The sequence below is a fragment of the Lissotriton helveticus genome, chromosome 2_1 (assembly GCF_964261635.1).
Source record: "Lissotriton helveticus chromosome 2_1, aLisHel1.1, whole genome shotgun sequence".
Taxonomy (NCBI): Eukaryota; Metazoa; Chordata; class Amphibia; order Caudata; family Salamandridae; genus Lissotriton; species Lissotriton helveticus.
Genome location: NC_136059.1, coordinates 644,458,456 through 644,530,544, shown reverse-complemented (window position 1 = coordinate 644,530,544; position 72,089 = coordinate 644,458,456).

The window sequence follows — 72,089 nt, the reverse complement described above, 5'->3', positions numbered from 1 at the left end:
GCTCCCACATAATCTTCTCTTTTCATTAATGGGATCGCCAAGTTTTAAATGTCCGTCCCCACTGATGCCCCAGTTTTAGTGGGTGTAAAAATCCCTATTTTAATGTTCGCTGTTGACACATTAATTATCTCAAAAACCCCTAGCATTCTCCAGTGAGCTTTGTAACTCTTTGAGGAGTTCTGCCTTCTACGAGGCTTGGAAATCAACGTGTCTAAAATGAAATTTAATACCTTCAATCAGCATAGATCGTTCAGAGGAGAAAAGTTAGTGCCTTCACCTATTTGGGGGTTATTTTGCAAAAATACATGAGGTGGAATTGCGAGCTTGACACAGCCATATTGAAGCATCGGCAACTATCTGGTGCCTTACAAACCGAATTTAACACCTCTCTCACTAGGCTAGTTAGTCTGGTGCTGCAGATCTACAGCATGAAAGTTGTTAGCTCTGCTCTATGTGGGGCGGAGCTCTGTGGGTATGAGAATCTTTCCCAGGAAAAATGAAGAAAAAATTCAATGGTTGAAACATCTTGGGCAGGAGGCCTTTTTTTTTTGCTTGAAAGAAGTGCTTTAGATATATCCTGTTATAGTCAAAGATTTTCATAAAAATTGACATCGGTTCACAATGAAGAAAATATGCCTGACCCAAGAAAATACTTTTAACTTTGTTTTATCTGTAGAAGAGAAAAGAGAAAACATGAAAATGACTCTTTAAATTGTAGCTTAAACCATAGGAGACGATGTTTTCTTCAACATATAAAATAAATGTGCAGCTTAAATAAGAAGTAAGCTCTGTAGGAGAGTAGGATCTGCTTCTTATAGTTACCCCCGACTTTTTGCTGATGTTTCACTGTTTTTCGACTTTAGTCTGGCTGGGATCCTGCTATCCAGGACCCCAGCCTAGCTGCTTCCTCTCTATAACGATTGCATGTACTTTAGGTACACTCCAGATTGAATTCCGGGGTACCCCTATAAGTCCCTAGTATATGGTATACTACATACACAGGGCATAGGTACCATGCCTCCCAGGGGCTGCAGCATATATTGTGCCACCCCTGAGGGGCCACTCAAATTGACACCACAGGTCTGCTACTGCAACCTGTGTAAGGTGGTGCATGCACCCCTTACTTAGATATAGGTTCACTATATCTACCTTATCATACCATATATACCTATCAGTCACCCCTTTGGCAGGCCTTATCAATTCTAAAGGCAGGGTGCTGGGTTTTAAGTGAGAGGGTGCCAATGCATGAGCAGGGCCCCTCTGCAGCCTTTGGAATCTATTCTCCGGGGTTGTTCTGTGATGCAGCCATACCATATACTCTTAAGTGCATTATAACCTCGCAGTAAATGCTATTTTTGAAATGGCTGCAAGGAAACATGTCATGTTTGGTGTCAAACACCTTGGAATCATACCTCCCTGCCAGTCCTGGTGGGGGAATTATGATTCCACCCTCCTGGAGGGAGAAACAGGACTACACCGGTACACCCGGTACCAGCTTAACAGAACCCTGCATCACAAGATGGATGCTGCCTGCCACAGACATGCGTCTGCCCTCCTGCTGATGGATAAAACTCCGGCAGGGGAGGCTGAACAATACCTCTAAGACAGGCTTTAGTGTATTGGGGCTGGGTGGGTGCACTTCAATGGTGCTTTGATGTCTGCGCTGGGGGCACATTTGGTGCCCTGTGCATAGTCCAGCTCAAACCGGTTGCAGGGGCACTCAGCCCCTGCTCTGGCGTGAAACTGGACAAAGAACATGGGTGTAACCACCCCTCTGTCCTGACCCTCTCATAGGTGGGTCCCCAGAGTTTGTCCCACCCCTTTCTTGGGTATAAAGTAGGAACACCTGACTACAGGACTTTAGATTTACCTGGATGAAACTCTGCTACAGAATCCCAGAACTTCAACTATCTACACTTCGTTGGATGACTGAAGAATCGCCCTTGGAGTAAAGGAGTTACTCCCCTGCAAGGCAGGCACCAACGACGCATCTGTCCGGTTTGCAACTACTCAGCTCCTGAAGGACTCCGAAGACTATGCAACACAGGAGGTGGGTTTCCAAGCTTCCCAAGGCCGATCCGTGCTCTCAGCAAACCTGAGACCCAAAGCCCTCGCGGGGACCATGCAACCTAAGCCCCTGGACACTGTGCACATTTGCAACAGCATATGCTTCTTGGCAATCCCTGAGGCTGTGCTTTGGGCTACTTGTAGTGCATATCCCGAGCACTGATTCCACTTAAGATTACTGGCCTACACTTCACGAGTGATCCATGGTCTAGTATTTAGAGATTCCTCTCGAGGTCCCTTTGCGATTCCTTGTCCGTCAACCTGTGGGTCCCTGAGAAGGGTACTGTAACTTTTAGTGGGCTTACCTGGTTGCTCCAGATGTGCCCTTACTCTCCATCACTTGGGGAGTCACCAGGACCTTGCTGGTCCACACCAAAGCCTTTTTACTCTCACTTCATTGGTTGCTGTTGCCACGGCTTGTGGACTCCGATCCGGACACCAACTGCCCAGCACTCGACATCCTTTGTGGGACAGCTCATCTGCAGACTCTGGTCATCGTCGACATCTCCTGGTCCCCGTGGCAGCGGAGTCAAGCTTCACCTCATCGCACCGGAAACACCAGACTTTGGTGGGCATTGGTCTACCGTGCCCCATGTCGCCCTGAAGTGACCCAGACTCTGTCCCCTCTGCTTTCAGGTTCTTCATATCTCCGATCCAGGCTTGGATCACACTGGACACTTTTCCTTTCCACGGCAGGAGCACTTTACAGCAACTCGCCATTGAAAAAGCGACAATTTCCGACACCATTTGACAACTATGCATGCGGCTTCCCTGCGTGAGGTAAGGTGCTGGCCTTAGAATCTTCTAAGTCTAAAAGGGTTTGCTCCAAGTCCTCTCCGAAGTGTCCCTAATCTTTAAAATTCCAACCGTGACTTTCCCATAGGATGGTACGGAGCTCGCAGCTGTGTTCTCACACTGCACGCGTCCCCCGTGTGTTCCCTGAGTCACTACCTTGGGAGGTTCCTTGGGGTCCCAGCGACTCTAGGTGCTCTAGGCACTGTGTCTAGTCAAGTTGTGGTTATTATAGCACTTTCTTACTATATTGTTTGGTCTCCCCCTGGGGCCCATTGTATATTGTGCTATTTATTTATGTTCTAGTGTGTTGATATTTTGTTTTGTGCTCTTTAATCTCATACAGAGGTTAGTAGAGAGTGTTTTGTAATAAATACATATATTTTATATATACCTTGTGTGGTTCTCCTTTCATTTGGTCATTCAAGATGTTATAATCTGGTAAACCAAGCTGTTTTACACCCCTTCAAGACTTAGCCTGAAGGCTGCTCTCCATAGCTACCACTAGGATAGCTTTCAATAAAGGTTGTCTTAAACCTAATCATCAATAAGGGTTGTTTGGACTGGTGCAAGGTGCCCACTATAACTTGTTGACTGCATATACCAAGCCAAATTCTCACAAGCTCTCATACTTAATGTGCTTCTACGGCTAGGCCTAAAAATTTCTTTCAACTTCTGCTTGACATTTAAATCAAATGTCTTTTAGAACTACTGATGTAATCCTATGACTACAGAAAATTGTTCATCACTTAAAAATGTGCTGCTCTAAGTGAAATGTTTTTATTTACTTGCTCACACCATATGATTTCCTCATTTCACTAAACAATGCATTCTGCTATATTTTATAATGAATAGAGAGTAGCAATGTTGAGCTCACTAAAGATATTGTTTTGCATGGACTCATCAAGACTTACTGATAGAAATGTTTCATTGCTTTAGACTAGCCTTTTGTACACACAATGGGATACTGACAACCAATCCAATTCAATTAAAAAAGCTTTATTCGACAGTTGAGTCATAAAAGCATAGTACGTAAAAATGGGAATATTTCATAATTTAATACACAATAATTAAGCAAAGTCTAAAACATTATTAAAGATAAATGTAAAATGTTGTGAGCAATAGTAAAACACAGTTAATGTGGTTTAAAAAGACTGGAACAGATAAAATGAATAAAACAATTACAATTCATAACAGTAGGTAAAACCATGATGCCTAGGTTAACTTTCGGGAACTTAGTATGTATAAAATATAACACTCATTCATACAATACGTATTATGTGAGTAGCCAACTACGTTGGCATAGGCACAAAAAATAGCAATGAAGATTCTTCACTTTGCAGGGAGTGTATATGATCTAATAACCCATGTCCATCTAAAAAATTTAGCTATTGCAATGGCAATGCAGGGTGATGTATCTGTGCACAATATTCTTAGCGATTCATCTCTTCTTCTGGTACCCAGTGACCTACAGATTGGCACGAGCCATGCTCGGTGGAGGGCAGCATATGCTAGGCAGACAAACAATAGGTGGGCCAGCGACTCCAGTTGGGCCTGACAAGAGGGAGACAAACTATTGCCTGATGGGACCCATTTTGCTGTATAAGATCTTATTCGTAGTGAACCCACCCTTAATTAGAAGTACAACTTCTGATCATACGGTTTTGTTATTAGGTCCCAATACTGCTCCAGACTTGGCCAGCGTTTGATTTCTAAGAATCCTCCCGTCAGTGAAGACATGTCGCTGTTTCTGAGTGTATTTTGAAACACCGATTCCCAGTAGTTTTCCTTAAGGATCTCCTTTGAAGGGAATGGGGCACATGATGGGTTTTCTCACAGGATAGCTATACCAATACTAACAAGGGAGGCTCTTACCTACCGTAAACATCTAATTTTATGAATGCAATCTGCCTTAATTCAGTCTTTGAGGCCTGCAGCATAGGTTGTGCACCAGATTCTTTGCCAGTATATTATGGGACGTAACCTGGCTATGTCAGCCAGTGCTTTTCTACCTGAGTACTTGGAACTCTCAGAAAAGTAAATATTTAGGAGTGTGGTTCAGGTTGAGGCTCTGGGCGTCGTCTTGAGGCTTGAGGTAGGTTAGGGATCACCAGATCCCAGGACTGGATTGCTGGGTAGACCTCCTTGGGATGTTGGGCCACTCAAACTCAAGACGTGGGCATCAGGTACAGAGTGGTACAGAATCACAGAGTTGCCGGAATCCGTATTCTGGATGTAAGTCTTTGTTTGAGCAAACCCGGAGCTCATGGGAGACAGAGTCTGTAGGAAGTTTCCAGGGCAGGTCCTCCGGGCTCTGGGAGTTGCTGGCTGCTGGACTCGCAGGGGTTCTTGCTGTAGGAAGGTCATAGATGGGACAGGCAGGTAGGGCTGGGTCCAAGGCAGTTGGTCTCCTCTTCTCCTACATGGGTCAGCATGGGCTATTCTGTCCTTTTTCTTTTTTCCTCGAAACTGAGAAGGCAAGGTTCAGGGTGAACCCTAAATACTAAATTTAGGGGTGTGAAATGAGTGAACAGGTCGGGACCAATGAGTCCCTTCTTTGGGGTGGGTACACTGCCTATTATTCAACCCTGCAGTGGGATGGGGCATGAGCCTCTTCCTAATTGGCTGAGTCCCCTAATCTTTACCTTGCCTCCTCCACCGGAGGGGTGGGGTTGGCAAAGGTGGGAACACTTCTCTTCCTAGCCTTCATTTTCCCCAGATTCTTCCACCCAAAGTGAGGGCCATAATTGGTGGGAACCAATTGCTGGTAGCAGCAAAAGGCAGGGATAGCGTCCAAAGGTGGAAGGCCTTTGAAGCTTTCCCTTTCATGGACCCAACCCATCATGGGGGTGGAAGGATGACAGCTCTGCCCAGGATGTGCTTTGTTTCTGGACCCAGAGAGTGGAGGCTCTCTATCCAGGGGTCCAGAAACTTGCTTGGTGGTGGCAGATGGTGGGGAGCCATTGAAGAACCACACCAAGGCTGGTCGATTTTCAGGGGGCATCTGTAAGATGCCCTCTGAGTGCATTTTACATTATATCCAACACTGCATCAGAGTGGGTTTAATGTGCTGAGAAGTTTGCTACCAAACATCCCAGTTTTTAGTAAATCCATTATGGAGTTGTGGAGTTCATAATGACCAACTCCCAGACCATATACCCTCTACGGCTTTACTGCACTTACAATCTCTACAAATGGGCTTAGACAACATTAGGGGCACATGGTTCATGCCACTGTAAGCTCATCTTAGGGTTAGTGCGCCCTGCTTGAAAAGTGACTTACCTAGGCTTTAGGCAGTGGGTTGCAAGCATGGCACACAGAGATGTGTGCCATGTCGACTCTGCACCAGAACATGCAGCCTGCAATGGCAGTGTGTAGGTGTTAAGGTACAGGGCCTCTAAGGGTGGCACATTAGGAGCTTCAGCCCTTAGAGGCCTTCCCTGGTCACAGTGCTCCTGGTACCCAAGGAACCTGTTACAAGGCAAGGGGCTTTACTGTGGCCAGAGAGGTGCCAATTATGGGTACAGAGGTACAGATTCTGGGAACCTGATTGACAGGGACCCAGGGCACATCAAGTCAGGTTGCATCAGATGCCAGGGAAAAGGTGCGTGGTAACCACGTAAAAAGGGGCACTTTCCTACAAGAACCATACCTTCTCTCTAGTTTCAGGTTATAAATTTAACTCTGCCAAATGTTACATTTTACCACTTAGCAAATTTTTTAAGGACTTACTTACAATACTACTACTTGTACTTGGAACTCTCAGAAAAGTAAATATTTAGGAGTGCGTGTTTGGTAGTCACTTAATGATACTCTTAAGCTAAATTTAGAAGAACGGGTTAATAAAATACAAACCCTAATTGATTAATGGAATCCATTATACTTTTCCTGGTAGGGTCTCCTTGACTCAATACAAATGGTGATCAACCATATTGTATGGTATGTTTTATCTACACTTCCTATTAATACCCAGCTCCTTTAAAAGAAGAAAAAAATCCCTGCGTTCCACTTTTATTTAGGATGAGACAAAACCTCATGTGTTCTTATCAAAACTCAAGAAAAAAAAAGGATAGAGTGATATAAACTTTCCAGATTTTTAGAACTATCATAAAGCATTTTTACTACCATAATCAGTTTTTTTTGCTATCATGCACAAATATATTCCAACCCATACGATTGGATTTAGAAGAACACTTAATATACTTATTTTCTTTCAAATGTGTTTTTACACAAAGACCACAAACCTTTTTTCTCTCATACTTAAGAAAGTTAGTGGCATTACTTTTTCCCTATATTACCAGCAAGCAAAACCTTTACAGTAGGTTATACGGTATAAAAAATATAAAAATAAATAACTAAACAATTGTTTGTAAAGCATAGATAAAGAACTACTATAGTTTGCTAATTATTTCATGAGGAAAATATAATCTCATTTTCAGAAGCTAAATATACTTTTAAGTTTCCAAGCTCTTTTGAAAAGAAATGTGAAAGTTATATAGTGCTTATATTAATCTTTTTTTTACGTATTATAGAGGTCCCTTTAAATAATCAAAATATTCTATGCTGCTTAACAACAAACCCATCGGTATCTTCCATTTAATTGATTTTTAATGGCACTATTGTAGAAAGGCATAAATCTCATATAGAATTTAACCTCTTCCATGCTCATGACGAGCTGAGCTCCATAAAATAATCCTCTTTGAAGGTTGTCTGCATACCAGATTATACCTCAATCCCACAGAACGGAATACCCTGTTGAGCTATTCCAGCAACCATCCCAGAGCACTCAGGGACTCCTTACCGTATTCCCAATTCCTGAGGATTCGCAGGAACTCTTTTGCTAAAGAGGATTATTTTATGGAAGCTTCAGTACTATCCAACAAACTCAAAGACAGAGGTTATACCAATAGAATAGTCCGTAGGGCTGCGAAAAGAGCCTGGTATTGCCCCAGAGAGGCCCTCCTTTGCCCCAAGCAAAAAGATCCAAGCACTAAGATGGCCGGTGTTATTACCTTTTCTCCGGTATCTAACTCCCTGAGAAAATCCATCTTGAAACACTGGCCCCTACTTAATGCCAGCGTCCTTAAGATGGAACACCCAATTTATGCCTTCCGCAAAAGCTCTAACCTCAAAGATCACCTAGTGAGGGCAGCACTCCCAAATCCCCCGCAGTGCCTTACACTTGACTCACATTGGAACCAAATACCACTTGTAGGACATGTAAAATGTGGTTCATGTAATGTCTGTGACTACACGATGGAAGGGAAATCCTTCATGTTTAACAATGTACAGATTAAGTGCCAATCCTTTACCAACTGTAACACCAGTGATGTTATTTACCTGATTCAATGGTCATGTCCGCGCATTTTACATTGGACAGACCAAGCAAAAGAATAAAACCAGGATTGGGCAGCATCGGAGCAGGGTCCACTGTAAAACCCCCAATGCCCCTCTTGTTGAGCACTACACACAAGAAGGCCATTCGGAAAATGACATCAAATGGACTGCTTTGTTGCCACACCTAAGATGGCAGTCATCACAACGCGCGCTATTACTACCGCGTTGCTTCCTAATCAGTTCCCCCTCATGCGCCATCGAGCCAGGCAGGGCTGCAGGATGTCCCATATTGGACACTAAGGTAAGCCTCCGTACTCTGGCAACTGCCACGCTCCACCTTCCTCCGGTTAACCAGGATGGGCATATCTTAACCCCTCCCTCCCTGTATTACAGATTGTTAGGTGGAAATACCCGTGACTGTTGGGATTCGCCCCGCTACTATCCAGACCACACATCCAGTTGCTATACCTTAATTATTGCTAAACCCGGTAAGGTTCTCATCCATACGGCCATCCCTATGCACTGTTCCTAATCCCTCACCCTAATTAGTTCCTTGTTCCCTTCAGCCTGGTGTCCCCATCGGTGTGACTACGCAAGACCAGCCTCATCCTCCTTTACTCCACATCCTGCTGTGGATTGATTGATTAATCCCAGGTAATCGCCCCACTCCCCGTAGTGGAACATACCACCCCTTTTCTTAGACGCAGCAAACACCGCTCCCTGGACGTCTCCCCAGTACCCATGTCTTGTACTCTAAGATACTTGCCCCCCAGCCATCATTAGGTGAGAGCTTCTGGATTAGTCCTACCAACTGCCTAGGCGCCATCCCATATGCACTCCCTTATCCCATACCTTCACCACGATTCTTGCACTTCCCACTTACTGTGGCACATCCACAAGCATGTCACAGTTTCACCAAGTTTTACCATGGTTTTAGAATGCGTGACACCTGATACATCATTCACGTACGTATGGAAGGTTTCACAATAAGTGTGGCATGGTCTATCAGTGATACTACGCTATGCAGGATACAGGGTAAACCATGTCCCCTTTCTTTTTACTTCCCTCTCAACAGGCTTGCACATTCAGGCAATTCATTGTTAGTCCTGATGATGATCCCTTATTGTTTGTAGGATCGAAACGCCGTCGACAGTTAATGTAGTAACACAACCATTCCCATTTTGTTACTTTAATTATGTATACTACATGAGGACAGCTAGACAAACTTTAAACTGGTACTAGCGCCTTCCTTTCTTCCCAATTGCCTGCCAATTCCTACCCTATGTTTTGTTTCTAATGTGTTATGTGTACTGGATACAGGACTATATCCCACTGTAAAATTGTTCACCTTATTTTATGTATGCTTCTACATTGATTAAACTAGTGTCCGGCTGGACACATGCTGCCTTATACTACAGATCGTTGTCTATAATTCAATTTTGTCTTTAAGCATTGTAATATATTAAGGACCACTGTTGCTTGTTTAAACTATTACCCCAGGTCCTTGATTACCTTAAGGGTTCCCTTGTTCTTTAAAACCATCCTGAAAATAAAGCCATACATTGGCTGAGACACACTAGGGGGTGCAGATCCATAATAAGTGAGGATATCATCTGTGCCAAGAAGTGTATCGTGGCTCACAGCCCAGTAGATGCAATTGAACTAACATTAACTTCCAACCAACTAGTGCACAATCTAATTGCCTGAGAAGCAAGATCTCATTACAATGCACCAACAAAGATTAGGCTGAGGCTGACTGTAGCCACGACCCAAATGTAAGTGTGAGCAATGCACCCCTGCTTCCCCGACCTCATCACTCTCACAGATTGATTGACTCATTCTTTTACCTCCCAAGCCAGTACTGAATAGCTTTAGTACTGTCCTGAGGATCTCCATAGCCCCTTTCCATCTACACCCTGAGGGTTGCACGGTTGAGCAAGAGCAGAGGAGTTGTTCCTCAGAAGAGCCTGAACATTTGAAATAATCATTAGCAGCGGATACTCGCTCTCAGGCCAGCGATCTAGATAGAAGGACTGACAGTGGAGTTGTCCCTATCTTGCAAGTGTTACCATCTTTCCAGATCCAGGTAGAATCAGTTAATGGGGACACAATGAATATCCTCTCATGGAACCTGGCAGGTATTAGTTGAAAGTGTAACTGCCCACATTGGTTGGACCTGGTTTCTCAACAGGAAATATGTCTATTTCAGGAAACCTGGTCTCAGACTCCCATACATATTCTTGGGTTTAAGACCTTTTTTAAACCAGACGTTTCTGCTAAAGTGGGTCGGGCTTCAGGGGGCCTATTTATTTTGGTAAATCTTTCCCTGAACTGCAAAATAAATGTGCTGGCTATCAATAACCCGGACATTTTGGGGATTAGGCTAGCCCAGGGGAATGGATTAACTGTTGATATGTACAATGTACATGCCAGGAGCACTAGAGGTGGTAGCTCACCGACTCTCCTTGCCTTGGATAACTTATTGGGAGACATGAATGTCAGATATCTGCTGATAATTGGTGGTGATTTTAATGTTACATTCGACCCCCTGGATTTGATCGAGTCCCTTGACTTGTCCAAAGAAGGCAAAGTTTGGAGGGTACCCTCGTTGGAATTTCCCCCAATCAAAAAATGGTCCCATGCTGCCCTCCAACTGAACGCAATGTCCCTGAAACACAGGCTAAGGGCTACTAATGGATGAACCAATTCTGACAGAAGTGGTGGTATGACCTTTATAAGAACAAAAGGGTCAAGCTGGATCGACTATATATTAGTGGATCTGACCCTGTGGCCTGAAGTTCAGGAAATGCTTATACACCAGGCCTGTGACAGTGATCACAACTCCGTACACTTATCTATTAGCCATCTATGTGGGAGTATTCGGCAGGACTCTACTGCCCCACTATGCACAAGGGAGTTAAGTGCCACAAATGATAAGCGTCGGCTTAAATGGCCCATGGTCCTGCGGACAAACTTAAGATGCAAAAGATCAATGAAGTTCTAGCCGAGTATTTAGCGATATTAGAACCAGCAAGTAGCGACTCTCACTCCTTGAAAACCTGTAGTGCCCTTCACGGAGCATTCTTCGAGCAATTGGCTACCTTCTTTTACATCTCCTTTTCAAAGACCAGATCCTTCCAGGGTACCCGCCTTGGAGCAAATCCGTGGTACAATATAGACTGTAGGCTTGCTAGAGCAAGATTGACCACAGCTATTAAAAATAGGGACCAAGTAGGCATCCGTGAATGCAGAAGGGCCTATAAACAGGTACAGGGCATGGCCTAAAAGCTATGGGATAAAGGGAGATGGGAAGAACTAGAGGAGGCTATTGGTCATCCTGACCCTCGACAATTCTGGCTGTTAGTGGCCAACACAAATTTTGAACCCTCCCCTGGCCAACAACATTACATCATTAGAATAGTACAATCATTTTAATGAGCTATATTCTTTAGGTAATACTACAGATAGTTTTCGGATGCCCCCCAGCTTGGACGTCCATCGAAGCATAATTGTATTTACTAGGCAAGAGAATATGAGCTCGTTAGATGCCATTATACCTGCTAAAGCCCCAGGCCCAGACGGCATCATAGGCGATCGCTTCCGCGCTGAGAGGGCGAACTGGGCAACTTACTTTATGAACTTGGCCAATGACATTGCCGGAGGAGGAAAGATTCCGAACTCGTGGAAGGGGGCGGAAGTGATTCCAATCTTCGAAAAAGGGGACATGTCTATGCTCTCCAACTACCGCCCAATTACCTTAGTAGATTGTGCACAAAAGGTCTTCTGTCGCTCACTTTTAACTAAAATCCAAACCTGGATGGATGAGAAGAACATCCTCTCTCCCTTACAGGCAGGCTTTCGACGGAAGACCAGCACTATTGACCAGGCTTCTTGCCTTCTCTTGCTATATTGGAAGGTGGTTGTGTTGGTCAAAGGCAGCTTACATCGTGCCTTTATAGACCTCAAAACTGCCTTCGACCTTGTCCCCAGAGACCAACTCTGGCAAACCCTCATGAACATGGGAATGCCCCTCGAAATTCTAGAACCTTTGGTCAGGTTGCATGAAGATAACTTTGCACGTGTGAGGTGGGGCAACCAGGGACAACTTACCAATCCAATTAAGATCCGGCGCGGGTGTGGAAAAACAGCCAATCTTTAACGAATAACAAAGCTGTTCAGGGCAAGACACCTCTAATTCCCAATATCAATAGTTACTAAAATAAAGAGACAGGCGCTGAAAACTGGATGGCAAAGAACAGGTTTATTACTCCAGAGGAGAACACAACAGGCCTGACACAAATCAATGTCTTCAGGAGGTGTTCTAACAATTTCTCTGCTGCCCTCCTTTTTATACCGTTTTCAGTAACTTTATTATTGGTCAAACATCCTAGGAATTCCTGCCTCCAGCCGGTTCCCACACAGACCCACCAGCTGTCGTTCCCCCTCCCAAATCTAACAGATGATTGCCATCTTGCAGCTGGACATTCCAACAGGACATAAAAGTGTGTGGGATCGGTCAGATCTAAAGGTTGTGCGAGTGATAAGATCAAGCATTTCTGTTTGTGCAACAATGTCTTGCTGTGTGGGGGCAATTAAGTACGTCCGCAAGGCTTGGTTTACAGCCTGGGACCGGATCAAGTGGCCAGGTGCAGTTGGGTGTTATCAGAAGGCCTGGCTCATGTGCAGGGGATGAAAGGACAAATGTGTTTTAGGGTGGGAAGTGGCTCTGGGGCTTTGTCAGGCTGCGTCTTGGCCTCTACCCTGTTTTCCCTTTATGTCAACCACATTGTCGACCTTTTATGTTCAACTCCAGCTGATGCCCCTTCATTGGCGAATCTGAAGAAATCCACTTTGCTTTTCGCTGATGATACCTTTTTGGTATCTCCAGAAGCTCCTGGACAAATTTAAGTCTTTCTGTGAGGTAAGGGGCTTGGTTATTAATCCCCTCAAAACCAAGTTGATGATAATGAACCCTCGTAAATCCTTCAAATGGAACCTGGTCCTAGATAATGTCCCTTTGGAGAGAGTTAGCTCCTTTGAATATTTGGGCATAGTGGTCTCCGATAGCATGACCTAGAATAATCAGTTGAATAAGGCGTCCCTAAAATTCTCTCTGCTAGCAGAGGCATTGCGGCGCGAAATTTGCTTATCATATACGAAGCCCGTAGCCCGGGCTCTAAAACTCTATAGCTCAAAGGTTGTGAGTAGTGTACTCTATGGGGCAGAACTGTGGGGTCTGGTGGACACAAGGAAATTAACATCAGTTAAAAACAAGTTTTTTAGAAGTCTTGTCACCCTGCCCCATAGCACCCCCCTCCTTCCTTTGAAACTGAACCTGGGAGTTAGGTCTATACATGACCAAGCGAGTCTGCGCCCCTTGCTTTTTTGGTATAGGTTGGTCACCACCCCCGACCTGTCCCCTTATGTTGCTGCTTTTAACGAAGTGTCCGCCCTAGACAGGAACCAAAAAATTGGATGGATTAAATATGTTGACGTTGTTCGGGCAGCAATTGGCCTCCCTAATGACCCTGCTAGCTCTCAACCACGGTACTCAAAGGATCAGCTAAAGCGTCAATATTGGCTATGGGTAGAACAGACCACCTTTTCGAGGATTCGCCATGGTTGCTTAACTAATGTTGTTTTAGACATAAAGTCCTTGAAATACCTTGAGAAATATCTTGATATCATAAATGTGCCTGGGGACAGGAAATTGTATACCCATTTTAGGTTTGGCTGCTTACCAATCAATTCCTTTACCAACGTTTGGCTAAACAACTTCAGCCAGCCCAAGGGATGCCCATCCTGTCCCGACCCAAACAAAACTGTGGACCATGTTTTCTGTGCATGCCCAGCCTACGACAGACGGAATTGGTTGGTTCCACTATGCAGACAGTTGGGGACCCATAGCCATCTTGACGCACTACGGATTTTAAGATCAGATGCAAGACCATCCTTTGTATGTGCCACTGCAAAATTTCTTGGCCGGTTCTGGGCCATTAGGCGAAGGCTCATATCCACTTTTCCTTGTGCCAGGGACCAGCTGTAGTAAAAATCTTTCGAATCGAGGGCGCTTCAAACCCTAGGACCCTGTTTTTAACTTTCTTCTCAAAGTTTTAATCAAAATCTTTTCAAATTGGGGATATTGTTAGTCATTATTGCATTTGCACTTTATTCTTGTTTTACCCTTTTTACTTGATTTTTAATTGAGTACACAAATAGAAATGCTGCATCTTAGCGATTTCCTCAGTGTTTACAATTCTCATTACGTGATACTTGACCATTTGAACCTGGTGTACTAAATATCTATTTTTACTTGTGTTAACTGTATCATGGGCTCCACAGCTAAGGAAGAATATGTGTGTATCTTTTATGGTTTTACAACCGAAATAAAGATTATGATGATGATTGGAATGATATCTCGTCAAATGTTACTATAAATGATTTGACATTGGCAGTATCTTTTCAGCAAATTACCTAAAAAACTGAAACTATTTTAGTCAAATATATTTTCAAACTTGGTAGTGTGCAATTTGTTATAATCATGAGCCAGACAGATCTTTTGTTTCACATATCTATCTTGCTATGAAAAGGGAATTATTTTGGTTTCCGTTAACTGTTTTTCTTGATAACTCAGTTTTACTACACAGATTGCCTTATCCTTTCATAGAAGAAGCTTTCAAACCTCTTTAAATGTCTATTTGTCATACTATTAGTAGTATTTACTAGTCTATTATATGCAAATATTTATTATATATCCTTGTTTTTATGACCAGTCAGCTTTATATTGGTTTGCTACGTATGAAGCACAAATGAGACATTTTTATTCAGACCTTAACGGATAAATACATTTTAGACATTTTCTACCCTTCCTCCCTACGTACCCTTCTATCTATTAAATACTATATGTGTAAGATGTTTCTTCCATTTTACATCCTATAGTTATTCCTATATAATAAGTGCTACAATGCCATTGTTTCACATTGATTATATTTACTACATTATTAGACATCTTTTAAACTTAAGACTCCAAACTGCATGTCTATACTACATTTAAGATGTTTGCTGAATGACTGTCAACTTCCAGTTATAGAAGATACACATATCTTCCAAGAGCTCACTGAGTGGAACTTGTCATCGGGGTGTCCTTCACTGGTTCTCTTTCTTCTTCAGGAATAGCACCTGTCACTGTGGGAGGACTTTTGAGGGCTCTTCTAGCAGCGCCCCTCTCCAGAGGATTGCTCTTTCGGTGGATCTTGTTTACCCATTGTCTAGTGTCTTCCACCTTGGAACCACAGATGAGCTGACTAACACCTCACACGTACCTCGCTTACAATCTAATCAAGTGAATCATTACATTGAATGTAGGATACTGTGTAGTGATAAGGTTCACACATAGAGTTGTTGTTCAGATGGTTTATTAAAGATGTGTACATGAGCCCCACCAGGAGCAGCCAGCATACTGCTCAGCCCCATCACAACTGTTGCTTTTCGTGACATACACCCAACATTCCGTAATACATCATCATGCTGTAACATTCCACTGGCAGAGCATGCATGGACAGGAAGCTAGTATATGACATATCTCCTTTTCTTCTACAACAAAACAATAAAGATAGAAACAAATAAAGAAAAGAAAGCACCAATCCTTACCTCCAGAGACACCCACTAGCCAGACAAGTATGTGAGGAGGCAAAGCACAGCATGAGAAATAAAGAAAACAGAGAAGAGGATGAATGAATGCTATCACATCACTCATGGTTCCCTGTAAACAACATAACAATGAAAATCGACAATGTAAAGCATGAATATAAAAACATCACTCATACTTCCCCGTAAACAACTTAGCAAAGAAAATCGACAATATAAAGCAATAAGGCTTAATGTAAACAGGGTGAAGAAGAATTGAGAGAGAGACTAAACCTGTGTAGAGACAACCTCGTAAGGAGGTCACTTGACGTCCGTGCAAGGACAACCTGGACAACCTCGTGTGGAGGTCACTTGATGTCCGTTTAAGGACAACCTTGTGTATAGGTCACTTGACGTGCACTGTAATGGAAATAAATCCCATACTACACACACTGTGTGGAGTAATAGTGCAATGGAAGATTGAACATGAACAAGACATACCCCGAAACTTGAGGGAGAATAGCCATGTTCAGGTAACATGTAAGGGTACGAACTCATGACACATACTTCGAAATAGATTTGAGACATGATTAGTACAAATGGGACTAACACCTATTGCTAACCCTACATAGAGAATACTGCACGCATGCATGTAAATCGAGGAAATCAAATAATCGACTCTTGAGAGGGTGTACCTATGGGCCACATATGTACCCCATTGAGCTAAATCGGAATACAACAACATACAATCCTGTGAAGGATAAAACTTGAGGAAACAGTAAACTCATAAAATGTGCGACTAGCCCAAACATAGATGAATATATTAAAACAGGCTAAAATTACCATTCGCATTAACATTTCATTTGAAGAGAGTTAAACTATGTGTGCACGCATTTGTGAGACAGGTGTGGTTAGAAACAAACAACACTTCACAAAGTACAAGGAAGAATCTGGTTATCTTTTGAAAGTACAGTGCACTAGTGCACATAAAACCTCCACTGAAGATCTAAGGGCAAAATGTCTTGAAAGACAAAAAAAATTTCTAAGGAAGTGCTTCTCAAGGTATGTTTCAGATAAATTTAATTTACATTGAAATGCAGCTCTGCACCAGAAAATCAATCAATCAATCAATCAGAGCATTTGTATAGCGCACTACTCACCCGGAGGGTCTCAAGGCGCTGGGAGGGGGGGGGTTCGCTACTGCTCGAATAGCCAGGTCTTGAGCTGCTTCCTGAAGGCGAGGTGGTCTTGGGTCAGGCGGAGGTGGGTCGGAAGGGAGTTCCAAGTCTTGGCGGCCAGGTAGGAGAAGGACCTTCCTCCTGTCTTGGCTCTTCGGATGCGGGGGACGGCGGCGAGGGCGTGGCTGGTCGATCGAAGCTGGCGCGTGGGAGCGTAGAAGTTGAGGCGGCTGTTGAGGTATCCTGGTCCTTGGTTGTGTAAGGCTTTGTGTGCGTGGGTGAGGAGCCGGAAGGTGATTCTCTTGTTGACCAGGAGCCAGTGCAGGTCTCTCAGGTGTCCGGAGATGTGGCTGCGGCGGGGGATGTCCAGGATGAGTCGTGCTGAAGTGTTCTGGATCCGCTGAAGTCTCTTCTGGAGTTTGGCGGTGGTTCCGGCGTAGAGGGAGTTGCCGTAGTCCAGACGGCTGGTGACGAGGGCCTGGGTGACCGTCTTCCTGGTCTCGGTGGGGATCCATCGGAAGATCTTGCGTAGCATTCGCAGGATGTGGAAGCACGATGAGGAGACGGCGTTGACTTGTCTGGTCATGGAGAGGGAGGAGTCCAGGATGAAGCCCAGGTTGCGTGCATGGTCAGTTGGTTTGAGTGCGCTGCCCAGGGCGGGGGGCCACCAGGAGTCGTCCCAGGCGGAGGGTGAGGATCCCAGGATGAGGACTTCCGTCTTGTCTGAGTTCAGTTTCAGGCGGCTGTTCGACATCCATTTGGCTACTTCTGTCATCCCTTCGTGCAGGTTGGCTCTGGCGGTGGCGGGGTCGTTAGTGAGGGAGAGGATCAGCTGGGTGAAAATGTAAATCATAAAAGAGTTCCTTTAGAATAACAATATAAGAGGCAATTTACATATGTGTACATTACAAGTTGAGACCATTACACAAGTAATGCAACGTAAAGTTGAATACCTCAGGGGATCCCTTTTGACACCACACCACAGTGCTCGGATATCGTATGAGACTCAAGTGTCCATAGGGTGTCCTAATTGGCACTTTCCACCGTGCCAAAATGAGGAACAAGCCTTCGGTGACTACAGGATGCTCTTTACTTAAGAGGCTTGCCACACAGACAGACAGAAGAGAAGATCCAAAAGCGATGTCCCTGGACTCCATCTTGTTTTGCTCCAACTTTATTGAAAGCAGCGTGTTTGACAGTTAACAACTTGACAAAACTTAAAAAATGTCTTCAAACACAAGATGGCGGCACATTTTCAGACGTCCCACCGGATGGCTCACGGCGCGTTAGAGCATGTCAGCGCCCGTAAGCAGCACAAGGTAGCGAAGACTGCACTAGGTCGGAGAAGATCCCACGAACGAAGAATTCCAAGTGGACACGTCACAGAAGGTGTTCGGAGTCAGCTTTGTGTCTTCCAAATGCAGGTAATAGTGCACACGCTGCATCACTCTTGCCATGTTTTAAAATGTCAAAGCAATGGTTGAACTGCCAATGTTGCTCAATGTGGCAAACTACCGGAATGAAATCCCCCCAAAAATAAAAGAAAGCAGAGTGTACTCACTTGAAACTGGAAATGCGCCACTGTATTCTTACAGCACATTTATTTTGCTGCTTGATCCCCAGCATGTGGAGTTGGGACACTCCAGAGAGCAAATCCAAGTTGCCACAGAAAAATACACATACTGTTTGTTACGTGCACTCACTCTTCGCAGTGTAATAAAACATTTTGATCAAGTGCACATGCCAAGACTCTTAAAGTGCACTTCTGTAAAAAAAATGTAAAGAGGCAGGCATCTCCCATCAGGTGCATACATCTATATGACAACGTAGGTTGATAGGCTTATTGTAGATCAAATGTCCTTCAAAATCTCATTGTTTGCAACATCCAAGTTAGAAGAGGTGACATGTGAAGTGCCAAAAATTAAGTTGCTTAACTTCCTAGAATGTGTAGATCAAGTAGGCGTCAGATGAAATAGAGTTCAGCATGCTTTAGTCTTGAGTGGTATAATAGAAGATTGAAGAGAATACACGCTGTAGAGCCAAAGAGGTGCTTGTGAAGTCCATTCACTTGAGACAGACTTGTGTGAAGTGGGATCTGGCACGTGCAGGTTGCGGGCGACCAGTGAGGTGGTCACTGCTGGGGCTCAGGGTGCCAGAGTCCTTGTTCAATTGTAGTTTGTAGTTTCTTGTTGCCTCTTTTGAAAAATCTTGACTCCTTTGACATTGACTTCTTTTGTTGAGCACATAGAATATGGGTAGGTTTCCAGATTGTCGCCATAAAATTGTAGTGAAGAGGTCCACACGGAGAGTTGTTATTCACGATGGTTTATTGAAGATGTGTAGATGAGCCCCACCAGGAGCAGCTAGCATGCTGCTCAGCCCCATCACAACTTTTCTTGACATACACCAACATTCCATTATACATCATCATGCTGTAACATTCCACTGGCAGAGCATGATTGGACAAGAGGCTAGGATACTACATAATGCCGCAAGGCAGAATCAACTATTCACTTTTACCTGCTCTGGGCCCTATAAGTAAATGTGTTTGTTTGTAAGTGTATCTCCCTCCTGACTCAGATGTGACTTACTGATAAATTTCTGAGTACCTGCAATGCTGTCAAAGGGAAACAGCTATGTGACTCAGTACTCCTGCATCTGGGGCCAGGTATAGTTTCTCTCATATTATATTTGATTGTCAATCGGCATGATTAGGATAAAGCACAGGCTGCACATGAGCAACATACATCTACATACATCTTGTGTAGTTGTACTGCACATTTCTTTTTGGATTATTTTACTGCAAGGGCCACATGAAGGAACTTGGCACAGGAAGGGATTAAAAACACTCATAGAAGAAAAGAGATGTGGAGATCTTACTCTCTCTGCTTGCCCTTCCCTCTTTTATTAGGAACCTCTTCCTTCACTCCTCTGACACATCTACCACTTTTTGTACCCTCTCTGGAACCTCGTGGCATTGGAGCATTTTCAACTTTTCTCTGTGCTACAGCTAGTTACTTCACAATCTCAAATCTGTTGAATAAATGTCATTCTCAGGCATATTTTCAATCCCATCAGTTTAAGGATCATCATTTTAATGAAATGCGTCCTCGGATGGCATTTCATGAAGAAAGAAGAAGATTGTTTCAATGTTAACTCTGTTTTTAGTTTGCCCTCACTCTCAATTGTTCTCTTTAAGGAATCTGAAGATGGGTTCACAAAAAGTAGTGCTTGATATACATTTAAAGTTGAGTTGTGGTTATTATGGTGATAATCAGAGATGTTCTTTTGAGGATGCTACATCTCTTGCCATCTTCTATGACACTGATGTTCCTGGTACTCATATGCTTTGAATTTAAACCTGCGCCTGTAATTCCCAATAAAAATGGTGACTGCCTTTGTTTTAACATTTCTATATTTAGTTATACTATATAGTAATTGCTAGACCTGGCATCTTTTGGCGTGTTTCCCCAGTCTTTTTGCTTTCTGACCTCCCTGTTTTGACTGTTTTTGCTGGTTTAGTGTCTCTGCGCACTTTCTCACTGATGTTCAGTGTTAAAGTGCAAGTGCTCCTATTGTAAATTGTATTATGGATTAGTGATCCCATGATTGGCATATTTGATTTACTGGTAAGTCCCTAGTAAAAGGCAATGGGAGTGCCAGGACTTGTTAATCAAATGCTACCAGTGGGCCTGCAGCACTGATTGTGCCACCCACATAAGTAGCCCTGTAAAGGTATCTCAGACCTTCCACTGCAGTGTCTGCATGATGTTTGTACTGTCATGTCAACTTGGCAAGTGCACCCACTTGCCAAGCCCTAACCTTACCTTTTATTACATGTGAGACACTCATAAAGTAAGCCCAAAGTATCCCTATGGGCAGGGTGCCATGTATGTGAAAAGTAGGACATATCCTGGTGTGTGTGACATGTCCTGATGGTGAACTACAGTGTAATTCATTTTGTCACAGGATATTTGTCCCATAGGATAGAATGGGGAATACTCTGTAACATTTTACAAGTATATGTTTCCATGGAGACAGGATTGAGAAAGGGTGTTTATTATGCCTGAACTCAGAATGTAGAAATGCATCTTTTAATAAAGATGATTTCTATTATAACTTGTTATGAAAATACACCTCCTAGAAAGTAGGTATTTCCTTGCTTCGCCATCCTGTGTGCCTCTGCTGGGTTGTGGATTGACCGTCTGGCTTTGGAGTGGCAGGGGCTGGGGATGTGCATTCTCTTGAGAGGGGGAGGGTCGAGGTGTGTCCTGCATCTCCTGGATGAGTCAGGGCTGGGCTGACAAGAACTGGGCTGCAGTTAGAGTAGTGGGAGGAGAGTTCCTTGCACCTGAATGGGCCTGGTCTGCCTTGGATAATGTTGCCTCCACCTCCTGCTGAGAAGCTGGGCCAGAGAGGACCAAACTGGTTTGGACTAAGCACAGACACTCTCTGCCCAAGAGAACAAGTGGGAAATTCAGTATAAATATTGGGCCCAGACCCAAGAACTTTAGGACTCGCCTGGATCAAGGAACTTGCCAAGAGGAAGAGCTGGAAGAACTGCCAGGAGGAGTACTGCCCCTTTGCTGTGTTGTTGCTTTGTTGGGTTGGCCTGAGGTTGCTGCTTCTGCCTTGGGCAGTGAAAGGACTGGACTGAACTTTCTTCGCTTGTTGCTGAGTATCTCCAAGGGCTTAAAATAGAGCTTGCCTCCTGTTCTCGAAGTCTCAAGAACAGCAAAGACTTCACTTACCTATGGGTACCGCCTCTGGAACTGTGGGTTTCAGTTGCCACAAAGGGGAAAAACTGCCAACACCATCATGGACACCGCTGCTGGTTTCATGTCCTGAAGGCACAGCAGAAGGCACCATTGCTCTTTGTACCACAACCCTGGTCTCACCAACGATGACGACAGCGACGACCAATGCCCCGAGCCACTGCTTGCACCTCAACCTGTGGACACCGCACTGCCTCGCTTCACTCTGCCGCCATGGTCTCACAAACAATGTCGCTGACCATGACACCCGTGACCGCACTGTGGTTTGGGGGCACTGCTCATAAGTCACACAATGCACCGCTCCGTCACACACTGCAGTCTGTGCCGACCAACGTCAGCTCCCATCAACCGGCACTGTCGCTTGCACCATGACCTGTCAGCTCCACTGCTGGACGACCGTCACCGAGCCGCTGCCAGCAAAGTGACTTGAGGGCCCCGCACACTGCACCGCTACTCATCACATCGCAACCGCAACAGTTGCCATGACCGCCCCCCAGCAACGCTCTCAGCCAGAACAAAAGGTACTGCTTACAAGTTTGCTGACACTAACGCCAGTCCGCAATGACACGGTCGGCTGGAGCTGTTGGATTTTGTTGTTTTCAGCGGTAGCACTGGATGGAGCTACCGACTTCAAGGAACTGCATTTTTAAGTTATACTTGCAAAGTGCCTATTTTTGATTACTGTATGTTGGTCTTTTATCGTTTTTGTCTTGTTTCCACAGATAAATATTGGTTATTTTTTTTAAACCGGTGTGGTGTCCTTCTGTAGTGTTTTGACTGTATTATTGTTGGTTTGTACAAATGCTTTACACACTGCCTCTGAGATAAGCCTGACTGATCGTGCCAAGCTGCCAAGGGGGTGAGCAGGGGTAATTGTAGGAGTGTATCCCCCTTATCCTGACTATATATAGGGCCTCCATTGGGCAAAGGTGCAAACCATTGCCAACTAGAGACCCCAATTTCTACCAGTAATGCATATCACTCCGTATACATACAAAGTTATAAAATAAGAAACAAGATGACATTAGCTGTCTCCACCTCTGTATCTAACAACACCCTCTGTTCCCCCCTTCCTGAAAGCCAAGTGCAAAACATATAATAATTATTATTATGTCTAGTAGAAACTGAGCATTTAGCATTGTGACCTTGCAAAATTAGGTATGAGTGCTACACTAGTCTATGCCATTGATGGCAAAGTATAGACTAAAACCAGAACAAAATCTCATAAAAAGGAAGTCCGTTCGGTTCTGGCCCTTCACTTCTGCATGGGTTCTCCTTCCCATTGACAGGGATTGCACTGTTGATCAGAACACATAATGGACCAACATTATTTTCATGCGGAAACAACTGAGTTTTCTTACATATCCCTTGCTGTCCTTAACAAGACTTTGTTGGTGTTCCTATGGACCCCTTCTTTTAGGTATTGTGAGGCTTACTATAGAGTATTGGTCAGTTGTTTAAATACACCCTTGATAGACACTCAGGAAGGTCAAGAGAACAGTAATATTATGGGATGAACGCAGAACCATACTGTACTTCCGAAGTTTCGACAAACTCGCCCCACACGTCAAACTTGCCTGCGTGATCATTAATGCAGTAAACCATCTGCTCGTACGATGCTGTTGTTTACATCTTTTGCATTCAATACTCTATATTCAGTGTGCCTGTGGTCATCCACAGAGTTTAGCAACCACCTTATGCAGTGGAAAACCATCTAGTTCTGTGGTGTGTGACCCCTGGGTAGTCATTGTAGTCATACAGAAGGGCTGCTTGGCTCTTTAGTCATCCTGCGGATCCCAGGGATTCCTTCATGATGTTCCATACCTCCTCTAATGGTGACCTATAGGAAATTTCCAGAGTACAGGTACTGTGTCTCTGTGAGGTGACTTGCACCGCCAGCACACTTCTCCTATGTCTTTGCGTCACTGCGGGGACCAGTGCCACCTATGTAGTATTTTATAAGAGCTCAGTTTCAGGCATACCTCCCTGTGTGAATTACTGTGTATGGGCAGTGCATCTGCCCATTCTTTGTATTTTCAACTCACATTGATGGGTTGGCAATGCTTTCAATTGGCTTCATGTGGGAGCTGAGAACATGTTGTTTGTGAGGATCATGTAAAGACCTGAAACTGCACTTTTAAATGTCCCCCATGTGTGAAGATATGTAAGTATGGTCGATTTTGGCAATGCTTTGAGAGAGGGTTTGAGTTTTCTGTGGAGGCAGTGGACTAGTCTTCAAAAGTCCCAGAAGAGGGATGTTGGTAACTGAAATTTAGCTTCCACCTCTTCAATTGTTTTAGACTTCTCTTCTCTATTGGTCTATTACTTGTATCCCCATGCTCTGAAATTGTTCCCAGGAGGACTTCTTGCTTCCTATTTGAATGCAGCCATTGTTCCTCAAAGTCGCTTATTTGTGTGGTTGACTGTTTCTCCATACCCGATAAGGGCCTTATACCTGGCATAGGTAATGGCCTGCAATACTGGGTTGGAAGAAATAAGATGCCTCTTACTATCCGTGTACAGTATTTGTGTAATGTCACTTGCCTTGAGTAGATACCTCTCTATATAGACCCACTGTGATGTGTCATGAGTAAGTCATGGATTGTGTAAAAATGTATTGGCTTGTTAGAATGGAAACCAACCTGTGAGGTCCCAATATATGAGGTTCCAGGTCTAGGCACTGGTAGGCACTTGTTTTAGCATGCCTCATATGTTAAAAAAGTTCCTACTGCTTCTTCCACCTGACACCAAGAAAATAGCAGTCCAGGCTTTGGTGACTTCTAGTGTCAGGTACTAAAACCAGGTCCACTGGAGCCGACGATGTTCCCAACGCCTCACCACCTCAACCACCACCCCAGAAATTCTACTTTCAAGGTCACGGCTAAAGCTGGGGGGAAAGGGGAACTGGAATAGAGAGAGAGACAGCCTTCACATGGAGAACTAGGTCCTCTCTGTCGTCTTGGTCTAAGGTTTGATGAATAGTTCTTAACTGCTTCTGTAAGTGGAGACAAAAGTTCATAAACACAACATACTACTACATTACTCTAGAACTGCTTGAATGTCATTTCACTAACATTTACCATTAAGACCCTTATCTATAGTTCCTCTCTTAAGTTTTTGCAAAGCTGTTGATTTTCATTTTTTTCAGCATCTGCAAAATATTTTATACAAAACTGGATTACACTATTGTCATGACTCAGAACCCAGGAATTACTTTCTCAATATGCACCTAGCAATTACCCTTCATAAACTGCCTTTAAAATCTTTAATTTGACACTTATATTTCACAGTTCAGTTTATAAGTATATCGTTGTGTCTGCCTTCTAAAGAAAGAGTTCTTCCTGATGTCTTGGTTAACTTCAAAACCCTTCCATAAGGCAAATAACGAAATAGTTGTCTGTACCTGAATATTCAGTATTGCGAGGGTTTACTCGCTGCTTACCACCTGTTGGAAATCTTTACGCTAACAAAGGCGGGTCACTATTCACGCTCACAGCGTAATGCTGCACATCGGAATTCTTCAACTTCACCACAGAATTTTTTTTTTGCTTCGTAATGTTGCTCCCACGTTGCGCATGCATTCGAGATACTTGTTCCAGAATGAAAACAGAGGTCGGAAATACTAAGGACTACAAAACACTACTTGCGCTCCCTAACACTATTCTCATCACTTAATTTTACATGCATGGTGAGGAGACGCTCCGTCTACCTCACGGCTTCAGTTGAAGTGCGCAGTTCCTTCTTGGAACATGAGCACTGGGCTCTTTGTGGGTCGCGAGTCTCCAAACACTAGACCACAAACCTGATCTTAGGAATTCTTCTCTGTTGTTGACCATTTCCTGGTACAAGTCTCTTAACTTTTGTAAGCACTGCCTAATCATGAGCCTGGACACAATATGTATTTTCTTCCATCGGGGGTATCTTGCCATATTCTTCAAGTGGAAACCTTTTTCTCTAGTCTCATTTTTTATTCTTGCTACAGCTACCGTGGTACTGACAGTACCTCCTTCCAAAAGGGGTTCTTCCATTTTTGGTTTCAATGGATGAGTTTTATGGAAATGTTTTATTAATCTAGGTGCATGAACATTAGAGGAAGGGCTCCCAAGAACTTTCCTCTGGCCCAAACCCTTTCCAAATCCAATCCACCAGGTAATACAATTTGTTTCTGGAAACCTTTGAGTCAATGATTCTACTGATCTCATACTCTTCATCTGACTCTTCTCTAATTGGCATAGGAGTTTCTTTGAGTCGTGCATTGGGTGGGTTTCTTTTTATCAGAGATATATGGAAGGCTGGATGAATTTGTAATCTTTTTGTGATTTTTTGTTTGATCATGACTGGAATGATTATTTTCAACACCTTAAAAGGACCAAAAAAATCTGGGCTGAAGTTTTCTGTTTCCCTTTAATCTCAAATATTTGGTGGATAACCATGCCAGATCCCCCACTTTAAACTTGGTACCTACTCTCCTCTTCATATCAGCCTGTTTCTTGTAAGATTCTTTTGCCTTCTGTACATTCATCTAAGCCTGTTTAAAAGAGTTTTATAATTCTCCTATCCAATCTTTTACTGCTAGTACCATTACATCGTTTTTTTCCCATCATCAAATTAGGAAGTCTCTCCTGAGTTCAAGTAGAATGGTGTATAACCTGTGGAGTCGTGTATACCATTGTTATACGCAAACTCTTCAGTCCACAGTAATTCAGACCAATTTCCCTCCTGCTCCAACAGATATAATCTCAAGTACTGTTCCAATTCTTTGTTTACTCGCTCGGTCTGTCCGCCAGTCTCAGGGTGGAAACTGGTTGAATATCGTGTGTCTATTCCCAAATTGTGCATACACTTTTTCCAAAACTTTGACACAAATTGGGCACCCCTATCTGAGATGAGTACCTGAGGGATTCCATGGGCCCTGACCACATGTTTATTAAACATTTGAACTAACTGGTGCGGTAGGGACAGCCTTTAAAGGGACAAAATGACCCATTTTAGAAAATGAGTCCACTAGAACCAATATGGCTGAGTAACCTTGACTAGGTGGAAGGTCCACAATGAGATCTAAAGACACTGTATGCCAGGGATAAGGTGCATTAGGCAGAGGTTGCAATAGTCCCTGCGGAGCTTGTCTAGTTGGTTTCCCTTTTATGCATAAGTCACAGGTCGAAACATACTGTCCTACCGGAGCCGCCATGTCAGGCCACCCAGAAAATCTTTTGAACAAATTCAAGGTCTTCTTAATGCCCTTGTGACCCACCAACAAATTATCATGACAACCTTCCATGGCTTTCTCTTGCAATGCTTGAGTGGGAAGATACAAGGTTCCTTTACCATAAGGTAAATCATTCTTGATTGACTTTCTGACATCATCTGCTGCCCAGCACTTAAGCTCTTCGACTGAACAGTGTTCTCGAATTTCCTTGGCGAAGTCTTCCAGATGGATGGCCCCTACAATTTTATCCAAGGGAATGATAGGTTCTTCTGTAGGAACTCTCACATCATCAGAGGTATTCATTCTGGATAGAGCATCGGCCTTCCCGTTCTTTGCTCCTGGTTTGTATGTGATCACAAAATCAAATTTTGAAAAATACAAGGACCACCTGAGTTGTCGGGGAGTGAGAGTCTAGGCTGATTTGAAAAACTGTAGATTCTGATGATCTGTGAACACGTTTACCCGATGTTTGGCGCTCAACAGATAATGCCGCCAATCCTGAAAGGCGTCCTTGACAGCTAATAATTCTTTATCAGCTATAGTGTAGTTAAATTTGGGTTCCGACAGTTTCCTGGATCGATAGGCCACTGGATGAAGGTGTCTCGTTTGTTTGCTTCTCTGGGACAAAATTCCTCCAGTTGCAAAATCTGAAGCGTCAGTCTCTACAAAGAACGCCTGTACGGGGTCTGGATGCTTCAAGATAGGAGCGGTAACAAAGGCTCTTTTAAGAAACTGGAACGCCTCTTCTGCTTCTTCTGACCACTCACATTTCTTTCCCTTTTTAAGAAGTTGAGTGATAGTGTGGACTTTAGCAGAAAAAGTAGGAATAAGTCTTCGATAGAAATTGGCAAAGTCAATAAAGCTTTGGATCTCTTTTACATTTTTTGGAGACGACCAATCCTGGATTGCTTGCATCTTCGATGGATCCATGGCAACACCATCAGCGGATAGTACGAATTCCAGTAATTCCACTTGATTGACATGAAATGAATACTTCTCCAGCTTGACATAGAGATGGTTCTCCAATAATTTTTTCAGAATGGCTCGCACATGTTTGACATGGTTCTCGATGCAGTCCAAAAAAATCAATATGTCATCAATGTAGACGACAGCCACTCAATCCAGAAATTCCCACAGGACATCATGACTAGGTGCTGGAAGGCTGCGGTAGCATTGCTCCACCCAAATGGCATCACCTGATATTCGTAGAGACCATACTTAGTACGGAATGCCGTCTTCCATTCATCACCTTCAGCAACCCTCACCAAATGATAGACCCCTCCTAAGTCAAGCTTAGTATATACTTTGGCACCTTTGCCTTGATCTGAAAGCTGTGAGATGGGAGGTAGGGGATACTGGTTCTTAATGGTCACCAAATTTAAAGGTCTGAGGTCAATATAGGTGCGCAGACTTCCGTCCATTTATGGTAAAAAAAACAGAGGCGAAGAAACGGATGATTGAGATGGCCGGATAAAACCCATTTTTAAATATTCATCCAAGTATTCCTTGAGATAAATGTTCTCGGCTTCTGTAAGAGTGTAGATGCGACTGCAGGTCAGAGTGGCCCCTGGTTCCAACTCAATTTTGCAGTCGTATTCATGGTGTGGGGGAAGTTTCTCTGCATTGCATTTGTCGAAGACACAAGCAAGGTCTTGACATTCTTTTGGTACTTCTTTCAACTCCATAACATACACTCTGTTTGTAAGCTGTGCTGATTCCATGGCAGGCGAACCAGACGTCTTCTGACCAGAATTCGAAAAACAGTTCTTCCTACAATGTTCTGAGGTCATCTCAACTGATCTTCTCTCCCAATCTATGTTTGGGTTGTGCTCAGTCAACCAAAGAAACCCTAAAATTAGTTGGAATTGAGGGCCATCTATCAGGTTGAATCTTAAGAACTCACAATGGCCCTGTGGTCCCACCAACTCCAGACTTTCTGTCTCCTCAGTTATGGGGCCAGAGGTAAGATTGGAGCCATCCACAGCTTTGACCATCTCACACTGCAACTTCTTAATAGCTTGGATGCCCATCTCCTTTGCATATTTTAAATCACAAAAATTGCCCGTGTCACCCGAGTCAATCATAACGGATACCCTTTTGCAAACATTCTTTTTTTAAAACTCGAAATCATACAAAGCAGGGTCATTACGTGATATCAAGGGCATTGACCAGGCAGCAGCATCACCACTCATATAGGACAGCATGAAAGCAACCTTCACCTGGTCTTCTTTAAAAACTACCGATCTACATAAGAAGTGTAAAGAGTACTGCTTAAGGAATATTTGAGCCTTATGTGGGTCACCGCTAAATCTCTCAGGATTAGCCAAAGGAACCACTGGAGCAACTGAATGTGTAACTTGAGTGGCCACCTCAGCTGCTGAACTTCGATTAGTATCTGATCCTGGCAGCGAAGAACCTCCTGCCAGAATCTCCTCCATTTGTTTCCTAATTAGATGACTTTCCTGTTGGGATCTCTTAACCTCTTCTCGTAAACTTCTATTATCCTCAACTGAGTTAACTGAGTTTGCAACCCATCTAGGTTTCCCGCTAGGGTTTTTAGATCCAAACCTTGCGCCATCGTGCCTCGGGTGGAATAGGCTAGCACTTCAATCTGTCAGGTACCAAAACCAGGTCCAATGGAGCCGATGATGTTCCCGTCTCACCACCTCAACCACCACCCGAAATTCTACTTTCAAGTTTGCGGCTAAAGCTGGGGGGAAGGGGAAGTGGAATAGAGAGAGAGACAGCCATCACGTGGAGACCTAGGTCCTCTCCGTCTTCTTGGTCTAAGGTTTGATGGATAGTTCTTAACTGCTTCTATAAGTGGAGACAAAAGTTCATAAACACAACATACTACTACATTACTCTAGAACTGCTTGAACGTCATTTCACTAAAATTTACCCTTAAGACCCTTGGCTATAGCTCCTCTCTTAAGCTTTTGGAAAGCTGTTGATTTTTTGTGTTTCTACACCATCTGCAAAATATTTTATACAAAACTGGATTACACTACTGGCATGACTCAGAACCCAGGAATTACTTTTTTAATATGCACCTAGCAATTACCCTTCATAAACTGCCTTTAAGATTTTCAATTTGACACTTCTATTTCACAGTTCAGTTTATGAGTATATCATTGTGTCTGCCTTCTAAAGAAAGAGTTCTTCCTGATATCTTGGTTAGCTTCAAAACCCTTCCATAAGGCAAATAACGAAATAGTTGTCTGTACCTGAATATTCAGTATTGCAAGGGTTTACCCGCAGCTTACCGCAAGTTGAAAATCTTTTCGCTAACAAAGGAGTGACACTATTCACGCTCACAGCATAACGCTGCACCTCATATTTCTTCAGCTTCACCACAGAAATTTTTCTTTGCTTCGTAATGTTGCTCCCATGTTGCGCATGCGTTCGAGATACTTGTTCCAGAATGAAAGCAGAGGTCGGAAATACTAAGGACTACAAAACACTACTCGCGCTCCCTAACACTATTCTCCTCACTGAATTTTACATGCGCGGTGAGGAGACGCAACGTCTACCTCACAGCTTCAGTTGAAGTGCGCCGTTCCTTCTTGGAACATGCGCACTGGGCTCTCGGCGGGTCGCGAGTTTTCAAACACTAGACCGCAAACCTGATCTTAGGAATTCTTCTCTGTTGTTGACCATTTCCCGGTACAAGTCTCTTAACTTTTGTAAGCACTGCCTAATCATGAGCCTGGACACAAGATGTCTTTTTTTCCATCAGGGGTATCTTGCCATGTTCTTGAAGTGGAAACCTTTTTCTCTAGTCTCATTTTTTATTCTTGCTACAGCTACCGTGGTCCTGACATCTAGAGTGGACTACACCAATATCTTGTACCTGGGCTCACCTGGTTACCTCCACCAGCGCCTACAAGTGGTTCAAAACTCAGCGAACAGGGCAATTCTCAGACCTAAGCCCAGGTCGCACATGGCCCCTCACCTTAAGGCCCTACACTGGCTTCCAGTGAAGGAAAGTATTACGTTTAAGCCCTGGGTGGTATTCTTCCAGGCCCTTCTTGGCAAGTGGGCCAGCTATCTTGATAAGCTCGCTAGCTGCTACACACCAGCCAGGCCCTTAAGATCTTCCTCCTCTGACCTGCATCCCCAAAGTACGCAGATCTTTTGGGTATCTGGGAGCTCAAGCATACAACCAACTACCTGCCGCTCTGAGAGCTACAACTGATCTAACAGCTTTCAAGAAAGATCTCAAAACTTGGCTCTTTAAGAACTTGTCGTACCTCAGGGTCCTGTCACATGTCCATTTCCAGTTCTGGTACACTCTTGTTTGAGTAGATGCGTGTAATACAAGGTCCTTTCATTCATTCATGTAGGGGAGTCTTAGTCCACTGATCTCTATTCTAGCATGCCCAGTTTTAGACAGGCTTCCGTCCCTCCCATATGTATATTTTCATCAGCTTAGTGAGTTAGCATATAATGTGTGTTAATAATCTGAAGAAGTAGTTTTGGCATGGCATCACATTCATTTGAAAAATTTGGAATTTACCCCTCACTGGGGAGTGGAGCGTGGACCAGCGTGCTAGGTCTGCCTTGATTTTAGATATCAATCGATGTATATTTTCTTCTACTATAAGGTGAAGGCCTGAGTGTATGTATAGCCTCATGCTCTTTATATTAGATTGTTTCCATCTGAACCTATGATCCACTGTTGATGCTGTTGTGGTAGAGTGGGTAAGAGATAGCTCCTCACATTTGCCCTAGTTTATTTTGTAGCCCAAGAACATGATAGATGTGAGTTGGCTGGATAAAGTGACCAGAATGTCATCCGTGTATAGGAGTGCCTTGTGTTTCCCCCCTGCTGTGTGGAAACCCAGAATATGCTTTTTTTAATCTTATAAAAATTGCTTAAGGCTAGAATGAACTGTAGCGGGGACAAGGGGTACTCCTGTCATGCTTCCTTATAAACCTGGTACTCTGCTGAGGGGTGTTAATTACAAATAACTACCAACATCAGGTTACTATATAATGACAACTTTTGTGAGGAATTTTTCCCCCAGTCTAAATCTTACTATCACCCAGGCCATTCCACTCCATCAAACACTTTCTTTGCATCATGTAAGAGAGCCACTTTCTTGTCTACATTATCTTTTCTGATACAGACTTCTAACTGCAAAGTCCTCGCCTTAATTTATTCCCCAGGATTTAGACTGGATCCAGAATATCTTGAGAAGTACCTTTGTGTGCTGATAGCTGGCCTTGATCCGCTCAACATCGATGTCGTCCATGTTGGAAGTGACGTGCGTGGTGTTTTTATAGGCGCCACTCCGGAGCTCTGACATTACTTCCTTTTTCCTGTGCCAAAAGCATGGATCTGAGCAGCTAATTCTGTCATTTCTTTGACCAGTTTTCAGACCTTTTGGTTGACATTGGAGCTTTTCCCCCAGTATGCTATGGACATGTCCCCTAACTAACCTACGGTTTCGAAGCTTTGTGGGGAATGTATAAGGCACATGTCTGTTTCTGATCCCCACTTGGTGTGTCTGTGGTGCCTGATATTGTAAAATACCTTTAAGGCCTGCGCCGACTGTCAGTAGATGCACCTGAATGCGATCCAGGAGCGAGCCATGAAGGTTCCTGGGGAAGATATAAGTCCCCGCCGTGAAATTGGTCTCACGATCGTTCATCTTCAAAGTCTAAGTCATCGTCATCCTAGTTGGGTAAGTGAAAGAAGCACAAGAAGAAGAAATCCAAGTATATCAAGCTCATGCTTCAAGGCCTCTCCCCTGTACTTTTCCCGTAGAGCAAGAGGCTGGGTCTGCTCCATGTCTCTCCGACTTTCCTGGAGCCGGAAAAACTCCTGCCCAACTTAAGGAGTTATATGTAACCAATGTTGGCCACCGCACCAAAGAAATGCAGCCAAGGCAACCGTCTGTCCCCCTTCGAATGGTCTTTGGAAATGACATTATTTGGAGGGAGGTGGATGGTTGCCTTGGCTGCATTTCTTTGGTGCGGTGGCCGATATTGGCTGTAAATACAGACATAAGAAATAGCTTGATTTAGAAGCATTGGACGCATTAATCATCCACTAACCAAGCAGAACATGAATTTTATGTTTTTACATTTTGGAGACTATGTGCCACTCTTAAAAAAGGCATACGTGATTGAGCCCTGAAGAAGTCCCGTGAAGGGATGAAACACTTTGGCTACACTGTGAAGAATAAACAGAATAAGAATGATCCCAAAAAAATTAAAAAGATCTCCATGAAATTTCTTGTACTTTGCTTTATGAAAATAATGATTCCAGTAAATTCATTTATGTTTGGAAATAAGTGTGTGCTGATCATCTCTTTGCAACCAATCAAAGGTGCAATGTTTTTTCTGAGAATGGGGAGAACCTTGGCTCAATCTATTCACCACTGCCAAGAACGAGCAATGTCAGCTCTTCTGGGCGTTGCAGTTTCCAAAGCGCATCTCACCTGAGAGGCATTCAGTTTGGACTGGAACCTGGGAGTCTTGTTCTCATTTCCACCGATAATGCTCCTGCCCTGAGTTCCCAATATCAGGACCAACCGAGTCCATGTCATCCTAGTGGCTCTAGACTCGGCAAGGAGAGTTTGGTAACCCGAACTCCTGAGCATGAGCATCTGTCCTCCGATCAGGCTGCCTCTGGAGGACCTTCTGTCACAACAACAGGGAAAGTTCCCACATCCAACCTACGCACACTCCACCCTAATGCTTGGAGATTGAGCGGCGTCAGTTGAATGCATTTGAGCTGCCTCTGAAGATCTGTGATGTCATTCTGGCAGACAAGTATCCCTCACAAATGCTGTATATGCTTGCCATTGGGACTAATATGTTGGCTTGGTGTTACTCTTAATATTGATGTCAATGTAAACAATGATATGTGTATGTATAAAAATTAAATAGAACCACTGTTGTCAAAATCCCCAAAATGATCTCTCCATCAACCCCAAATCGGAAATACGTGATCAGGTAGGTCCTGCGCCCTAGCCCTGAGGCTACTGATTGACATATCACAGGTGGGGTGGCACGTTTCCAGCAGGACAAATGTATGAACAGGAAAAACCTTGTTTAGTCCCATAGATAGGCAACGACACCACAATGGTCCTGGGAGTTTGGACCCAATAAAACGCACATGGCCGGAGGGGTGTGCTTTCCCAAAACACCATAAAATTAGATGCCACATGAAGTTAAGATCACTAAGCCAATCAGGCCACAGCATACACTAGACATGCAGTGATCATGCGTCTCCCATGCCAGTCATCTGGACACATTACCCACAGGCCCTCATTGTGTCCACACAAGGTCGGGACCCGCCTGCGTTTGTCGTCAGGTGGGAGTTATTTATGGCCTCATGACAAACCCTACATTCCACTCCCAAAACAGGATGTATGAATTGTTTCATGATGCTTGAAGAAATGTACAAAAAGACATTCAAAATGATTGTACTTTGAGTCAGTCCTCAGACCCTTTTCTGTATGCTGCACTCACAGCCATATTGGTTGACTCTTCCTCTTTTGCCAAATCTCTCTTGTCACTGTTTTTTAAAGGTAAATTCATATTCAAGCAACATTTTGGAGTGCCAGGTAGGAAAGATTGGTGCTTCAAACCCGACTGCGGCATAAGGAAATGACCCCGCTCTGACGGATTCATATCAGTGCAGCAAGGAAGGTGAGCAGACGCCACAATAGATTGAAAGCTCAGCTGAATCTGCGGTGTAGAGGTCCATCCTAAAGCTGCCGTTAATTGGGTAAGAGACTACATTTGATCCATGGTCCCTCATTTGGCATAAGGCAAACTCGGAAGAGGTGCTAAATTTTTAACCTGAATACCCTGCCACTGACAGAAATCTAACATGTTGCTCACTTCATGTGTCCAAACTGAGAAGTCGAAAGGCAGCCTCAGAAGCATTTATGGGAAGGTTACCTTTATTTTTTGGGTCTAAAAGGGGTTTCTCAGTGCTACTGATTTCTCAACACTGTTGGTATCTGAAATAAGTGAGAGGTGTTATTTGTTTGGACCAATGGGCATGATACAGATGCTACTCATGACCCCTGTGTGTAATATAGGCTGTAATTTCGACATTAGGGAAAATTTGGACCTTGGAAATTAGGTGTAGCTTGTGCTTGACTAAGGAGGGCCTGCGAGTTGCCAAGTTGTTCCTCGTTTCCATGTAAATTGTTGTTATCTTTGTCTCAGAGCTGATATTGACAAACTATCAGGCTCCCCTTGTCATCGGGTAGCATGTGCTAAAGAGCGGGCTAAGGTATTTGTTTTACAAAGCTATAATTTTTTTCTCTGTCAGTTTTTTTTCTTTCTTCATTTTGATTAATAATTGATGCATTCTTGATGTGGCACGGGTAAATTGGTGACATTGCATGTCTTGTCATAAGTATTGTGTTTTGTTAATTCTAAAGATCTTTATTTTGTTAAAAACTATAAAAGGAAACATGCAATTCATTATAAACAATTTCATTAAAATTGCATTAAGAATGTCCATATGTTAAAATCTCCATGATAAGTCATTATGAATCACAGTGCTGTGTTTAGACAACTTGCCATTAAACCGTGTGCAAATGTCCAAAAAGCAACTGCAGCTGTCAACATCCTATGATTGTAGCAAGGATATCTCAATAATAGATATACAGAATGATCAAAAGCAGCTAACACTAGCAGCATGTACAATCTCATTTCGTAACATAACTAGTATTGTGTGCATAATGCAACTTCCAGAATTTCCTACTACTACAGTCCAATCGGTGGTAACCCATATCTGATAGACCATAAGAAAATACAGATGGGACAAGTTGATTCTTATATGCAACTAGTATAGATATCAAACCACAATTACTTGCCCAGTAATTTATGCAACCTTGCTGTAGCTGCAATAAATCTCATCTTTCTTTTATTTGGCACCAGCCCATAAAAAAGCATAAGAACACAAGATTAAATCAATTAATCGATACAAAACTTGGATTAAAATGCTAAAAAGTACATCCCAGCATGAGTAACAATATACATACAGAATGTGTGCAAGTCAACCTACAATAGAACCAGGATCGCTGGACTGCAGATATTTGGCCCTTAATCCCCACATACATAGCAGAAACCATGAGACCGCAAACACTATGGATTGCCTAGTATCAGTTCTCAAATCCTAATTGCTGTTCTATAATCGTGTATGCCCAGAAGCCGGCAAAGTGGTAGTATCAATTTTCACTGCTATCACCTGTAAGCTGGGGAAAAGAGAAGAGCATGTTCGATGGTTTCATTGGATCCGGCACAAAGATGGAAAGTTCCTTCCAGATCCCTAGAAGATTGCCTCTCTTTAGAAGTAAAAGAACTCAGAGGAAGGGTCCCATCACGAAATTTCAAATATAATGACTTAGCTAACAGGGACTCAACCACATCAAAAAAGGGTTCCAGTTTAAAATCTACTTTAAATTCAAGAAATGCAGAAGCGAGGGAACCATTATCACAGGAGAATTACAAACTGTGTATCAAGTGGCTACTATCCCGCCACACTCTAGAAAACTAGATGGAAATGGCTCCAACAACCATGGTTGTGGCCTATTACCTCCTGTCTGTGCAATGGCCATCTGAACGAGGTCTGAAAGTGTGTGAAGTCAAAGGTTATGTGGTGATGGCCTTATTCTGGAAGTTTCCACATATTTCAAGATTTTTACTTCACTTGTCTAAGCTCAACAAAACCTGAGAATTAATTGTATCCCTTGTTCGTCAGGACCACAAAGAAGGGCTCCTTCAGAATCACTTTATTCTCATGGGCTTTCATTCTTTCTTCTATTACGACAAAGTCTGAGTTTTTTAAATACCTGGAGTCAGCCCTGCAGGCCTTAGTTCAGTGAAGGTCCTGGATATAGGGCTCATTAGCAAATTTTAATGCATGATATTTTTGAACTCCTAAATAAGGCAAAAAGAAATTTGCTCTCATCCAATTACACCAGGGAATAAATGCTGCCACCAACACTTATATTATGTATTCTTTAAGATGAAAGCCTTCATAGTGTCGAGATCTTGGATTCATCAAAATGAAGGCTTTTATGAAGAGGGGTAGCAGAGCACATTTGTATCACATTTGGAAGTCTGTTTAAGATATGCCCTGAAGCCAACTCAGGACTACATTCTACTTTCAGGATATACATTTGACATTACGAAAGCCTAAGGACTCTCACTAGAATTTGCATTAAAGGGCATATCAGTAAACCAATGACAAAGATGCTTTCCCACAAACTAATGTGCACCCTACTTTTTAGAAAAAAATGCTTTTCATCTCCCAATCAGTTATCGTTTTGAGTGAGAAAAAAAAGTAGTTCCCCATCTTTAAACATATCTCCTACTCTACAAACGGACTGCATGAGCAACAGACTTCTATCCATACTTCTCAGTCATACCTTCAAAATGCTGGTGTGGATCGTAGGACATAGCTATGTTTTCTGGTGCAAGAGGTATGCAGAACAGAGACGTATTGACTTAAATAGACCTAGGTTTACAAAATGTTCACATTAAATGGTTTGGACAGAGAGGATTGAAGTGGCACCAATTGTTGCCTTTGGTTAAAACCTGTTTGCATCTCTAACACCCTGACTTCATGATTGTGCACTGTGGTGGAAATGACCTAGGCCCATTGACTGGGGCAGGTTTGGAAATGCTATTGAAGGACACCATTCGACAATTGATGTTGCTTTTGCCTTAAACTGTCTTTGTATATTCCAATATATGCCAAAGACAGAAGTGGAAATGTTCAAACCAATTTTGTCCTCAGATTGAAAAATCAAGGAAGAATGTCAACAAAGCTGTGTCTGCATACCTCAGAGACCACAGAATGGGGTTGATCTACAACAACAACATATGTTTTGATATGGCTGATATCCACAGAAGTGATGGAGTACATTTCACAAATCAGGGAAATCGAGTTTTTCTGAATAACTTGAAGCTGTGCATCCACACTTATATGTAGCTCCAACTAATAAACACAAGGGCTCTTTTTAGAGCCACCTTATATTCCCAATATTGGTTCGCAGAGTGACAGCTGCAATCTGGCTAGCTCAGGGAGACCTGCGGGTCGTCGGGCAGGCTTGCAGAGGGAGAGCTGGGGCCCGTGGGCTCGGCTCGCACAGGGAGAGCAATGGGCCGTTGGCTCGCAAACGCACAGCAGTGTGCTGGCTCGCTGAGGGACAGCTCGGGTCTGACTCGCAAAGGGACAGCAATGAGCCAACGGCCCTGCTTGCAGAGACATACCTATCACCTAACAGATTGGCTCGCACATGTACAGCTAGGGACACGACGGCTGGCAGACACACACCTGTGAGCCGACAGACTGGTATGGTTTTATGATTTAGGGTAGTACAGTGGTGTTTGTGTAGTGTAGGAGATCATGCTGAGAGTAGTGTTTTAGGATTTAGGGTAGCACAGTTGTGTCTGTGTAGTGTCGGGGGTCATGCTGGTGTAATGATTTAGGGTTTAGGGTAGCACAGTGGTGTTTGGATAGTGAAGGTGGTCTTGGTGGGGGTAATGTTTTAGGATTTGAGATAGTGCAGTGGTGTTTTTGTAGTGTAGGGGTCCTGCTGGAGTAGTGTTTTAGAGTTTACGATAATGCAGCAGTGTTTGGGTAGTGTAGGGGGTCATGATACGAGTAGTGTTTTAGGGTTTACTGCACTGCAGTGGTGTTTGTGTAGTGTAGGGGGTCATGCTGAGGTAGTGTTTTAGGATTAAGGGTAGCACACTGGTGTTGGTGTAGTGTGGGAAGTCATGCAGGGAGTACTGATCTAGGATTTAGAATAGAGCAGTGGTGTTTGTGAAGTGTTTGTGGGTTTGTGCTGGAGGTTGCATTTTAGGGTTTAAGGTAGTGCAGTAGTGTTTGGGTAGTGTAAAAATCGTGCTGGAGGTAATGTTTTAGAGTTTACAACAATGCAGTGGCGTTTGAGTAGTGTAAGGGGTCATGTTGGAAGTAGTGTTTTGGGGTTTAGGGTAGTGCAGTGGTGTTTGTGTAGTGTAGGGGGTCGTCCTTGGAGTAGTGTTTTAGTATTCACAGTACTGCAGTGGTGTTTATGTAGTGTAGGGGGTCATGCTGGGGGTAGTCTTTTAGAGTTTAGGGTACAACAGTGATGTTTGGGTAGTGCAGGGGGTCGTGCTGGGTAGGGTTTCAAAGTTTAGGCTAGTGCAGTGGTGTTTCAGTACTGTACAGGTCGTGCTGGGGATAGTGTTTTAAGGTTTCGGAGAATGCAGTGGTGTTTGTGTAGTGTAAGGGGTCGTGTTTTAGGGTTTTGGGGAATGCAGTGGTGTTTGCATAGTGTAGGGGGTCCTGCTAGGGGTAGTATTTTATGATTTACGACAATGCAGTGGTGTTTGTGTGGTGTAGGGAATCGTGCTTGGGGTAGTGTTTTAGAGTTTACGACAGTGCAGAGGTGTTTGGATAGTCTTTGGATAGTGTTGGGGATTGTACCGACAGACTGACTCACAGAGCTCCGAGCCGACGGACGGGCTTCTAAAGCCATAACTGCGACCTGGTGATATCAGTAGAGGCAGCATGAAAGGCATATCTCACACAGACACAGATGCCAGTGATGCCTCGCAGAGGTAAAACTACGAACCCAATGGCTTCTACATGGAGATATGCGAGCTGACGGACTAAATCACAAAATGGCTGCCAACACTTCCTGGCTTCAACCATTCACAGCCAATGAGCCGCATCCTCGTAACCCTCAGCCAATCAGATGTCAGAATTCTCAAATATCGATATAGTAAAATTTGATATTTCTCAAAAACTACTGAATGGATTTACACTATTTAAACAAAAGTGTGCTTTCTGGACCATCACCTTTCTCCCTGCCAAATTTGGCGTAATTCCGTTCAGTAGTCTCACCTGTAGTCTTCTGTAAAGTTTAATGTGGAAATCGTATGGAGAAAACAAGTTTTGGGACACCCTTTTTTCCCAGTCCCTCCTACACCAGTCACCCCCAAACTTGCAATATAGGATCTAATCAAAAAAAGAGAAACCTTTTGGATAATTTCATAAAGATTCGTCAAACGATGCCAAAGTTATAAGCACATATAGGGTTACAGGAGGGGGGCCACGTAACCCCCCTCCCAACATGACTGAAGCCCCGGGGCTGCACGGACCACAGCGGGCCCCACAACCCCTGCGAGCCCCTGCCATTATTTTTTAAGAAATACCCCTGGAACCTAGCCCGCCCAAAGGCCTCATTAAAATAAAACGCGGCCCAGCGCGAATTGAGCCGGTTTTTTACTTTAAAAAAAAAATAATTTTTTGGGGCCCTGAGCAGGCTTAGTGGGTCATGGTGTTTCTACCCTGCCCCCTTCTCTTGTTTTACACCTGTGTTTCTCCATTTTCGGGTGACTCGCTTCTACCGAGCCACAAGATGGCTGCCAACATGTCCTGGTTTGGACTACTAGCAGCCAATCACAGTGAAGCTCGAGCACCCGACTTAGGCTCTGCCCAGATATCGAAACTTTTAGGGCCAGATGTAGGTAGGCTATTACCGGTCTGTAACGGCCGAAATCGGCCGTTACCGATCGGTCATAGGCTTTACAGATGTAGGAGGCTAAAAAAGAAGGATTCGATAATTTACCGAATCGGTAATTTAAGGAATCGGTAAATTACCAAATTCTTAAATACCGATTCGGTAAATTACTGAATCCTGATATGTAGGGAGCACTCAATTGAGTGATTTTCCCATTTTAAGATTCGTTATTTACCACCAACTACAAGTTGGTGGTAAATAATGAAAACCCTTGAAAAAGCATTTTTTTGCTTTTACAACAGTGCCATGTTGCAGACATACATGCCCTTAGGGCATGTATGTCCGCAACATGTGCACCCATACACAATTGAGGGGTGCAACAGGGTGTCAAAGTGACACCCTGCCACCCTTCAATGTTTTCCCCGTTTTATCGAACCGGTATTTACTGATTCGGTAATTGACATTCATTCCTATGGGCCTCCAGGCCCATAAGAATGAATGGCAATTACCGAATCGGTATTTACCGATTCGGTAATTACCGAAACTTACCAATTCGGTAATTTGTTCGGTAAAATTACCTATATCCCATTTGCCTGTTCTTAAATATCGAATCGATATGATTCGGTATTTAAGAATCGGTAATCTGGGATTACCTACATCGGGCCCTTAATGTTCTAATTTCTCAGCAACTACTGAACGGATTTACACCATTTAAAAAAAGGTCGCTCTCTGATCCAAGCACGACCTCTCTACCAAATAGAGGAAATTCCGTTCAGTAGTTTCGGCTGTAGCCTTGCACAAAGTTTCCTATGTGAATATGATTTTCTGACTCTTATTTTTTGAATGTCTCAAAAACTACTGAACGGATTTACACCATTTAAAAGAAAGGTTGCTTTCTGAACCGAGCTCTACCTTTTTGCCAAATTTGAGGTAATTCTGTTCAGCAGTTTGGGCTGTAGCTCGTCACAAAAGTTCTTAAGGAAATTAACATGGAGAAAACAAGTTTTGGGACCCCCCTTTTTTCTCAGCCTCCGCTTGACAAATCACCCCCAAAAAATGCTTTTCATATGGAAACTAGGTTCGCCAGTAGGTAATATATTTATGTTCTCACGTGCACTTGTGGGGTTAGGTATGTGGGAAGTACTAAGCTACACTTGCACGTGAGGATACTTCAACATCTATGTGCAATCATTAATAGTAATCCGGCCTATCCAGTCGCACAACAGTTTAAAGAAGCCCACAACAAGGATATTTAGGGCCCCATTAGGATGGCGGGCGGTGGCACCACCGCAGTGCTGGCGGGTGGCGGAAAACGCATTTTTACAGCCGCGAGCAGCGGGAAACACGTCCGCCATATTAGTATTGCAATACATAGGTCAATTCCCGTCCACCGCGGAGTGACATGCACCGCCATCAAAGTGCGCCCGCCACCCCAGCGGTGGGTGCCAATGGAGACTCTCCGCCGTGTGGAATGACGTCCGCCCCACTCCACAAATTAGTATGGCCCAAACAAGCAGACGCACCGCAGAGGAGACACCGCCCAACCCAAGACGGTGGAAACTCGACAGTGGAGAGCGATACCACAGTCCCGGTCCTCTCCACCCGGTCACGACCGCCATGGACTCTGCCCTACACGTGTTCCCGGTGCGCACTATCATCTCACGGGCCGCCGCGGCCGCCGCCGCAGGTACGCAACTACACAAATACAACATCAAACACACGGGCGGATACAGGGTCCAAATTCACAACAGACACCCTGCTGGGGGGCATCAACACATCCACAAGGGCACCCACACATGACCCACCAGCCACCAAGTCACCCCACTGCATCTTGGACACACATCGACCGCAAACTTTCAGCAACGTCCCGGTCACGTCACCGCAACGGACAATACATGAGCACAATGCAGAAGGCAGGGCCAGTCCAAGGCATGGGCAGGGCACAAACACCCCAGGGACATACCTCCCCCCCCACACATTAACACACCCCATGAAAGCACCTGCCAGTTGCCCATCCTGTGTACCCCCATGTACAGCAGCAAGCAACAAGCACAGCAACAAGCAAGCTCAATCCACACCCTGCACCACACAACAAACAACCAGGGAGACAGCCAATGCAGGAGTGGCTGCACAGGAACACACAACACACAACACCAGTGCCACACACACCAGAGGCTGCCAATACTTGCCAGTACATATACACCCAAACAAACACACACCCTGGGTGTAGCCACAAACATAACACACACACAGGGATGCCTGAACCGATGTCTGCCCAAAAACAACACACAAACACAAAACACTACAGAAACACACACAGAACCCCATCAGAAACAGACATACCTTGTCAGCAAAACCGTTAAAAGGCAATGGGAGCACAGACACAACAGGAGTGCACAACCTCATCACTCAGGACCAAAACACACACAACATACCACAAATCACACAAGAAGTGCACCATCACAGAACTACACTGCCACATGAAACCAACTAAATATGCACATGAAATCAAAAATGAACAAAAACTACAGGACATCAGGAGATGCACATGAGGCAATGCCTAGGCCACATACACACAGCACTGAATGCACAATAAGCAGTGTGTGCACACCAAGCAGAACAGTCACACACAGGCATGACTGACACAACCTCAACACACACAACACAAATAGGCACATCACAAACACAACAGCACACCCAGGAAGTGAAGGAATACCACAGCCAACATACATACATCCAACACAACAACAACAGATGCACCACTCTGGGATACAAGAGCAGAACCATCTTGACCAGAGCACTGGGCAGCACACACAGCTGAAGTGCACATGAGCAGTCCTCACTGATTAATAGCACAAGAACATCACACATAAACCATTGGGGCAATGTCCATAGTGGAACATCACACTTGGCCCAAGAACTGCACCACAAAGCACAGTGTCGCAGATGAAGTGATGGGGAAGCACACACACATGTAAACCTAGGGGACAGCTGACATCAAGGTAAACTGTCCTGCATGTCAGTAGTCGACATGAAAGGGGTGTACCATACTCAAATAGAGGGAGTGCAGACTCACAATGCGCAGGCATAAGTGGCACACATAGGGGATGGCATTACACCACACACCATGCCATACAGGAGGATAAAAGGCACCATGTGCCTGCAATATGTGAGAAACACAACCACAATGGCAGTGTGGAGCAGCAGGGCTGCACAGTCTACACAAACACTATCAAGACACATGGATGATCAAACAAACACAACACTGATGTGCAAGTCACACACTCTGCACACTCATAAGTGACAAAAACAACAAGTAGGAGTAGCATTTTCAGCCAGCGTAGGAGCTGCAGGGGCAGCGGCGCGGTGTAGGAGACGCGATACCGAGTGATACCGAGCGCTGCCGAGTACTGTCACTCACCGGACTGAAGGCCAACGTGGCTGAGAGTAGAGCCCGAACTGAGCCTAGCGGAGCCCAGCAGAGCCCAGTGGAGGGAGTCGGCGGAGAGAGTTCCGACGAGAGTAAGCTATCAGGAGCTGGGCGAGGAGAGAAAACGAGAGGAAACGAAAAGAGAAAATGCCTGGAGGCGGCGGTCTGAGGCAAGTCCAAGGCAGGAGTTGGTGTGTGAAAGAGCTGTCTTTGAAAACAGCGCTGCGAGCTGCTCAAATCACGGCTGTATTCAAAGTATAGCAGCCGCAGCTACAGCAACAGCTCTGGAAGCAACGCAGTGGGAAAACCTGGAGAACTGGAATTGGGGACCTGTGAGTTCGCTAGTGATAAGAAATTACAGGGAATCACTGCTGGGAATCATTACCTGAGTGTGGGGGAAGCCGCATAGAGTCGGTCAGAGGCTGCAGAGGAGCATGGTGAAGGGAGGTTTGTGATAGGCTGTGAGGGACTGCAGCGGTCCGGCTCTTGATTCTGCCAGCTGAGACAAAAGCTAAGTGGCTGGAAAATACAATTTTGGACGTTAACTCAAATTTTAACTCAGAGTGGTGTGTACCCATGTCCTTGTTGAGCTCATTTCCCTCTATGTTATGTTCTAAATGGGGTCCATTTTCTCGGGGGCAAGAAGACCAGTTGCCCTGACTATATTTCAGGTGTGGGCAAAAATGGCAATTAAAGTCTCCTGCAAGCACCCACTGGTATCTCGGTCCCTCTTGGTCAACCTCCCCCGCCAGCCTTGTTTCTAGTTCTTTAAATCTGGACAGCGGGGCACCCCACCTTCAAAGGCAGAGGTTGCGAATCAGTCATAGATTTTATTTTTGTTTCCACAACATTAAAACAGGAGGCCTTGGGGTTTGAAATACAACCAAGTGCATTCAGCGACCATAACCCACTAGTCATTGTCTTGAGGGACCCAGACAAGTCCAGAACCCAGGACAAGAGGGGTGGGATTGTGGAGCTAATAGCGGTTGATCAGGGGAGAAGGCTCAGATGGTTCAAGGTGGACGTCTGAACTCGGAAGTAGAAGGGGCTGACTTAGTCAAGGCTTATGAAGGGGTCGCAAAGCAAATTGAAAGACTACTCAGGGTAACAACGGGGAAAAAAAGCCCAGGTGGAATACGGGTGGTTTGATCAGGCCTGCACTAAGGCCCTGAGAGAGCTGAAACTGGCTCTCACAAGCCGCCCGAGGGATCGAAGCAGGGTCATAACATGTACAGGTTTATATAATAAGGCTGTTAAACTCCGTAAAACCTCCCTGCAAAAACAGGCCTGGGAGATCCTGAGGGAAGCAGCTGAAACCAAAAACATGACAGCATTTTGGAAGGCCTTTAACGAGCCATGCTTCCAAGATAGGGATAAGCCTAAGATCGCAAATCACATCTTGGCGGCATCGTGGTTCGAGCATTTTAATGGCCTATACAATTTCAGTACACAGGAGGATGGTATAGTCCCCAAAGACAAGCAAGAAGGGGAAGTACATGTAACTTTTACATTAAATGAAATCAAGGCAGGTGTGGAGGGCCTGACTAGAAATAAAGCACCGGGACCTGACGGAGTCCCCCCAACCTGTTTTTAGCTCAAGTGGATTTGTGGGCCCCCATCTTGACCAGGGTGATAAATGCTGCAGTAAGTAGGGGTATGCCCAAATCATGGTCATTAGCGATAATTGTACTAATTTTTTAAAAAGGAGATAGGGAGAGCCCGTCCTGTTACCGACCGATTTCGCTCATCGACGTGTCCATGAAAGTTCTCGGCAGGGCCATACTGAACCGACTGCTAGACTGGGCAGATAAACACAAGGTCATTTCCGATACACAGTATGGATTTAGAATTGGACGCTCCACAACGGACCAATTCCTTAACCTGTACCTCCTGACGGCCAAATACACAATTGCTAATCGGGAGACAGTGTACCTGGCTTTCATGGACTTGACGGCAGCCTTCGACCGGGTGAATAGGCTCAAACTGTGGGAACTCATGGAGGAGCTAGGAGTGGACTAGGGTCTTAAAAATATCTTGAGATCTCTGCATATGAACACCGTAGCCCAGGTCAGGTACAATGAGGAGGGTAACATGACTGACCAGTTCCCTTGTACAAGGGAAGTTAGACAGGGTTGTATATTGGCACCCTTCTTATTTACCCTGTACATTAATGGCTTGGAGAAAGCGCTGGCAGGCTTGGGAGTGGACTCACCAAGGATAGGTACCAGGGGGGTTAAGGTATTGCTTTACGCGGATAACGCGGTGCTGCTGGCCCGAACCCCCCGGGGTCTTCAAGCATTGCTAGATGGCTTTGTTGATTTTATGGAGAAACTAGATTTGTCAGCTAACCTTACTAAATCATATAAAATGGAGGTAGGGAAGGTGCCCGTAAAGAAATACAGAAATACGATTGGGGCACACCGCATTGAAAAAGTCCAGTGTTTTTCCTACTTAGGGGTATTGGTAGACTCCAAACAAAATTTTAAACCACTGATGGAGGAAAAATGTCGTACCCTGATTAGAAATATAAATATTTGCCTATGCCTCCGGACTACTTAGAGCACTCACAAATTCATGTGCGAGTAAACAATAGTTTATTAGTTTACCCAAACAACACTTTATGTTTTTTAATCAGTAATCAATTCGTGAAACATTCAAAAAGATTTTAGAAAAAGCAGAACAAACACTGCTATCAACTTCATTTCTTAGCCATACATACTTTAAGAGAAAAGATTTTGTGCATATATACAGTGAAACAACAAAATAAATGACGTTTTCTAACAAGAAATGACAAAAAACATATACCGTGAATACATGTCACCACGAAAAAAGATAAATAACATTGGTCATATAACCATACATGCTAGAAAAACTTTTCGAAAACAGGAGGGAGACAAGAATGATATTACAAACAAATTGATTATGCTCCCTGGTCCTGATTACAATGTTTTCAAATCAATGTCAGGAACATTGCTAATTTTTGCATCAATAAACAATGGCCAACTGGCCAGTGAATCAAAGAGGGAAAGAATGCCGACGCGTTTCGAATCCAGTTTAATGGATTGCTGGATTCTCGTCAGGGCCGTGTGATTCTATTCCGTGGGAGCTGTTTAAAAAGACAGACAATATGTTTGTCAAAAAGTGAGTCCTCTAGCCATTCTTTACTAGACTTATTTGGGAACAGATTAGAGCGTACCTTATGATGTTTAGCCCACAGTCGCTCCAGTTTGCATGAAAAATGCCATCTATGTCATCTATGACGGTCGGTTTGCGCTGCAACAGAGTGAATTCTAGTCAAAAAATGGGGGGAGGCGATACTTTTTCTGTTTTGTAAAAGATTTCGCCGATTGTTAATTACCTGAAAAAATTCTTGGAATCATCATAAGGTACGCTCTAATCTGTTCCCAAATAAGTCTAGTAAAGAATGGCTAGAGGACTCACTTTTTGACAAACATATTGTCTGTCTTTTTAAACAGCTCCCACGGAATAGAATCACACGGCCCTGACGAGAATCCAGCAATCCATTAAAATGGATTCGAAACGCGTCGGCATTCTTTCCCTCTTTGATTCACTGGCCAGTTGGCCATTGTTTATTGATGCAAAAATTAGCAATGTTCCTGACATTGATTTGAAAACATTGTAATCAGGACCAGGGAGCATAATCAATTTGTTTGTAATATCACTCTTGTCTCCCTCCTGTTTTCGAAAAGTTTTTCTAGCATGTATGGTTATATGACCAATGTTATTTATCTTTTTTCGTGGTGACATGTATTCACGGTATATGTTTTTTGTCATTTCTTGTTAGAAAACGTCATTTATTTTGTTGTTTCACTGTATATATGCACAAAATCTTTTCTCTTAAAGTATGTATGGCTAAGAAATGAAGTTGATAGCAGTGTTTGTTCTGCTTTTTCTAAAATCTTTTTGAATGTTTCACGAATTGATTACTGATTAAAAAACATAAAGTGTTGTTTGGGTAAACTAATAAATTATTGTTTACTCGCACATGAATTTGTGAGTGCTCTAAGTAGTCCGGAGGCATAGGCAAATATTTATATTTCATAGTTGTGAGGCCCTGCCGACCCTCCTTCCCGCTGGGCCCAGCTACCCCTGTTTCTTTTGAGTACCCTGATTAGAAGCACGGGGGCAATCATGAATCATGCACATAGGTTGGACCGCTGGTCTCCTGATCAGATCCTGAACCTCTACAACTCCATATGTTTGGCTAAAGTTCTCTATGGCAGTGAAGTTTGGGGCTTTGTGGATGCCAAGCCTCTTCAAATTGAGGAGAAAAAAATTGTTAGAAGACTGTTGAAAGTGCCACAAAGTACCCCGGGCTTCATTGTGCATGAGGAACTGGGTGCTACCTACATCAATGACAGGATAACATTAAAACCTGTTACCTGCTGGGTCAAAATCTGGACAAATCCGGAGGCCACCCTAACAAGAGAAATCATTAAGGATTGCAAGGCTCGTGATAATGGGTTGAACATACCATGGCTTCAATATGTGAGGGAACGCCTTGAGGGTCTGGGTTGCATGGAATTCTTTAATCACCCACAGAAACTGTTGGCCAGGGATAAGCTTATGGTCAAGGGGGAGATCTTGAAATTACTGGGCTCTAGCAGGGAAGACCAGAAGATTAAAAAACAGGCAGTGAGAAGTTATATCCTGACTAAATCCTGCCTGGGTATTGAACCTTACTTGTATTTCATGCATAGTGCCCAAGATAGGTTTTTAATGACGCGCTTTAGGTTGGATTCCTTACATCATAGCCTTGCGGTGCCCGCAGGTTTTACCAGAACAGTGGAGCAGAAGGGTCCTTGAGGCTGCGATCACCGATCTCCGCAGGACTCCCTCCACTTCGTACTGCTATGCCCGTACTATAGGCACCAGAGGAAGCATTTCTTAAAAAGAGTACTAAAAAAAGCAGGATTCAGACAGTCTAAAGTGGCGTTATTGTATTTAAAACTTTCTACTGAGATTTTAACCCTGCATTGTACTGTAAACTTTTTAAGAGTGGCAATGCGTCTCAGGAATACCAGAGGGAACGAGTTAATTGTAAAGTTATGAATCGTTTTTAATTTTTTTTATCACATTGTAATCTTTTTAGCAGTTGCCGAGAGCAAAAGGAAATCTGGATGGAATAAGCAAAAAAATTTATTTACATGAATTGTTTTTCAGCTGTGCTTTTATGGTGTTGTCTTTTTTGATGCCGAATAAAGTATACATTAATAATAACAAGTAGGAGTCAGACAGAACGGCACGGACATACCATCACACTGCACAGTCCACAACAGACAACTCACACATGTGAATACAACCATATACACAGGGCAGAACAACCCAAACAACAGGCACACAATTCCTGGGTGACACATGTGTGTCTTTCACAGTCCAGGGGCACACACATCCACACCCCCTACAAAGTCACATCCTTCACACTGCACACCTCTTGACTACCCAAGAGCACACATCTCATGTAGGCCATGGGACCAGGATTAAGGGCCAACACAAGATGACCATACACATACACAGCTGGGCACACATAAAGGAATAACACACATACATGATGACATTGCCCAGCCTGCATGCAAACCTGTGCACAGCATCACACCCTGTGCTGGCAGTGTACCCCAACCTGACATCTGAACAATGTAGCCAACAATAGCAAATCACGAAAAAGAGAACTGCATGACAGGTGAAATAGACGTCACAGATAACACAAGTATCAGTGTCTGAATGGACTGAAGACCCTGTCACCCCTGTTAAAAAATGTGTTGCCGGCTAAGAGCTTGGCAATGTTGAAGCGACATGTAGAGCATGGGGCACAGTCAACCAAATGCACACACCAAAATAACTTTAATCAGTAAGGACACTGACAAAACAGACAACAGGAGTAACTGTCTTTATTCACATATTGCACAGATGTGACAGTAGAACAACAGTAGACAAGAGCAAGTTACAAAATGCTGATCATATGCAAGATAACCTGCACAGGCAAACCTTAAACAGGAAGGCCAATGTCCATGGCAGGGGGCACAGCAAGTACATGAGGAGCTGCACAGGGGAGAGTCCAACACAGCAGAGCATCAGGGCCAGTGTCCATGGTAGGTGGCACTGCAAGTACATGAGAGGCTGCACAGGGGAGACTCCAACACAGCAGAGCAACAGGGCCAGTGTCCATGGCATGGGGCACAGCAAGTACATGAGAGGCTGCACAGGGGAAGAGCCCAAAACAGCAGAGCAACAGGGCCAGTGTCCATGGCAGGGGGCACAGCAAGTACATGAGAGGCTGCACAGGGGAGAGTCCAACACAGCAGAGCAACAGGGCCAGTGTCCATGGCAGGTGGCACAGCAAGTACATGAGAGGCTGCACAGGGGATAATACAACAAAGCAGAGCAACAGGGCAAGTGTCCATGGCAGGTGGCACAGCAAGTACATGAGAGGCTGCACAGGGGAGACTCCAACACAGTAGAACAACAAGGCCAGTGGGCATGGCAAAGTGCAGAGCCAGAACATGAGAAGCTACACAGGCAAGGGCAGAACAGCAGTGAATGACAAGGCCATTAGCTCCACCTGCACACAACCCCAAAATGCAAGATCGAATCAAACAAATTACGGCACTCAATGTTCAACCTACCATTGTGGACTCAGCGAAGTCACTAGGAATAACGTTGGACAGCAGCCTTAATATGCAAAAACATATCAGCAGTGCTACAAGGGGAGCAAACTTCCAGATACACACACTGCGGAAACTGAAACCCTTCCTACCACACAATGACTTCAAGCAAGCAGTACAAGCTCTAATTATTCCTAGAGTAGAATACAGATGTGTCTCTCTATGCGGCCTACCCAAAGCATCAACGGCTCCATTACGAGCCTCAGTCAATGCAGCAGCAAGACTCATAACTGGTTCTAAACGAAGTTCCCACATCTCCCCAGACCTACTATCCTTGAACTGGCTACGGTTGGAATGCATCTGCATCTGAAAATAGCTTGCATGACGCACAAAGCCATGCATCACAATGCACCCAGCTACTTGTCACAGAAGCTGACGATCTCGGGTGGGACCAGACTCTCAAGAAATGCAGAAAAACTACTACTGAAACCACAAAAATTCAATAAGAAAAAAACATATAAACGAACCTTCTCTGGGATGGCACCTAGAATTTGGAAGGCCTTACCTCCACAAACCAGACTCAACCCTTCCACTGCTTCATCTAAAAAGGAAGTGAAATCCATCCTCATGGCCAAATTCACATGAGTATGGTCCATAGAAATCCTGAGACGAAATACAAACGCCATCTCAATCTTAATGGGATAAAGACCCTTTTAAGCAACCTTTGCATTATATCGTCCCTCGGTCTCACACTACGAGACAGACTGTATATCGCTTCTTACTATATGTCCTGATTCGCTCTTTTTTTTGTTGCTGTATAAGTAACATTTATTGATTGTATAGCGCTCTGATATCCGCCAGGATCTTGTTCGCGCTCTATAAAACTTTCAAAATAAAATAAAAAAACAAACAAAATAAGAGAGGCCCAGTTGATGTAGGGTTATCAGTGGATTGGCAAGCTGGAGGGCTGTTTGGACCAGATGGTGTAGTGGCATGTGGAGGTAGAGTCATGCAGACCTGTGACACAGTGTGGGTGGTAGAGGTTTGAGGGGTGCCTTTCCACTTCTTGGGAATTTGAAGTGCCTTCCCTGTAATGGGGTCAATGGGAACTGGTGATGACACAACAGGCACACACACCAACAGACCGGCATCAGGTGCAGACGCTGGCACTCCCTCTGGTGACGTGCTGAATCCTGCGGAATGGTTTGTCTGGCTACGCCTCTGGACCACCTTCTCCTGTTTGCCCGGTGTACCCCCTACAGTGCCCTCGTTTGCCTGTTTGCCAGGGGTAGCCCCTACAGTGCCCTCCTTTGCCTGTTTGCAAAGGGGTAGCCCCTACAGTGCCCTCCTTCACCTGCTTCACTGGGCTTGGATTTGAAGTTGATGTGGCGGGGAATGTGGCCCTGAGCCCTTCCTAGGTGTACCCTTGCCATATAACACCTCCTCAGTGGGCATAGACACTGTACGCCTAGCTCTGCATGAAGTTTTAGGGACAGGAGAGTCCTTCGTTGGTGATGACTCTGAGGCATGTGAGCCTGATGTCTGCTTCATTGATTTTTCAGCCTTGCCCTTCCCTGATGGGCTTTTGTCTTTGCATTCTGGGGTGGCTCTGCTCTTCTGTGGGGATGGTGTCTGCAGGTGGGCCCGCTTGGGTTGTTTCTGCTGGGTGCTTCTTATGCTGTATGGTGACTGTGACGCATGGGAACCGTGGTCACTATTATCTGATGTGGCCACTGACGGGGGGTGGACAAAGGCACAGGAGTAGGAATGGGAGTATGTGCTTGTTGAAGGGCAGGTGTCACTGTAGACAACAAAGCCTGGGCAGTACGGTGTAGCCCACCCACGTCAGAGTGTATGCCCTCCATGTAGGTAACCACCTGGTCTAAGTAGCTACCGCAAATAGGGTGGCAGAGCATGCCAACCGCCATCTTCTCATGTTTCCCTGCCAATGACTACTGCACTTGTGTGTAGGGGGGTGCTGGGGACACACTACCGAGGCCAGGCGGTAGCAACCGCAATTTGTGGCACATACAATGTCAATGTCCATCAGGAATACTTCAACAGTGCACAGTGGCCACATAGTGAAGTGGACATCATCTTGCACACAATGTCAATGTTCCATTCACTCCACAGGTGCCTACATGGGCCATGGTTGTGTATGTGTGACGTACATTGGTCTGTAGTCCCTAACATGTCACACATGCATTAGATGGTTGGTGAGGTAGGACAGTGTTGTAGAGGACTCTACAATATGTAAACATATGAATGTGTTGTGGGGCAGTGATGACCTCGGCAAGGCTTGTCTCACTGTATGTTGTTGTTACTTGTGCTTATCTGTGTGCTCATAAACGCACTTGTCAATTCACCGCCAACTGTGATCACTGTGTTGCGGATGTTCACCAAGTTTGAATGATGCATTGAAGTGTGACAGGTACAGCAGATGAGTATGAGACAGTTGTGTTGATTTGTTGGACAATGGCTGGATGACGCGCTCCCAGGCGTGCACATGTAGAATGTGGCATTGAAAATATGTGCATTCACATTGACCTATGTTGTGTTTTACGCACTGGTGTATTGTAAATGGAGAGGTGTGCCCTCTGTGTGGCTCAACCTTACACCCATGTAACATGGTGTATCACACATCCCTCAAGTCAGTGTTTGTTCATTCTGTTTCATCCTGAACGTGTTATGCCTTCTCATGATGGATGTCATTGACATGTGTCCAATTTCATCTCAACTAGGAGGAGGCCAAATCTGATACGTCACTTGACACTGCTGGAGGACATGGAGGATATTGCGATCATTTGTAAGTTCCGTCTTGACAGAGCCACCCTGAAGACCCTTAGTGATCTGTTGGAGGACCACCTGCAGCCTCGTCGCCACTACCCAACAGCTTTCACACCAACTTACAAGGTGATGGCAGCCCTCCATTTTTTTGCCACTGGATCCTTCCAGGAGAACGTGGCCAGCGCTGCTGGGATGTCTCAACCCATGTTCAGCATGGTGCTGCGGGATGTTCTTGCAGCCATGATGATCTACCGGGACAGATACATACATTTCCCCTGGGGAGCAGAATTGGCAGGTGTGAAGGGAGACTTCTATCCTCTTGGGCACATCCCCCATGTTGTTGGGGCCATTGGTTGCACACATGTTGGTCTTGTGCCACCACAGGCGAGTGAGCACATTTTCCGTAATAGAAAACATTATCACTCGATCAATGTGCAGATGGTGTGCCTGGTCGATATGACCATCTTGCATGTGTGTGCCAGATTCCCCGGCTCAGCCCATGACTCCTACATCCTGAGGAACAGCATTGTGCCCAGGCTGATGGCTAATCTGCTTCCCGAGCGTGCTTGGATTGTGGGTGAGTATGCCTAGTCGAATGGCGTGCTGGGTTTGCGACTTGCTGCCCTCTGCCTGTGCAACATTGCAATGTGAGTTTGTCATTCCTAGGTGACTCTGCATATCCCAGCTGTCCATGGCTGCTGAGCCCACTGCGTAATCCCAGGACCCCGGCTGATATCAGATACAATGAGGCCCATGACAGGACACGTCGTGTTTTTGAGCGTACTTTTGGCCTTCTCAAGTCACGTTTCCGCTGCCTTGACAAAACTGGAGGTGCACTGTCACCCTCGCCTGGGAAGGTGTGTAAGATCGTAGTGGCATACTGCATGCTCCACAACCTGGCCATTCACAAGCAGATTCCCCTGTTCCTGGATGATGATGAGGACCCAAGGCCCCCGCCTGCACAAGAACCTGAGTCCAGTGATGAGGACAGTGGAGAGGAGGATGGAGGTGACATGCGTCAACAGCTCATCACCCACTACTTCACTTGAAGGTGGGTGACAAAGTACACCATGTACATTGTCTGGGTGTGATTGCTGTTGTTGTGAAGGCATATGTGCAAATGGTACAGAGAGCAAGATGTAAAGTCGCCTGTGTGTGGATGTGTGACAGTGACATGAAATCTGTGAACGTATACGGGACATGTTTGTTGACACTTGTTGCCCATTGTGTCATCTGCATGTTGGGTTATGTAGATGGTTTATGTAGTGTAATGTCTGTGATGCCACACTCACACCAGTGAATGTTGTTCTGTTGTGTTTCCCTAGGTGCCTCAAATATATCCATTCCTACATACAGTACATCTTTCTGATACATTATGGACATCTTGAAGACTGAACATCTTGCACTAAAGACAAAGCTGACACAATGAAGGTGTGTAAGGTATTTCATTTACAAAGTTGACATGTGAGGGGGCAGGCAGATTAACATGAAGGTGGTGATGGAGCAGGGAAGTGACAGTCATGGTAAATGAGATGAATGAGTGGACACCACATCAATGTGATGACCCAGTCCAACAGACAGGTGCCATTCCCAAGGCAGTGTGGGGAAGGAAAGTCCAAACAGTCAATGCAGTGGGGAAGAGGGTTGCCATCAGGGCTTGCTCCGTGACTGGCGTTTGGCTGGTGCTTTGCCTCCAGAGACTCCCAGGCTCTTCTTTGGATGGCCCGTTGGTTGTTTCGCTGGTGTGGGCCCTGATGTGGTGCCAGCGGCATCTGAGGACTCACCCCTCTCAGTGGCCACAGGGGAAGATGGTGAACTGTCATCCTTCAGCACACCAGAGGGGGTGGAAGTATTGGTTGGGACGCAGGCCTGTCCCTCAGTAACGCCACTTGCTGGCCCATGAGGTCCACCATTTGACCGATGTGGGTGTCGATGGACCTCATCAGCAGGATGAGCTCTCGTAAGAGTTTGTCAGACCGGCCACTTTGTCCCTGGACCTGTTCATAGGCCCCGATTACTCTGGTGAAGTGGTCCAGGGATGTGGTCCCAACCTCCTGATGTCTGGGGGTGACCCTGGCCCTCCCACCTGCCCTGCTGCTGTCCACAGTTGTTGGTGTGGGCTGGTCATCCCCTGGGACAGGGAGGGTTTTGCAGGTGGCACTGGTGGTAGTGGTGGTGGCGGTGGACGCACAGGCCGTAACAGCAGGGTTCTGCTGTGCTGTTGTTGTTGCAGCAGACATGGTGGTGAGGAGGATGGGGTCCTGGGACATGGTACTTCCTGGCACATCAGATGGGCCAGCCTCGAGCTCATCGTCCTGAAAATCCTGGGAGTCTACATTCGAAAGTCCATGTGCCGGGGGTGAAGACTGGCTCTGCTGGTCATTGATGTTGTCCTCAGCAGTGAGTTCTTGGTCACCTGTGGATTAGATGGGAAATGGTCAGTGTTGTGCACTCAGCAAGAATTGTTAGCTGTTTGTCATCCAGTGTCTGTACACTACACAACTGACTGAACTTCACATCTTTTGCTATGTGCAATACTGTGCCTCATGACAGAGGTACAGACATTACTCGTACATGTAGTCAGATGTCGATGCATTGCATGCAAATCGTGCTGTGATCATGTTCACAGGGACCAGTTGCCATGTAGGGACCAGCACAAATGAGTTTAATGGTTCTCTCAATGTTGATTCGTATGCCCGGGCTGACATCACCTCTGGCCATGACGTGGCTATTGTATTGTACTGCATGACTTTGACCTGTAATGTACATATTTGTATTTATGAGCCCACGCATGCTTTCTGTGATTTTACATGCTCCTTGCTGATTGGGCCTCATGGCAATGCACTCATCAGTGTGTGCTGTACATGGTTGTGCACTGTCTTCCTTGTGCATGTCCATTGGTGTGTGACTCTTTGTTATCTGTAACCGTTCCCTTTGCTTACCTGTGTGCACACTGTGTATGTCAAGTGGGGTCGGTGTGCATATTTGTGCATGGAGAGGGCTGGTGTTGGCACATGGCACCATTTCATTGGTGGTACAAAAGAGGGGGGGTGGTGATGGACGGAGCATCTGAACCAATCAAACACTCACACCCAGTCAACAGATCTGAGTTTAATCCATCACAGCTCTTTAGCCCACTCTGCCACCCCAGTTCAGACATGGCCATATGCAAATCAGTCTGACCCTGTGCCTCATGGGAACAGTCCAGCCCGAACTGCCAAGCCATGCCTTCCCTGGAGCGGAAACAAGCTTCCTAGGACCGGTTTCTGGCATTTCAGCCGTCTTCAGCCAGGCTTGCTTGAATCCAGTGACAAAGTGAGCAAGGGACTCACTTCTGAGCATACCCTGCCAACTTATGGCGAACAAAGCAGTACAAAAGGGGGTGGTGATGGACAGAGCATCATTGGTGACAGATGTGTGGCTGTACGTACATGCTATCTACCTCTTAGGTGAAGCAGAACAATGCAATGACTGCCACATGCTTGTGCGTGGGAGGGAGTGATCCATCCTGCTGGGGTGTGGGACAGGGGTCATGAGATAGCAGAATCTCACGTGCGGCCAATGCCCTCCTTCTCCAGCCTGCACGCTTTTGAAAAAAACCAACCTATAATCAGGCATTCACTGGGGCTGCACCAAGAATATGGAACTCCTTCCCACCCGCCATTAGAAGAATCCCCTCTCTGGCACGCTTCAAAATGGAGGCTAAATCCTTCTTCATGGGTAAATTCCTCAGCTAACCCCGTCCCACAACCACCTCAGAGACTATTGATATCCTCCTTCGACCTCATGCCACCAAGAAACCAGGGGCCAGTCTTCAGCAACTCTAATATTGTCTATCCTTGTAACTCCCATTCCTCTTGTAAATCTGCACGCCCCCCGCTGAATGTACAGTATACTCTTGTTTTATCATGCCTCTTGTATGATGACTTTTGACTCTGTAAAGCGCTCTGATACCCTAACGGGTCAAGTTCGCGCTCTATAAAACACTAAAATAAATAAATAAATAAAAAATAAATAAATGGTGGGAGTAGTGATACAGGCCTCCCTCCCCCACATAGACCTCCCGGGCAAGATGGCTACCTACCTGTTAGGTGAAGGTGAACAATGCAATGGCTTCCAAGTGCTTCTGGGTGAGGGAGTGATCCATCCTGCTGGGGTGTAGGACAGGGAGCATGGTGAGAGTAGTGGTACAGGCCTCCCACTCCCACACAGACCTCCCAGGCAAGATGGCTACCTACCTGTTAGGTGAAGGTGAACAATGCAATGGTGTTTGGGTTTTGCAAGAAAGTACATATCAGTGTGTTGGTTAACATTTGTTTGTACTTACCAGCCTCCACTCCCCGGATACTCCTGTGAGACTCTCAGGATGCAGTATGGCAAGCACCTTCTCCTCCCATGGTGTGAATGGTTTTGGTAGAATGGGAGGGCCACCGCCAGTCCTGTCAGCCAACTCCTGGTTCTTGCTTCTCTTGTTTTGGACAACCCTCTTGAGATCACGCTACCACTTCATGATCTCCTTCTTGGATCGCGGGGTGTTCCCTGCTGCATTGACCCTTTGGACTATCCTTTGCCACATTTGTGTCCTTGTGGCTAATGGTATCTGTTGGACCAGGATACCAAACAGTTGTGGTTCCACTCTATCTCATTTACCATGACTGTCAACTCACTCTCTGTGAATTTGGGCATTTTCTGTGATGCCATGGTGTGTAGTGTGCAAAGTGTTTGTGGGTGCAAGGGTGTGGGTGGTGGGTGTGGTGATTCTGTGTGAGGTGTGCTAAGTGCTGGGGGATTGTTGGTGCTGTTGTGATGGTGGTGGTGTGTGTGTTGTGTTCTCTTGCCTCTCCTGTCAGGTCTGGTGTATGCCCTTCTCTTCTGGAGTGTTGCAAAGGATTGTGGTCAGTGAAGGGGCTGGATTTATACTCCGCTATGTGGGTGTGTCCCAATGGAGTTTTGCTGTGAGGTGTGTTGTGGGAGTTGTCCTGGAAATTGTATGTTCCTGTTTGGCATTTATTTGTTTCATTGGGATATGTTTGGTGTATTGGAGGGGCATGGCTACTTTTTTGTGTGAAATGTTTGTGGTGTTTTTGCATCGTCTGCCATGTTTTGTGAGGATCGTCCGCTGCTGTGACTATGCTGCAGCTCTTCCGCTGGCTCTCCCATTCACTCCAGTGTGTGACCGCGGCGGTCAGAAACAGCAGATCGTACCGCTGGACCATTGGGGATTTCCTAATTTCCTGTGCAGTGTCTCTGCTATGCTTGCAGCGGGTTGTTGCTTTTCCACTGCATTTCCGACTGCCGCAGTCGTTTTTTGATCATCACCGCCCACTTTGGTTAGTTTTTATTCACCCGCTACCGCCATCCTCTGCCTTTTTTGGCGGGTGATCCAAATTTGACCGCCGGTTTATCCACGGTCCCGGCGGACGGTTGTTTCCCGCATCCATGGCGGTTGGGGTGGTTTTCCACCCGCCATCCTAATGGGGCCCTTAGTGTTTATCATATTTTGTTATTGATTCCTTTCCAGCCCCACGTAGAGGGGGCAATCGGGAAAAATTGCTAAGACAACGGGAAACAAAATTAATTTTAGAACTTGACAGCAAATTCCCGAATGGATTAAACAACTCAGAAGATATGCACACTATTTTATAAATCCTGGTCTTTTTTCAATGGACTAATTATATGTTAATTTTTAAAGATTTCATTCAAGCTATGGCAGTGCAAGCCTGTGAGGTCTTAATCACATATGATTATCAATGGAAGGATTTTATACAATGGTCAATTTTAGATTTGATTAAGCTCTTAAAATCAAATATACCTTTCAGGCTTGTTGGGTAAATAAGCACTTTCATGAATAATACTTGCCCGCTGTTAACTGAAAAGCAAAATGGCATTTATAGCTTGCCTCTCTTTTTAAACACCTTTTATATTAATTTCACAGGAAATAACAATATATATATAAATCGCATGTATATCAATGGCAGCGGAGGATCCGCGCACCCTGCCGAGCACGAGCTGCATTCTAATTGGCTGTCAACACTCCAAATCAGGAAGTGTTGGCAGCCATCTTGTGCCTCGGTAGAACCGAGGTACAAGAAACCTAAATAAAAAATGCGAAAAATGCGAAAAGGGGGCAGGGTAGAAACACCCTAACCCCCTAGGCCTGTTCAGGACCCAAAAAATATATATATTATTTTAAAATCGGCAAAATCCGTGCAAGGTGCGTAGATCTTGCCGATTACAAAAAGCGAAGCGCAGGCTCCCGCGCTTTGATGCAAATTAGCCCCCGGGGCGGCCAAATCCCGGGTGCATGTAAATAAAAATAAAGTGTGGGGGGGCCAATCCCCTCCCACACATCCCCGGGGCAAAAGCATGTATAATTGCGGTGGGGCACACCCCCCCCCCCACAGCTCCGGGGACCGCCACCCTCGGGGCTTAATAGTTTAATTTTGGGGGCCTATAAAGCCCCCCGAACCCCGGGGACCGCCACCCCGGGGCTTAACATTATAATGTTGGGGGGCCTCTAAGGCCCCCCGAGCCCTGGGGACCACCGCCCCAGGGCTTGACTTCATTGAGATTGCGGGGGGGCACACTGCCCCCTTCAGCCCTGGGGACCACTTACCCCCGGGGCTTATTTTTCATTAAAAAAAACCCTGTGTGGGGGGCTTGAACCCCACCACACGCCCTGGGGACCGCCACCTCCCCGGGGCTCTAAATATTAAACTGTAGGCATCTGTGATGGACCCCCAAGCCCAGGGACCACCACCACCTCCCCAGGGCTTTGAAGATGTTGGGAGAGGGACTGCGCAGCCCCCCTCCTGGACCCTTGTCATGGCCCTGGGAACCGCCAACCCCCAGGGCCGGCTCCTGCAGTGTCCCAGGGTGCCCACCCCCTGGATACTGCTGTTTGCAATGACAGGGCGGGAGCCTCGCAGCTCCCACCCTGTCATTGCAAACTGATTTGCCTCATTGAAGCGAGAGCAGGGAAACCTGCTCTCGCTTCAATGAATCAAAGCAGATTGCTTTTCCACATGGGGAGCAGCATGTTAGCTACTTCCCATGTGGAAAAGCAATGCCGGCTCCCGAAAATGGTACATGTCCAACAAAATAGAAAAAATGTAAAGCAGTGTATGTGGTAGTTGTTGTATATAAATAAGTATACGTAAAACTCATTGATTGCATGAGTGACTATATAGATAACTGTATACTTGTATTAGTGATTTTATAACATACTAAGGGGACGATTAGGATGGCGGACGGACCTGCGTCCGTCCGCCACCCCAGAGGTGGAGGGACTGTCCGCAGGGGCAGCGGCGGTCCCTCCGTGCAAATTAGGATGTGACCACCACCCTGGCGGTCACATCCCGTATGTTTAACATTGCGGCGGGTGCTGCTTCAAGCAGCACCCGCCGCAATGTTAAAACTACATGTTGTACATTTCCATGCACAAAGCGGCAGGCACCGCGCGGTGCCTGCCGCTTTGTGCATGTAAATGTTGGGGGGGTACCATAGGTACCCCCATGTGCACCCACCACCCCCCAACACCCCTGGGGGCCCGCAACTGGCCCCCAGCCACCAATGTCCACATGCTTTTCTACGGCGGAAAACCCGCCGTGGAAAAGCATATCTCCGCCGGCATCCTAATATGGCTGGCGGTGTCTGATAGACACCGCCACCATATTAGAGCTTTTCCGCCGCGGTCGGAAGGCGACCGCGGCGGAAAAGCGGCAGACGGAAACATGACCCCCCCAGCCATCCTAATCTGGCGGAGGGTCTTTTCTGTGTCCGCAGCGGTGAATCCGCATCCTCCGGGCCGGCGGTGGCTTCCGCCTGCCCGGAGGATGCGGATTCACCGCGATCCTAATCGGGCCCTAAGTATGAGTTAATATCTATATGAATAAATGAAGGGGTGTTTCTATAAGTGTGTAGCTGACTAAATGTAAGTATAATCCATTGTTTGCATAAGTGAGTAGGATGACTGCATAAGTGAATAGGATGTGTGTTGGTGTATAATGTTGATATAGGTGTATAAGTATATTTGATAGAGTTCTATTGATCATTGACAGCATGTACGAGTGAATCTATAGGTAAGTGATTAGATGTGTGTGTAACTCTAGGAATCACTAAGTGGGTTTTTAGATACTTGTATTGCCTTGTCAATGGGTTCAAATATGGTACTCTGTGTTTTACAGTGAGTGGTGAAAGGTTCTACTAGGGTATGATGAGGACTATCTGATTGTCAGGTGGATGACGTCATCAGTGATGTCATCAGTGATATCACTGACCATGTCATGGACGATGTAATATGTGACATCATCACCAGTGGATTGCGGGCGCGAGAGTTACAGTTAGTACAACTAACTAGAACGGAGTGAAATGTCCAGCTAACTATAACACCCCTGAAACCTATGCTTTTTTCAGTGAATTTTTAAGGTTTTTTTGAAATGATAATTACTAACTATAACCTGCCTGAAACCTATGGTTTTTTCAGTGAATTTCAATGGTGCTTTAAATGACAATTCCTAATTATAATGTTGACCACTTTCCCATATCTTCAACAAGAAACTAAATCTGCAATGCTACTTAAAAAAACAGGCAATAGTTCCACTTATAACTAACAAATCAACATCAACATTTAACTAGTGTAAGGATGTCAACTATGTACTGCGTGAATTACATCCAACTCACACCCATATTTAAAGTGCAATATGTGATAGAGGTACTAATTAAACACTTCCGACACCCAACACAATCACAATACCCAGCGCCACCACCACTACAACTACCCCTCCTGACCCCTCCCCCTCTACTACCTCAGAACAAGCGCGAAACAGGACAACAGACCTTCCCAAAATAATATATCCCCTCAACAGCACACTAGCTCAATGTTCAGAGATGTGGCAAACAAGTATGTATAAGGGAAAGAACTTGCACATCAACAATAATGTACAAAACGCCAAGACTACCGTTGAAATGCTATACACAATTCACTATACAAACCAAAAACTTTTCCATATGTAGATATACCATTGATACGTGTAGTGTACTGCATAGTGGACGCAACCATATTATCTCAGACACTGGGGAATATTTCAGTCATGTAGCTGTCCCCCCTTTTGAAGCAGAAGCGGAGTGGGCTGGTCCAACATACGCAACATCAGCGTTAGACTATAAATAATTAGGCCTTCAATCTATACTACGGACAGCAGGGTTCACAACTTGAATTCAGCTTTCTATCTACACTACAGACAGCATTCAAGTTAGCCTTGATTTATGTAAGGCAGAGAGTTAATGGATGCCACAAAAAACATTCTTCAATGTCTGTACTAAGTACTGCCTTAAAATGTACACTGCGATCAACAGAGTTTACCACTTGATACCAGAAGCGTTTAGCACTACAGACAACATTGAATTAATTCTCCATTTATTTAAGGCAGAGATCATTCTACTGTCTCTTCAGATTTTGTTAACTGTGACAAAAAAGCATTTGTCGATGTTTCTGTGGACTACTGCCATAAATGTACTGAATTCAGCTTTCCATCTACAGATCGGACATTAGGGAATTCAGCCTTGATTTATGTAATGCAGAGACAATTCTACTGTAAGTGTTCAGATTTGATTTTTTTTACATAAATCACAAAAATCATTTGTTGATATCTGTGCTGACAACTGCCTTCAATCTACATTGTGAGGGCTCACGATTCAGGTGGAATGATGATTGCACATGACGCATTCCAATAGCCAAGAGACATTGTACCACTGCGACCCGCCCGAACCACGAATCATCGCAGGTAGCGCACACGCTGAGTTCTTCATGTACCACTAACTCACTGTACCACTAGTCATCTCCACATGGCCTTGTTAAGGCAGAATTCACTAGGCAAAAAACATTGCTCCCAGTGCAGCCTGCCCGGACCACGCATCATCGCAGGTTACGTACACACTCAGTGCCAAATGTACCAGTAACTCACTGCACCATAATTCATCGCCACATGGCCGTATTTAGGCAGAATTCAATAGAGAAAAGACATTGGTTCGAATGCGGCCCCCTTTACCTCTCATTATCGCAGGGTACGTACAAGCTCAGCGCCAAAGATACTACTAACTCAGTGCACCATAAATCATCGCAAAGTAGACTGAACAGTTTTATGTCAGGCATGAGGCATACTATCACTTTCAAATGGAATTCATGCAGAATTTAATCGATAAAAGACATTACTTCAATTACTGTGCCTCCCCCCAACCACGCATCATCGCAGGGTACGTACACGCTAAGCACCAAAGGTACTACTAACTCAGTGCACCAAAAATAATTGCCTTGTGGCCCTATTAAGGCAGAATTCACAAGACAAAAAACATTACTATCAGTATGGCCTGCCCGGACCACACATCATTGCAAGCTCCACAGAACCTTGTTGTTTCAGGTGCCACTAACTGAGTGCACCACTTATTATCGCTGGCTGCACACACACTAAATTACCAATACTGTGCAGCTCTACTCAATGCCAGGTTCTCGTGAGCTCTTCCTAACCACTGCTTCCTTGCCTACACTGTGGTCATCAGAGCTCACAATTAATTACACTGTTGATTTATTATTTGCAGAGTACAATACCAAACGAAGTATAACATTTATCAAACCCTATAAAATATCCCTTTATTATGCTTCCTTCAAGAGCTTCTTTTATATCACTTATAGATTTAGTTGAATAATAAAATTCAACAACCAAACGAAGTATAACATTTATCAAACCCTATAAAATATCCCTTTATTATGCTTCCTTTAAGAGCTTCTTTTATATCACTTATAGATTTAGTTGAATAATAAAATTCACGCTGCAGGTGCAAAGGTACACTTAATGATGGTCTACACTGTGGATAGCATAGGTCAAAATTTGAACCTCACTTTTTCTTCAGTGGAAACCTGAATTTCTTTTTTGGAGACAAAAATGGCTACACCACTGTAAGAATCATCTGATTCAGATCATTTTGTTGCTGAAGAATTGATAACCATCGATGGTACTTTTTTTTCCCCCTCAAAGTACATGCAGTCCAGTATGCAACAGTCAATGCTTTGGGTGCAGCCTGTTCAGACCACGCATCTTTGCAGGGTGAGCACATGCTAAACACCAGACGTACCACTAACTCAGTACACCATAAATAATCACCACGTGCACTTGTTAAGGCAAAATTCAATAGTCAAAACACATTTTTACCAGTGCAGTCTGCCTGAACCACGCATCATCGCAGGCTCCACACAAACCACCCATACCTCAGTGCACCAGAACTCATGAACTCTTTACGATAGAATCTTCTTTGTATTATTTCACATACAGTGCTCCTACCTTTGACAGCAGAAGTCATAAGCCATTTATGATTAAATATCTGTGTATGATATCATGATTACTATTCTACTTGTTACCAACAGCAACGTAATAAAATGGAATCGAGCACACATGCCCGTACCCACTTCAACTATCTATCTGTGTCTGTGTACTTATTATGTTTGTAAAATGCTGCTCCTGCACCCTACCACAATATATTGTGCTGTAAATAGCGTATACAACCATCTTACCTCTGCCAATAACAAAAACTTTGATTACATAACTTTCTCTCGCTCATTCTACAAATACGAACGTACAAAGTGGATCATTACAATACTGCAAAGAAATTGTATAGTGAATTTATAAATGTTTACTATTTCATTTTTTTAAGCATATTTATATAGCGCAAAGTTGACCTAAAACTATATCAACAATTTACATGAGCACCGTATTTACAGTACATTTTCAGGCACTTGTTGATTACATCATTACTCTACAATAACAAGATGTGGACGCTACTCCGAGCCTCGAACAATGATTTCCTGCACCAAGTTTGACAGTATACCTGAATAACCACCTACATATATTTATTATCTGTCCTTCATGTGCTAAAAACTGCAACCTAAACCTCTCACAACCCTGTATTACTACAGCTACAACACTCCACTGAATGTACAACAAACATTCATTTCCGCATAAATGTGTCATGTCCACCAACTTTTATGTGTGCATCTATGGATGAATATACGGTCAGTGCTACCCCGTACCTTCCATGTTAGCCATATTGTGGAACTTTACAGACATAATGACACATTTGCGTGTAAGACCCGGGTGACGGCAGCACTACAAGACGGACACCCAAATCAGAAGATTTTTCATAGACCTCACGATGGAACCGCGCCCATAGCTCCAGATTCATCGTTCACAGCCTTGCGCAGCACTGGCATACGTCAGTCCAGTCCACTCCACTTACTCTTCCAGGAAAACACAACAATGGTACGTACAAGGCCCAGATTTCCATTGTAGTGATTTCCTAATTCCAGGGCTAGTTGTCAGAATGACACACACACACTCCCTCATGGCTGGTATACACCCACACCACACCCATCCAGCACATACGTCACTACATACGTGACCCTACCAATAAAAAAGACGGGGCGCATGTGCTCTATGCTCCCATCCCAAACGCTGTGATGGTCCAGCCTAGTGGTTCGGACCCCTCATGTAGGCCCAAGCAACCGAGTACAAGGGCCCACCACTACGTGCGTGGTCTCTTTTGTCACTGAGTTAGTGGTACTGGAAGGACTGAGCAGGTGAGGAACCTGCGATGATGATAGGAGCACAAGTATGTCGTTACCCATACCGATATCAAGGCTCGGCACCATATGTCAGATTTCTTGGTGGCAGAGCGGGACTGCATATTGTAGAAGGTGTCCTGTCCACAAAAAGGTGAGCAATGAGGCCTAGGTGCGCATCGGAGGGAGTCGATGAGGTGCAGCAGACTGGATACAAAAAAGCGACGCAGCGATTTAGGCGTACGCAGTCCTATATACCTTATCTTACTGCATGTATATATATTTTTTCCAATAGCAGGAACGTTTTTATAATCGGTCAAACGTCCGGAATATAAACTATACAAATAGTTGTTTTTAAATGCGAGAGGGAAGGTGTGTGAAAGGGCGATGTTATTCAACTCCACATTAAGATAGTAACAAATACCAATCATAACATCTTTGTTTTACTATCTTTTATATGTAGAGATTCAGGGTGCATTATGTCCCGGCACCTGATGAAAAACACACCGGTGTTATGGACGCTGCTATCCACTGTGCCGTGTACAACCAAAGCTGAGGACTCTGTTGGTCACAGTGTTTACACAATGTAAGCAGAGCGGCCTAGATATGCAATGCCTCCGATTAAGTGCATTAGAAATAAAAGAGCTTATTTACAAGCCCCTTGTGCCACTTTTGCGTCACTTTTAACATGGGAAAAGTAACACAAAAGTGGCGCAAGAGGCTTGTAAATATGCCCTTAAGAATATTATCCTGCATAATGACTTGATCTCTCAACTAATTCTGTCTCATTTTAAAGACCTGTTGGTCCATACTGTAAATCTGACGCAGTAGGCACTTCCGTACAGACATCTCTTGAACACGGGCCTATAAGAGAGGTGGAATGTATCAGGCACACTGCAGAAGTGCAAATTACAAATTATTGCCAAGTATTACCTTAACTTGTAATGTTTGACCTCATTTAGTCACATCGATCTAATTTTGAACACTTATTTAAATTTTTGTTTTGCGGATTACCTACCCTACTTCTATTGGAGTCCACATCACATTTTGTTTAATTGTTTTTTTAAAGTTATGTTTCTAGTTATTTATTACATTGTTATCTTTAAGTTATGTTTCCTGTTATTTATTATTGTTTTAATAAAAGTTAATAAAAAAAGTATATACGTCTTCTTTTTCTGACAACATTTCAGTATTATTTAGTGTGATAATAATACAGTTAGAAAACATTTAAAAATAGAAATTATATTTATAACTTGAAGTATAATACTGAAGCTAACTCTTTACCAGCTCTTTACCAGAGTCTATAGCTACGACTAACGGTTCCTATGGAAAACTTTTAAAACTCAAGCACAGTAACTGTTTCGATTAGCAACATAGGAGCCCATTAGGATCGCGGACGGAGGAGGGAACGTCCGCATGGGCTGCGGCGTTCCCTCCTCTGCAAATAGGATGTGACCGCCACCCTGGCGGTCACCTCCTCTATTTTTAACATTGTGGCGGGTGCGGCTTCAAGCTGCGCCCGCCGCAATGGTAAAAAAGCACGCATTGCATTTACATGCAGAAAGCTGCAGGCACGGCGCGGTTCCTGCCGCTGTGTGAATGTAAATGCAGGGGGGTACCATAGGTACCCCCCATGTGCACCCCCTACCCCCCTTCACCCTGGGGGCCCGCAACGGGCCCCCGAAGTGCTCATTCATATGCTTTTCCACAGCAGAGAACCCGCCGCGGAAAAGCATATCAGATACGCAATCCTAATATGGCTGGCGGTGTCTGAGAGACACTGCCACCATATAAGAGCTTTTCCGCCGCGGTTGTAAGCCGACCACGGCGGAAAAGCGGCGGACATAAACCAAGACCCACCAGCCATCCTAATTTGGCGGTGGGTCTTTGGAGGCTCCGCGGCGGTTTTCCCACATCCTCCGGGCCGGCGGTGGCTTCCGCCGGCCCGAAGGATGCGGGAAAACCGCGATCCTAATGAGCCCCATAGTGTGGTGAACGTCTAACCTCTGTGCTCACTTAAGTGTTCCATGAACTGTTACTATGGTAACAGGCAGTAAGCCGTTTGGGGGTAGGGTTGAAAGGTACTGGCTGTACAGAAACTGTTATATTTGCCCAAGATCCTCTACATGACAGAAATGAAAGCAAAGTAAAACAGAACACTGTGGTCCAGATTTGCACCCCCCTTGCGCCACTTTCGCAACACTTTTCCCATCTTAAAAGTGATGCAATAGTAACGCAATTAACCCATAAATCTGCCCCTATGCATACTACGAGCAAAACAAGTACACAACTCATTCAATTCTTTATTGATCACAATTGGACAGTGTTGGTTCACGATTCACAATGAACTTCAATAAATACTTCGTGCATATTTAAATGGAAGCCGAGATTGTCGACATTACAAAACTTAGTGGCATATTTACAAAGACAGAGTTAAAATTGTCGTCGCTTTAACGGCTGCAAACTACAACAAAAATGCTGAAAATAGTCTTCAAAGTCATGTGCTATCCTACCGGAAGATTTTCTCAACATTGCTGTGTCCTATGCAAGAGTGAGAGCCACCCCCCCCGGGGCTATAAAATAAATGGTTGTAGGGCTCCAATGCCCCCCTGCAAAATTAGAAGTGTGTGGGCCTCAACAACCCCCCTCAAGCCCCGTGAACCACCACCCCCGGGAATTTGTTTATTGTGGGAGGCAGGCTGCGTGGCCCTCCGCCTAGAGCCCTCTAGGGCCCTGGGGCCCTGGGGACCGCCATGCCCCAGGGCCGGCTCCTGCAGTGTTCCGGGGTGCCTAACCCCGGGACAGTGCAGTTTGCTATGAGAGGGCGGGAGTCTTGCGGCTCCCACCCTCCCATAGCAAAGTTGGTTTGGATTTTGAACGAGAGAGCAGGGAAATCTGTTCTCTCTTTCAAAATCCAAACTAGATTGCTTTTCCACATGCATGTTAGCATCTCCCCATGTGGTCCCCGAAGGACGCGGGGAGCCGGCAGGACCATGAGGGCATTTTGGCTCTCCCCACGGTCACCAACATTTTTTATAACACCCGGGGGATGGGGTCCCCGGGAATATTAGAAATTACTGATAGGGGCTATTTTTTTACAGTAAAATTAGAAGTTGCGCACCCAGCGCGGCACTCAGTGGGGACCCCTCCAGCACCTTCCGTGCACAACTTCTACGCGTTTGGGAGCCGGCATTGCTTTTCCACATGGGGAGCTACTAACATGCAGCTCCCCATGTGGAAAAGCAATCTGATTTAGATTTTGAAAGAGAGAACAGATTTCCTTGCTATGGGAGGGCGGGATGGACACCCCAGGACACTGCAGGAGCCGGCCCTCCCACAATACATAATGCCCCGGGGAGAAGTGTTCCCCGGGGCTTTGGAGACCTTGCAGCGCCCCAACCATTTTTTTTTGTAGCCCCGGGGGTGACGTTGCCCTCGAGTGCTCCAGGAGGGGGGCACGCAGTCCCCCTCACACAATACATATAGCCCTGGGGGGTGGTGGTCCCCGCGGCTTTGGGGACCTTGGACCTCTCCCCCCACCATTTTTATTTTGTAGCCCCGGGGGTGATGATCACCGGGGCTATGGGGGCCCCTCTGGGCTCCTGTAAAATTTAATAATTTTGCCCCCGGTATTTAGCCCCCCAGCTCTGTTTTTTTTCTTTTTTTTTTGTGCACCCAACATGCACCTGCCGGGGCTTTTTTTAAAAAAAAATTACAAAATGTTTTGGGCCCTGGGGGTCCTTCTGGGACCCCCTAAGCAGGTCTAGAGGGTAAAAGTATTTCTACCATGCCCCCTTTCTATGTTTTGCACACATATTCTACTGACTTCTTCAGCCTCGCTTCTACCAAGGCACAAAATGGCGGCCAACAGTTCCTGGTTTCAAATGTTGACAAGCACTTGACAGTCAATTAGCATTCAGAGCGTGATTGGAAGGGTGCGCTTATAGTGCGCTTATGGTGCACTCACGGTGCGCTCAGGATGCGCGGATCTATAGCGGCCATAGATATATAAATGCTTTTTACTGTCATTTTCTCAGTAACTACTGAACAGATTGACACCATTTAAGCAAAAGGGACAAGTCTGAACTGAGGACTACCTCTTTGCCAAATTTGGTGTATTTACGTTCAGCAGTTCGGGCTGTGGCTAAAGGTCCTATGGGAAATTGCATGGTGAAAATGCATTTTGGGACCCCCCTTTTTTCTCGGCCCCCGCTTGACGAATCACCGTGAAACTTTAAGGATAGGAGCGGACCGGAGCTGACTGTAAGTTTTAAAAATTTCGCAAAGATTCATGAAACGGTGCCAAAGTTATTCCAAATAGAATGTTGCATATTACCTATGGAAAATAGGTCCTAACTATAACTACCTACTGGTTTTGGTAGAATTAGAAAATAGACATTGCTTATGTATTTGGAAAATGGGTTAGGCTTCCATAGTAAAGTGCAGTTCTAAAATATGTGGAATGTGTGCAGTCATCTCACCTGTTCCAGACTAGTAAATGTTTTTTGGGATACTTATATTTGTCTAGAATCACACTGGGAGTCAGTGTGCATTTGAGAAAATTCTGAGAGAAGGATTTGGTTGCTTGATGTGTCTGCAGACACATAAGTGCTAATACACCTTTTTTGTTGTTAAGTTTTGGTAGAATTAGAAAATAGACATTGCTTATGTATTTGGAAAATGAGTTAGGCTTTAACACTGAAATGCAGTAATGAAATATGTGGAATGTGTGCTGTCACCTTAGTTTTTGTAGATCAGTCAATGTGTTTTGATAACGTTCAAGGGATAGTCTTGGTTGTCTAGAATCACACTGTGAGTCTGTGTACATTTGGGAACTGTTGTGAGAGAAGCCTGTGGGTACTTCATGTGCTTGCAGATATATAACTGGTTAAAAACGTATCATGTTGCCAGGATTTAGTAGAATTTTAAAGCAATCATTGCTTATGGATTTTAAAATGTGTCAGGCTTGTATTCTCAAAAGTAGTAATGAAATATGTGAAATGTGTGCAGTCATCTTAACTCTTCTAGACTAGTAAATAGTGTTCCTTTTCATTTGTAAAGTATTGTGAGAGAAGCATTTTGTAACTTTATGTGTGGTTGCACTACTATAATCATTCAGTCATTATCCAAGTACTTATGCAGCGATTCAGAGCCTCAGCACTTGTACTGCTTCAAACTCCTATGGACTATGCAAGTAGTGATCTAACCACCTTCACACTTGTGTTTCAGGCCTACAATTCCCCAGTTAGTATCCATACACTCCAGCAAACACCCTGTGAGTGCTCTTGCAATCCCATAGACATTATTTCAGTACCATGTACTAATCCATTCACTAAAATAAAACTCAACCAATTATGAACTCACCCAGTGTTTCTTCTTAGAGTACTGTAATCATTCAGTTAGTATGCATGTACTCATGCAGTGAGCCAGGCTTTAGGGCAAGGAGTGCTTCAAACTCCTATGCACTATGCATGTAGTAGTCTAACCACCTTCACACTTGTGTTTCAGACTTACAACTCCCTGTTTAGTATGCATACACTCCAAATTAAATTGCAGAATAAAGTTAACATGAATACTGACTGTCAATGGAGGGCAACTAACCCATCTCTTATCTGCAGAAAGTGGCAGAGAATTGCATTGCATACAGGTATAAAATAGGACATAGCTTCATAGTACCTCTCTGCAACACACCTGTATGGTATTCAATAGAGAGGGATATGGTGGGCTAGTAGAGCCCTGGGGATTTCAGGATTAAAACAGACAAAATTCCTTAACTTAAAACCCATCACAGTGTGTGTTTGCACATGTCACATTAGGCACTATCCCTTCCCTTCACTAATCTATAAACTTGTCCTATTAGTTTGCCAACACATAAGTACGTATACATTTATCTTGTTCTCTGTTTGCATTACTGAAAGTATTCTACTTATTACTGATATAGTTAAGGATTGGCATAGCCAATAACCCTAGTACAAATAATGTTGTTTATATATTATGCATGTACATCACACTTATAGCGCAAGACTGTCTTTCATATTTACAAAGGGATGAAAAGGCAGTCTGTGTACCTTTTCTTCTCCATGTAAATACAACCTCATCATACATACCACTTTGCGTAGAGAGGACGTTCTATGGGTGTTGCTGTGGGTGTTTGCACAG